Here is a 72,089-nt window from a genome sequence, read left to right on the forward strand (position 1 = left end):
GAAATTACACTGCAGTTATAGGAGTCGAAGAACACGAAAGGGAAGCACTGGTTGAGAAGTGAGTGAGACAGGGTTGTAGCTTGGCCCCGAAGTTGTTCGACCAGTACAGTGAGCAAACATGAACGAAATTAAAGAGAAATTTTGAAAGGAAATTGTGGCTTAGGGAGAAGAAATAATATCTTTCAGGTTTGCCAGTGACATTGTAGTTCCGTCAGAGACAGCAAGAAGGGTACACCACTTGGATTCAATGGATAATTTCCTGAAAAGGGATTATGAAATGAACATCCACAACAATCTTACAAAGGTAATGAAATGTAATCGAACTAAATCAGGTGATGCTCAACCAATAAAAGTTTAACTGAAATACTAGTAGATGAGCTTTGTTACCTGGACAGTAAAATAACAGATGATGGCCGAAACACGAAAAGCATTTCTGAAAAATCGAAATTTGTTAACATCTAATATAAATTTAACTATTTTTTGAAGATATTTGTCTGGAGTGTAACCTTGCACAGAAGAGAAATGTGTACAATAACCAAGTAGCTTGGAGAAAGTGTTGGAAAACTAAAAATGACGAGGAAAAGAAGAAGTGCCAAGAAATAGTGGAAACAGCAAAGAAAAAGGCATGGGAAGAGTTTACAAAAAGAACTTGAAGAAGATGTGAAGAGGAATAAGAAAATGTTCTATAAATGATGAAAAATAAAAGGAAGACTTCTGAAGTACCAGTAAAGATGAAAACAGAGGATGGTACTGTGATTGAAGGTCCAGGGAATAGAAAAGACCTCTGGAAAGAATATTTAAAAAACTGTTAAAAACTGAGGAGCAGGTACACGAGGAAACAACAAATAATGGAGAAATTGAAAGAAGTTGGAAAGCAGAATTAGGACAAATTACACCGGCAGAAATGGAAATAGCCGTGAAGAAGATGAATGGGGGAAATCCCCAGGACCTGACGAAGGATCAGTGGACGTGATAAGAGCAGCAGGTCCAGTGGTAATGCAGTGGGTGTATAGAGTACGATAGTGTGGAGAAATAGTACAATACCTGACGACTGGAGAAGAGGAGACATTGTTCCCATCTTCAAAAAAGGCAATAAAAGACTTTGTAAAAACTACAGAGGAATAACCCTTATGAATCATATAGGCAAGATTTTTGAAATAATTTTACTAAATCGAATAAGTGAAAAAGTAGAAAAGGAGCTGTGCGAAGAACAGCATGGGTTTAGGAAAGGAAGAAGCAAAATCGATCTGATATTTTCTATCCATCAACTGATGAATAAAAGTTGGGAGTATAACAAAAGGGTGATAATGGTTTTTATAGACATAAAAAAGGCATATGACTCAGTTAACAGGGAAATACTCTGGGAAGACATGAAGAAAATAGGTATAGAAGATGGATACATTAATGTAACAAAGACAACGTACATAGGACACAATTGTAGAATTAGAACACCATTGGGGAACTCTGAATACTTCGAAATAAGACAAGGACTTAAACAAGGAAGTATTCTATCTCCTGCACTTTTTAATGTTGTGATGGAGGGAATGCATAGGGCAGTTAAAGATATAGTAAAAGAAAAAGACAAAAAGATGATTTTTGCAGATGATATGGTAATATCTGACGCTAAAGATGGTTCAAATGGTTCAAATGGCTCTGAGCACTATGGGACGTAACATCCATGGTCATCAGTTCCCTAGAACTTAGAACTACTTAAACCTAACTAACCTAAGGACATCACACAACACCCAGTCATCACGAGGCAGAGAAAATCCCTGACCCTGCCGGGAATCGAACCCGGGAACCCGGGCGTGGGGGCGTTAAAGAGGTAGATGTACAATTACAACTTGATGCATGGAAGGAAATAATGAAAAGATATGGATTAAAAATAAATAAAGATAAGAGTGAAGTAATGGTATTTGGAAGAGAAAGAAGGATCAACGGGAATATTACTTTGAATGGAGAACCCCTCAAAGTGGTAGACAGTTTCATTTATTTAGGGAGTGAAATATCTAGTGATGGAAGAATAACCAACGAAATTAATGATGATGAAGTCCCATACTCCTTCACAGAGCGTAGGGAAACGATGCGGGAGATCCGCACCGCCATACTAGGCAAGGTCCTAGTGGAGGTGCTGTGCTATTGCCTTCCTCCGACCGTAATGGGGATGAATGATGACGATGAAGACGACACAACACTCAGTCATCTCGAGGCAGGTGAAAATCCTTGACCCTGCCGGGAATCAAACCCAGGACCCTGTGCTCGGGAAGCGAGAACGCTACCGCGAGACAACAAGCGGCGGACCAACGAAATTAATAGGAGGTTACAGAAAGGAAGCAATTTCTACCATACAATAAAACACTTGATTTGGAATAAGGAAGTTTCAGAAAAATCAAGACTCCTTATGTATAAGAGTTATTACTTCCCTATTGTCACCTATGGAGGAAAAACATGGACAAGGACAGAAAGGGACTGGAGCAGACTGCAAGCAGGGGAAATGAAATTTCTCAGAGCAGTTAAGGGAAAAACAAGAATGGAAAGAGTAAGGAATGTAGATATCAGAAAATACCTTAAATAAGGAAGTATGAGAGAAGAAATCGAAAAAATAGATTAAGATAGTACAGGGATGCTAAGAGAATGCGTGGGCAGAGACTTCCCAAAATTATGGAAGAACTGAAGATGGATGGAAACAGACCTAGAGGGCGCCCAAGCCAACACGGTGGAAAACGGGAGTGAGAATATCTGTGGATAGGAGAGGTGTGACCTGGCAGCAAGTGGAGCAAGAAAAGTGGTGGGAGGACCGAGCCAAATGGAGAGGACTCGTCAGCACCCAGACCCGGTAGCAGCCGGAGAGGGATTCGGATACAACGACAACAACCACTACAGACAAGAAGAGATTAAAAGCTTTTAAGATGTGTAAATCGAATAACTAATGAGGAGGTACTGATTCGAATCGTCGGTAAAAGAAATTTATGGCGCAGTTTGCCTAAAAAAGTGATAAGATGGTAGAACATGTCCAGAGGCATCGAATGATTGTCAATTTAGTAATGGAGGAAAGTGCGGGAGGTTAAAATTGTAGAGGTACAGCAGGGATGAAAACAGTAATCAAGTTCAAAGAGATGCAGGCTGCGGTAGTTGTAAAGAGATGAAGAGTCTTGCACACGATAACTAGCGTGGGGAGCTGCATCAATCCACTCTCCGCGCTAAGGACAGCAGCAACAGGAATGAGAGGAAATAGACTAATTGTATTGTAAAAATAAATTTCAGTTAGTAACAGAGAAGGCATGGTTCAAAGGTCATAAGGAGAGGAGAAACGCTTGGAGAAACCATGGAGACATGGAAGATTACATCTGGGTTTGATATTGGTCAAAAAGAAATTCCGAAATCAGATAATGAACTTCAAGGCGTATCCTGGACTAGATACAGACTCAGCTAACAGTTTAGTAATTACTGAGTTTAAGAGAATCATCCGGGAGATTCAGTGTGGAGCAAAATGGGGTACTGAAGTACAGAGGAATGATAATAAGCATTTGAAGCTCTCTAAGGTTTTATATACTACAATAATGAATACCACAATAGGCATTTTAGCAAAAGAAGAATAGACCTCTTTAAAAAGGACAGTCACAGAAGTTGGATAGAGAAATATAAGTACAAGGAAGGTAATTGAGAAAGAAACCTCGAGTAATGGAAGAGATATTCCAACTGATCGACGAATAGAGGATGTACAAAACTGATCAGGAACAGACAGGTAGAAAGCAATATAAATCGTATAGGAATGAAGTCAGCAAACAGCAACAAATGGAAAAAATAATAGTTGTCGGAAGGACTGATTCAGAATATAGAAAGTCGAAACAGCCTTCGGTGAAATTAAAAGCAAAATCACCAACATTAAAAGTGCAAGAGGAATTCCGCCGTTAAATGTGGATCATACAAGTGGAGATAGTACGCTGAAGGCCTCTACGATGGAAGGAATGTCTGATGAAGTGACAGAAGAAGAAACGGGTATCGATACGGAAGACATAGGGAATCCAGTGTGAGAGTCACGGTTTAACAGAATCTTGGGAGACTTCTGGTCAAATAAGGTGGAAGGGACGGATAACATTCTCTCGGAATTTTTAAAAATGCCGGGAGAAATGGCAACGAAACGCCTTTTTTGGTTGGTTTGTGGAGTCTGTGAGTCTGGGGACATATCATCAGACTTTCGGGAAAATGACATCCACGAAGTTCCGTAGACAACAAGGGCAAATATGTGCGAGGAATATTGTACAATCAATATCTCATAATGTACAGAAGAATAGAAAAGAAAATCGACTATATGTAGATGACTATTTGTTTGGCTTTGGGGAACGTAAAAGCACAAGAGAGACAGTTCACATTTGGCACCATCTCACTACAGCTGGACACGGCACTGTATTTGGTCCATATACCGCCATATTTTCAAGGTGAATCTGCGAGCAATTTAGATGTTTTTCCCACAAGAATTGTACTGACCTGCGTAATTTAACTTCGGGATATGTTTCCAATTGCTGCGCCTTTTCACTCGCACACTGCACCTGATATCCGTGCCGCGGCTGAACCGTATCCGCAGGAAACCAGCAACCAGAACCCTCTTCTGACTCTGGGCCGCCCTTGTTGCGCAATGGCCTTAGTGTAGCATAACGTTTCTGAAGTCTCTACGTGCACTATTCATAAGAACCACACTTATAAAGGTGTAAGACGAGAATGCAATCTTTCACATTCTGTTCAGTATGTACACTGAAGAAGCAATTACAGATATAAAATAAATGTTCGGAAGTAGATATTTGCGTAAAAAATTATACAAAAGCTGTGCAGAATTTCCACACGTAAAATAAATAAATAACTACACACACATAGATACATACCTGTCGGAATTGCTACCTAAAACATGATTGTGAACTGTCAAATTAAGTGCATAAGTAGTTACAAAACATAGCTGTCATTTTATGTTAGGCCTAAACAAAATGATGTAGCAGAATTAACGTAACCAAGCTTTTAAGTACAGAACACAAATGTTGGCTAAAATCTCCATATCTAAGATGCATAATGGGGGGTTGACAAAAAATGTTCAAACGTGTGTGAATTCCTAAGGGACCAAACGACTGAGGTCATCGGTCCCTAGACTTACACACTACTTAAACTAACTTATGCTAAGAACAAGATACACACCCATGCCCGAGGGTGGACTCGAACCTCCGGAGAGAGGGTCCCCGCAATTTCGCGCCTCAAGCCGCGCGACCACTCCGCGAAGCGGGGGGAGGGGGGGGGGGGCATCAGATACTACGTTATTGATGATTCATGGAACAAGTCGACATGTCACCACTATGGACTGAGAGTAAACCGAAGGAAGACGAAACTGGTGCGGACTAGCACAAATGAAATTAGCAATACACTAAACATGAAAACTTATGACCCAGAAGTAGTCAAAGTAGAGGAATTCTGCTACCTTGGAAACAAAATAACGCCTAATGGGCGAACAAGAAGGGCGGTAAAGCAGACTAGTACAAACTAAGACAACATTGCTGGCTAAAAGAAGCCTACAAAATTTTAGGAAGAAATTTCTGAGAATGTACTTTTGGAACACAACATTATATGAAAATAAATCATAAAATGTGGAGAAATCACAAAATAAGAGAATCAAAGTATTTGAGATGCGGTACTATGTTGAAAATCAGTTGGACAGATAAGACAGGAAATAAGGAGGTTCTCCACAGATTCGGCTTGTAGAGAAACATGTGGGAAATATTGACAAGAAGAAGAGACAAGATAATAGAGCATGTGTCAAGAAATCAAGGAATAACTTCCGAGATACGAGAGGGAGCTATAGAGAGTAAAAACTTTTGGGGGAAGAGTGATGACCCCAAAAAAACAACGAAAAGATTCCACTTCGAATGTGTCATCGACTATCGAGTTTTTAATTAATAGTCACTGCCTTGTTAATTAAGTTATGTTTAATTTTGTCGTAATGCTGAAAGGTTTCGATTTATGGATGTGATGTTTCTTTTAAACTTACTACTTTTACACAATTATGTGTTGTTTACTTTTCCAGTATAGGAGAGTTCTATTATTGCTTTTTCAAGATTTAGGTGGATTATATGTATGGATTTTATTTCTAAATTTTATCTGTCAGTTTATATTTTATTGTCAGTTGCTCATTCTGCAATACGAGGTAATTTTAATTAATGACTATGCATACTGCATTTTAGCTATTGAATTTACGGGATTGGTTGCTCATATACCTTTATATTAGTGCTCTCTACTGCCGTCATGAATACAGAACGCGCCCAGGTCATCGCCAACACATACTTGTACCTGGATTTGTTGTAATAATAATTATAATTATTATTTTATTATTATTACATATTTTGCCCTTAACACAGTGATTAACTTGAATGTTACATGATTAGTAATTTTTCTTGTTTTTTTTCTTCTTTTTTTCTTCCCTAAACCTCTTCATTGTTTGGCCGTGTTCTTCTTTCCTTTACTCTGTCCAAATTTCTCTTTTTTCTTCCTTTCTTTTACTTCAAACTTCGAGTTCATAATTTTGTTTCTGAACTTGTGTCATTCATTTATCATTTCCCTACAGATTCCTGCTTGTTTTCGGTCTTCTATTTCTTGAAACCAATAGGTCTTTTGTGATCGAACTGCCTACTATAGCAGAAGTCCTCTTCCTCAACCTGTTGTTCATCTATGAATGAGTCGGTAGAACGTTAGTCGGCGTTCCCTGATCATGTCTGTGAGTCTGTCTCCGTGTTTGTGTAATTCTTTGGTTCATCTCGACATCCGTATACCATCATTATTCTACTTTTTTTTTTGTCTCTTCCATTCTTGATGTTCCGACTGTGAACGGTTCTGATGCGTAGAGTGCTTCTGGTTGTACGAGGGTATTCTAGTGCCTGAGTTTGGCCTGTCTTGAAATGTTTGTTTTATTGCAGTGTGTCCATGTCAATTCATACGCTTTCTGAAGTTTTTCTATTCGTTCTATGTTAAGTGCCTTGTTTGATCCCCCTATTTGTGTATATTCCCCGAGATATTTTTACACTCTGTTAACTCTTCCGTATTTTGTGAGCATGACTTGTGCGCTGTTGTTTTTTTCTTTCCATGTATTACGTTTTCTCACATGTTATCTGTAGACCTGTTTTGAAACAGAGACTTCATTTAAGTATTCAGTGCTTCTTGTCTGTTGTTGCTGAGTATTGCCAAGTCATCTGCAAATGCCAGGCATTTTGTGATTGCTTCTACGCACCTGTTCTTCCTAACTGAATCCCATTTTACTTTTCCTTGCCATCGTTTGATAACGTTGTCCTGGGTCATGTTGAATAAAAGCGATGAGGGATCGTCGAATGGGTCTGAAATTCCTCCCCTAAATTTAATTTTGGATGTGGTGCCTAAAAGTATTTACTGTACGCGTGTCTTGGTTTTTCTGTCTATTCCATATTCTTGTAGGGTGTCGAAGAGAATCTGCTTGTCTGCTGAGTCGCAGGCCTTCTTAAAGTCTACGAATGTGATTACTGGGTTGTTCGTCTTTCCGACCTTCAGGAGCGTTCGCAAGTTCGAAATCTACCTTTTGTGAAGCCTACCTGGTGTTGAGCTGCCTGCCTTTGCATCAGCTTGTGGTTTAGTCTACCTGGTGTTCACCTGCCTTTGTATCAGCTTGTGGTTTAGTCTGTCTTGGAGGGAATTTTGTAGGTGACCGTTAATAATTAGATACCTGAGTAACTGTTAGGGTCTGTTTTGTCGCCATTTTTGTGAAATGGGTGAATCAAAGCACGTTTCCATTCCCGTGGAATTTTCTCTGTACTCCGTATTTCTCTGAGAATTTTTGTTTGTGATGTATTTGTCTTCGAGTTTTCAGATATCGGAGATAAGACCATCTTCTCCTGGAGCTCTGTTGTCCTTTTGGTTGTTTTAGAATCTCTCTCTACCTCTGTGATCGCAGGCGGTTTCGTATCTAGATAGATAGATGCTGACATCAGGATCTTTTAATGGTACATATGGCTCTTAATTATGCTAATATTTTTTTATTTTCCTTATGTATCACTAGGCCTGTTGTAAATTTTACTTCAGCTAATCGAACTTAGGTTGTTACACCACTGTTTTTATACTTGTAACAGATCTGATGATGGCAATGGCCGAAACTGGTAATTGTAAATTGTACATTTTATATAATCAGACGGAACTTTACAAATAAAATATTCCATGAAACTAGGAGACGAGATACTGGCGGAAGTAAAGTTGTGAGGACAGGTCGTGAGTTGTGCTTGGGCAGCTCAATCGACAGAGCGCTTTCCCCCAAAAGACAAACTTCGAGTCTCGGTCCGGCACAAAGATTTAGCCTGCCAGAAAGTTTCATACCAGCGCACGCTCCGCCGCAGAGTGAAAATTTCGTTCTGAAAATATTCCATGATAAATTCATATGATGTCTGGAAACAACTTTCCGCATAAGCTAATCGGATAGGACATTAAACACAGACGTAAAAAACCACGGATGTCTGGAGGGATTAACGTATCTTGTGAACGGGGTAGCCAAACGTCGCAGATCTGGCGGGCAGTCCGCGAGTTTATGCTAGAAGAGGTATGTCCTGGACGAAGAGATTCACAATAGTAGTCAGTGATTTAATTTTTTTTATTATTAACTTGAGTCTTACTGCCGACCACCGTTCAAATATTTCATCACTCCTTGCCAGAGAGCTTTGCAGACGGCTTCGCCGTGGCTGACGAAATTGTCCATAATACTTTACTTTCTTATCAAGAACATTTATACATCGCCGATCTCGAGCTAACAGTGACAGCGGAAGCAGTGCAATATTCGATTCTCTGTGAATTACGCAGTTTCCGGTTCCTATATTTCCGGCTACTGCCCGGTGTTCGTATCTCTTGTTCTGTGATTTGTTTGAGATTAATATTCAACTGCATGGGGTGTAATTCACAATTTGAAGACTATCCACAGTTACTTGACATCATTACATGGTAGTTTAAAATCAAAATGTTGTCAAAGCGAAAAGTTCACTTCCGAGAAGAACGCATGGATCCATTTCCAAGCCTGAAACGTGGACGAAATGGACATGAGGCTTTTTGTAACGTGTGTGGGTGAACGGAATACGTATACCAAAAGGCACAGTTTATTTTCATATTCATTGAAATTAACAAGTTACATTTAATTATGGGAGTTTTGCTTAATAATCAGCGTAGAAATAATTTTACAATATTGGAAATTTAACGTTGAGGCTAATCACTGGGATAACCAGTTTTGGCCCTGAGCTACTTGCAATTCACTGTTCTTGCACGCTTTTACGATTTCTGTTCGAACTACTTTCCGCTTTACTGTTAAATAATTGAGCAAACAGAAACAGATCGAAGACTAACCTAAAGATACTGTTATACTGATAGAGTGCCTGCCCTGTGTAACAGGTGCAGCCTAGTGATCTAACATTAGGTAATTGTAGCCTAAAAAATATTAACCGGCATGCTTGAAGTTTTCTGGAGCCACAATCACGTAAAATTTTCGAAGCTATATTTCCGTCATTTGACTGTATATAATGTGTTCATTTCACCATCTTGCCTTAGGCTATTTTCAAATGTTACAACCCCAAAAATCGTAGACTTGTGTGAAAAAACACATTTCAGATTACAGAAACCAGTCGTCTCGTAAGTAAATGTGAGAACGTATCTGCGGTACATCAAAAGGCTGGAAAATTGCATGCTTGTCAAATGTATTGAAGCTGCGATGTAAATTAGACTTAAAAAAACACAGGTGCAAGTTTGATTTTACTGTACCTAAACATCAAGTTGATGTTTTTACATCACAGCTTCACTAAATTTGCCATCCATGCAAATTTCCAGCCTTTTTATGTATCCCACGTATGTCCTCACGCTTACGAGACATCTGGTTAGTATGAACTGATATGCAATTTTCGACGATGACTTGTATTTCACACACATTGGAAGATTTTTAACGTTTTAACCCTCGAAAATGGCCTACGACGAAATCTAGATAGTGAAATAAGCACTTTTTTTGGTTATCAGTCTTCTGACTGGTTTGATGCGACCCGCTACGAATTCCTCTCCTGTGCAAACCTTTTCATCTCAGAGTAGCACTTGCAGTCATCGTCCTCAATTATTTGCTGGATGTATCCCAGTCTCTGTCTTCCTCTACAGTTTTATCCTCTATGCATCCCTCTGGTACCATGGAAGTTACTGTCCTATCATCCTGTCTCTCCTTCTTGTCAATGTTTTCCATACATCCTTTATTCGCAGATTCTGCGGAGAACCTCCTCTTCCCTTACCTTATCATTCCATCTAATTTTCAACATTCTTCTGTAGCACCACATCTAAAATGCTTTTATTCTCTTGTGTTCCGGTTTTTCCACAGTGCATGTCTCACTGCCATACAATACTGTGCTCGAAACGTACATGCTCAAAAAATTCTATCTCATATTAAGGCCTATGTTTGATACTAGTAGACGTATCTTGACCAGGAATGCCCTTTTTGCCAGTGCTAGTTTGCTTTATATGTCGTCCTTGCTCAGTCCATCATATGTTATTTTTCTGCTTAGGTATAGAATTCCCTAACTTCGTCAACTTCATGATCACCAATTACGATATTAAGTTTCTCGCTGTTCTCATTTCTTCTACTCTCATTACTTTCGTCTTTCTCCGTTTTATCCCCAGTCCATGTTCTATACTCATTAGACCGTTCATTCCATTCAACAGGTCCTGTAATCCTTCACTTTCACTGAGGAGACCTATGTCATCAGCGAATCTTAACACTGATATCCTTTCACCTTTAACATTACTGTCACTCTTGTACCTTTCTTTTATTTCGTCATTACTCCTTCGACGTATAGATCGAACCGCAGGAGCGAAAGACTACATCCCCATCTTACACCCTTTTTAATACGTGTACTTCGTTCTTGATTCTCGACTCTTATTTCCTCTTGGTTCTTTTACATATCGTATATACCCCGTCTTTCCCTATCATTTACTCCCTTTTCCCTTAGGATTTCGCACATCTTGCACCATTTTGCATTGCCGAACGCTTTTGCCAGATCGTCAGACCCTGTGAACGTGTCTTGATTTTTCTTCAGTCTTGCGTCCGTTATCATCCGCAACGTCAGGACTGCCCCTCTGGCGCCTTTACCTCTGTTAAGTCCGCCCCCGGTAGTTGAGTGGTCAGCGTAACAGACTGTCAATCCTAAGGGCCCGGGTTCGATTCCCGGCTGGGTCGGAGATTTTCTCCGCTCAGGGACTGGGTGTTGTGTTGTCTTAATCATCATCATTTCATCCCCATCGACGCGCGGGTCGAGACTGAAATTCAGAAAATTATATATTCTCTCAAAAATAAAAGCTCATTTGGATTTGATGGTGTTTCTGACAGAATTGTTCCAGTTCTGACAGATTTGTTCCAGTATAATAAGTCCATTTTTATCTGAAATATGTAATGTATCACTAACTTAAGGCATTTTTCCAGAGAGTTTGAAGTATGCCGTTCTTAAACCTAAGAAAAATGGCAGGAGAGATAGCAGCAATTACCGACTTATTTCACAGCTGACATCATTTCCCATAATTTTTGACAGATATGGTCTAGAACAGTATCCGACATGAAAACCAATAATATCCTCAGTAAATCACAGTTTGGATTTCAGAAGAGTTGTTCTACTGAGAAGGCCATACATGTGTTGATTCGCTAAATTTTACAAGCATTAAATTACAAAATAACATTGGTTGTTATTTCCTGCAACCTATCTAAGACATCTGACTGTGTAAATCACAGTATTTTCTTAAATAACTGAAGTTTTGTGGGATTGATGGTGTAGCCAAGTAATGGGTAGTGTCATATCTAGCCAAAGAATAAAGAAAATTGTACTTAGTGATCCAGCAAACATAATCGGGGTGATTCTTCCTGAAATTACAAGGACAGACTAAAACAGCCGGTAGCTGAGTTGTAGCCGGCACGGTAGCTCAGCGTGTTCGGTCAGAGGGGCGCTACCCCTCTGTAATAAAAAAACTGAGTAAAGGAATCAACGATCAACTTGAACGGGTATCATGTGTCGTCCGCCCAGACCAAAAGTAACGAACAATACCGAACAAAATGAATAAATAAAAACAAAAATAGTGGTCAGCGCGACAGAATGTCAATCCTAAGGGCACGGGTTCGATTCCCGGCTGGGTCGGAGACTTTCTCCATCGACGCGCAAGCCACCGAAATGGCGTCAAAGACTTGCACCCGACGAACGGTCTGTCCGACGGGAGGCCCTACTCACACGACATTTACGTTTTACTAAAACACCTTCTTACACATACTGTGAAAGAGAAAAATGCTTCGCCAACTGACGAACAAGTGGAAACACAAGATTCATCTAAAATTACCTCATCTGCAGAAATTGTAAACTTACCATCAAAGAAAGCATCATCGACAACAGAGGAGCTACCAACCACAGAATTAGTAATATTTCCAGCATCAACAGCAAGGGTAGTGCAAACATCAGCAGTTGGTCTTCAGAAACCTGCTGGGGCACCACCTGGAACCATAGAAAGAAGCACAATAAACAGGAAGCCCACGTAAAAGGACCAAAATTCTTGTAGCCAGAGGTAGGAAAACAAAACCATAAAACAAAAAGGCAAAACATGAAAAAATTACACCTTAAAAATTCTGCATCAGAAAGTCAAATATGCATCTAACAGGAGAAATAGAAGGCTTATTAACAGCTGAAGTACTCAATTATTTTAATAGTGATAGAGCAATATTTAAAGGAGAATGAATTAAAGGTCTCAATCGAAGGGTGTACAAAAATGTAGCATATTATAGCAGAACTGAACATAAACTTGGGGGAGTAGCAATATGAGTAGATAGCAAAGCAGAGGACTGCACTACACGAAAGATCACAAACTGCACAGGTTCTTGCTTCGAAGCAGTAGCAGTGCAAATAAAGCTCATCAGAGAAAGATGCTTTTAATAGGACTATATCGCTTACCTAACTCAAGCACTGAAAACTTTTTACAGGAAGTTGATGTGCTATTGGAGAGATTCATGAAGAAATACATTTTTGTAATACTAGCAGGTGAGTTAAAAATATATATGCTGACAGACAGTAGTTACACAGGAAGTGTTCATGACATTATGAAGACAGACATCTACGTGGATACTCTGCAAATCATATTTAAGTGCCTTAACATTTCTCTAAGAAACGAACACCTATATCTTTTCGTACGAGCTCTAATTTCCCTTATTTTATCGTGGTGATCGTTTCTCCCTATGTAGGTTGGTGTCAACTAAATATTTTCGCATTCGGAGGAGAAAGTTGGTGATTGGAATTTCGTGAGAAGATTCCGTCGCAACGAAAATCGCCTTTCTTTTAATGATGTCCAGCCCCAATCCTGTATCATGTGACACTCTCTCCCATATTTCGCGATAGTACAAAACGTGCTGCCTTTCTTTGAACTTTTTCGATGTTCTCCGTCAGTCCTACCTGGTAAGGATCCCACACCGCGCTGCAGTATTCTAAAAGAGGACGAATAAGCGTAGTGTAGGCAGTCTCCTTAGTAGACCTGTCACATTTTCTACGTGTCGTGCCAATAAAACGCAGTATTTGGTTAGCCTTCTCCACAACGTTTTTTATGTGTTCCAATTTAAGTTGTTCGTAATTGTAATTCCTAGGTATTTAGTTGAATTTACGGCCTTTATATTAGACTTATTTATCGTGTAACCGAAGTTTAACGGATTCCTTTTAGCACCCATGCGGATGACCTCCCACTTTTAGTTATTTAGGGTCAATTGCCGATTTTCGCACCATTCAGATATCTTTTCTAAATCGTTTTGTACTTTGTTTTGATCTTCTGATGACTTTATTAGTCGCTAAACGACAGCGTGATCTGCAAACAACCTAAGACGGCTGCTTAGATTGTCTCCCAAATCGTTTATGTAGATAAGGAAGACCAAAGGGCCTATAATACTACCTTGTGGAACGTCAGAAATCACTTCTGTTTTACTCGATGACTTTCGGTCAGTTATTACGAACTGTGACCTCTCTAACAGGAAGTCACAAATCCAGTCACATAACTGAGCATGCAATTTCACTACAAGCCGTTTATGTGGTACAGTGTCAAAAGCCTTCTGGAAATCCAGAAATACGGAACCGAACTGAAATCCCTTGTCAATAGCACTCAACACTTTATGCGAATAAAGAGCTAGTTATGTTTCACAAGAACGATGTTGTCTAAACATTCTCCAGTTTCATCTAAAAAAACCAACAAGATAGTAAGAAACATCAAGCACATTAACAGACGATGTTCTCTCAAATATACGTACAGAAAGACAAAAAGTTCGTGTTGTAAATACTGTTATTACAGACCACTTTGGATAAACAATCGAACTGCGAGATAGTATAAAAAATGAGGAGAACGCAATGGTCGAATTTAGACAAACTAAACTTGGAAATTTGAGTAGACTAGAAGTTTTTCTAAAAGCAGAAAAGTAGGATGATGTGTACATAGAAGCCATTGCAGAAAAAAGCTGGGAATGTTTCTGTGATGTGTTAAGACACCACAATGACATAGCTTGACCTGAAATATGCAGTACTATAAGGGCTGCACCAAACAAAAAATTGTACACCATAGAAATTTAAAAGAAAGTGATGAATTGATTGAGCTCTGTTAAAATTATCAGAAAGACAAAAAACATGATCGTCCTGAGGCTTACAGGTGCAAGAAAAACAGATACGCTAAGATTGTAAGAGAAGCAAAGGCTAGCCACAAAAATTCGAAATACAACATATTCTAATATCTTCAGTTACTACTACATAGCTATAGTGGAGAAACGTCTAAAACAAAACGCATAGCATATAAATTCGCAGAAGACTGGCTGACAGTTTATACCTACTCCCTATGGATGAAATGGAAGTTTAAAAAACCGTAGCACTAAAAAACAAAAATACAGAAGGTTTGGATGACATGGCCTGCACCTCAGCAGGTATGGAAAGGGGAGGTTGGCAAAGCTTATAGGTGACAGCATAGGTGGGGGTGGTGGGATCACTCATGGGAAAATTCCGGTAGTTGTGGGTGTTAGAGCTGTACCTTTTTTAGATTGAAGTCAGCTGACAGGTATTCCTGCTTAAGGGAAGTCTCTCTAACAAAGAAACCACTTTCGACAAAGCTTAGGTATCCGATTAATGAGGGAATTAGTATATTTCATCAAAACATACAAGGCATTAGAGATAAAGTTAGTGAACTGCTTATAGATGTTGACTCTGAAATTATTGTTATATCTGAACACTTCTTAAATAAGGAGATAATTCAGAGGCTTCCTCTACCAGGATACAGGTTGGCTGGCAGCTTTTCTAGGAGCTCTTTGCGGTCTGGGGGAGTAGCCATGTATGTGAAAAACGGTATCCCATTTGAGTCAATTGATGTTTCAAAGTACTGCACTGAAAAGGTGTTTGTATGTTGTGCAGGTGTGGTTAAATTTAGTGGAGCTAAACTTGTAACTGTTGTTATTTACAGATCCCCAGACTCCGAGTTCACAACATTTTTGCTAAAGCTAGATATTTGGTGACTTCAATATAAATTGTATAAGTGATTGTGCAAGGAAAAGGATGCTGCTAGACCTCCTTAATTCATATAATCTTATGCAAACCGTATTCTTTCCAACGAGAGTGCAAGGGAACAGTAGAACAACCATAGACAATATTTTTGTTCATTCGTCATTACTAGAAGGGGATTCTGTTAGCAAAATGGTGAATGGCCTTTCAGATCATGATGCACAAATTTTAAGTCTAAAAGATTTTTGTGCTGCAACACGTGTTAAATATAGTTACCAACTTTTTAGGAAAGCTGATCCAGTTGCTGTAGAGACTTTTGTAAACCTTATCAAGGAACAAGAGTGGCAAGATGTTTATAGTGCTGATACAGTAGACGATAAATATAATGCTTTCCTCAAGACTTTTCTCGTGCTCTTTGAAAGTTGCTTTCCGTTAGAACGTTCAAAACAGGGTACTAGCACAAACAGGCAGCCTGGGTGGCTGACTAAAGGTATAAGAATATCTTGTAGAACAAAGTGGCAATTATATCAAAACGTTAAAAACAGTCACAATCTAAATGCAGTAGCCCATTACAAGCAGTATTGTAAGGCGCTTAAAAAAGTTATTAGGAAGGTAAAAAGTATGTGGTATGCAGATAGAATAGCTAAGTCTCATGATAAAATTAAAACCATATGGTCAGTCGTAAAGGAAGTGGCTGGTCTGCAGAGACAGGTCGAGGATATAGAATCAGTGCGTAGTGGGAATGTCCGTGTTTCTGATAAGTCGCATATATGTACAGTATTTAATAATCACTTTCTGAATATAGCAGGTGAACTAAATAGAAACCTAGTCCTAACAGGGAATCATATAGCGCTCTTAGAAAAAAAAAGTGTTCCGAGACTGTTACCTGAAATGCTCCTCCATGATACTGACAAGAGGGAAAGTGACTTAATAATTAAATCACTAAAGACCAAGAACTCTCATGGATATGACGGGGTATCTAGCAGAATACTGAAGTATTGTTCTATGTATGTTAGCCCAGTACTTAGCCATATCTGTAACTTTTCCTTTAGTAGTGGTCGGTTTCCTGACCAATTAATGTACTCGGTAGTGAAGCCACTTTATAAAAAGGGAGACAGGGATAATGATGATAATTATAGACCTATTTCTAAGCCATCGGTGTTTGCTAAAGTTATCGAGAGGGTTGTATATACAAGGTTACTGCAGCATTTAAATTCACATAATTTGTGTCAAATGTACAGTTTGGTTTTAGAAATGGCTTAACAACTGAAAATGCTGTAGTCTCTTTCTCTGTGAGGTTTTGGACGGATTAAATAAAAGGTTGCGAACGTTAGGTGTTTTCTTTGATTTAACGAAGGCTTTTGACTGTGTTGACCACAAAATATTACTGCAGAAGTTGGAACATTATGGAGTAAGGGGAGTAGCTTACAATTGGTTCGCCTCTTACTTTAAGAACAGAAAGCAGAAGGTAATTCTCCGCAATATTGAGAGTGGTAATGATGTTCAGTCCCAATGGGGCACTGTTAAATGGGGCGTTCTCCAAGGATCGGTGCTGGGGCCACTGCTGTTTCTTATTTATATAAATGATATGCCTCCTAGTATTACAGGTGATTCAAAAATATTTCTGTTTGCTGATGACACCAGCTTGGTAAGGGGATCTTGTGTGTAATATTGAAACATTATCAAATAATGTAGTTCATGAAATAAGTTCGTGGTTTGTGGAAAATAATTTGATGCTAAATCACAGCAAGACTCAGTTTTTACAGTTTCTAACTCACAATTCAACAAGAACTGATATTTTAATCAGACAGAATGGGCATGTTATAAGCGAGACGGAACAGTTTAAGTTCCTAGGCGTACGGATAGATAGTAAGCTGTTGTGGAAAGCCCGTGTTCTGGATCTTGTTCAGAAACTAAATGCCGCTTTATTTACCATTAGAACAGTATCTGAAATAAGTGACATTTCAACACGAAAAGTAGTCTACTTCGCATATTTTCATACGCTTATGTCATATGGTATTATTTTTTGGGGTAATTCTTCTGATTCAAAAAGGCTATTTTTGGCTCAAAAACGGGCTGTTCGAGCTATGTGTGGTGTAAGTTCGAAAACCTCTTGTCGACTCCTATTCAATAGTCTGGGAATTTTGACATTGCCCTCACAGTATATATTTTCTTTAATGTCGTTTGTTGTTAGCGATATTAGCTTATTCCCAAGAGTTAGCAGCTTTCACTCAGTTAATACTAGGCAGAATTCAAATCTGCATGTGGAATGCACTTCCTGACTCTTGTGCAGAAAGGAGTGCAGTATTCTGCTGCATCCATTATCAATAAGCTACCACAAGAACTCAAAAATCTTAGCAGTAACCCAAACGCTTTTAAGTCTAAACTGAAGCGTTTCCTCATGGCTCACTCCTTCTATTCTGTCGAGGAGCTCCTGGAAGAGCTAAAAAATTAAGCAAATTCCAGTGTTACATTCTTGATTTTCTTTATTTAAACTAACGACGTGTCGCCTGAATATGTTTCTTATATTTCATTTTATCTGTTTCTACAATCTACAACTGAATATGTTTCTTATATTTCATTTTATCTGTTTCTACAATCGTGTTATAATTTCATGTATTGACTCGTTCCATGACCATGGAGACTTCTCTTTAATGTGGTCCCACGGAACAATAAATAAATAAATAAATATGAACAAAAATGGTCCAACACTGTCCTAGACGTCTTGCAAAGCCTCTGGTATTCTTAATAAATTTATTGATGAAGGAAAGAGAATACCCAAAACGTTTCAACAGGAGCAAGGCAGTGCCACTGTTTAATGGAGGAGAGAAAGGAGATGCAGGTAACTATAGACCCTTAACGGTCACAACTGTTCTATCTAAAATAGTAGAAGCAGTGATTAAAGACTTCATAGAGAAACAAAATATCTTGAGTGAAGCACAACATAGATTTAGAAAGAAGAGATCCACTAAGACTGCAGTGGCAAACTTTGGAACACATATCATTGAGGCACTGGATCATCAAAGTTCAAAGGGAAGTGTCTAGCGCGTTCTTAGGTCTTTCAAAGTTTTTGATTGTATCGGTCATAAAGTTCTTATAGAAAAACTGGACTGCTGTGGCATAAGAGGAAAAGTTGCTGACATTACAAAAACTTTTGTTGAAAACCGACAACAGCGCGTCGAAATAAAACATAAATCCGGAAAAGCACAGAATCTTGTATATAACTGAGATGCCCATTGCAGTAAATGAAAAAATGATTATGTACGAGCACTCCGATGACACAACTTTACCCCTATGTAGGGACTCAGTGGAGGATTTGGAGAACAGAATCGGTAAGAATCTGGAAAATGCGGATCGAAATAATTTATTGATCAGCAGGAAGAAAATTATGTGTACAAAATTTGAAACAAGCACAACTAAAAGCTGAGAGGAATTTATTCTGAGTATTGCGGATGCAGACTTAGCAGAAGTGGACTGTTAATATTTCTGACACGGAAAAAGCGTGTTGGTAAGATCAGTTCAAAAATAAGTGCAAATCTATTCTTAATGAAAAGAATAAGATAAACTATGGACACAGAAACTTTGCTAAAATGTACCATGGACTTATTTTCCTGCACATACTGTACTGTATACCAATATGGGGAGGAGCAGCAGATGTTCACATTCACGGAATCTTAAAACTTCTAAAGAAAGCCATCAGATGCATAACTAAACTAACAAATTCAAAGAATTTAAAATATTGGCAGTGCCAAGATTGCACAAATACGAGATAATACTTCTTTTAATGGTAAATTGCACAGCACCGCTAAATAGAGATTTATGTAACCACAACACACGAATTAGGGATAACTACCATATTTGCAGCAAAATATTGAAAATGACGGATAGGAACCCTGCAAACGCAGGAAGCTTATTATGTAACACTGCCACTTGGCGTGAGGGAAGAAGAGACCTTCAAAAGAAAACTGAAGGAACGTCTTATCTCTAGATATTGGTATAAGGCGAGGAAGTACTTTCAGGCAAATCCATAGGACAAATGTGAAGTTGGAAATGGAGGAAAACATTTTCTTTTTCATGTTTAAACGAATTTTCTTAAAGAAGGAAAACGGAAAACGAAGCGTAGTGCCTAAAATACAGAAGAGAACATAGACTAAGTGTATTGAGTGTACTGATGCGAATACGATTTAAATAATTTTCACTGGGTGTTTAAAGATTTTCTGCAGTATGGTCAACATATGTGATCCAAAAAATTTGTTTTGATTTTGTCTAAATCTATTAGTGTTTTCAGCAGAGTGGCAAAAATACATGAGTTTGTAGACCTTTCTTTATTATGCAAGCCTGTTGCATAAGTTAATGTAGGCTATTAGTGTATTTCATCATTGTGTGTCAATACTGATTATCTCTAAAACATTATTACAATGAAATCGTTTTTATGTGTCAATGACAAATTTTTAAGAATTTTGTTTTATTCTACATAAAACTGTAAATATGACATGTCTAATACAGTGTAAAATATGATATACGGACAAAAAAGTACACTAAACTAAATTGATTGGGGATAGCTGGACCTCGCCAAAAACGGTATTTTCCCTCTTTCCACCTACAGGTCGTGAAACAGACTCGGCTCGTGGCCCTACACTGCAGGATGTCGTATCTGCGACTGTAGTGTCTAGGCCCGGCAGCATCTCCACAAAGGAAGGCCGGATGGCCAGGTGGCGTTGACCTGAGCGACTGCCGGCTAGCGCTTTCCGGGAACTTCGCCAGGAGATGGTCACCTCCCTGGGACAATAATATTACGTAGGCTGCGTTACCCAGCATTACTCTTTACTTTGTATAATGTTTTTATAAAAATATTTATTTTATTATAATATCCCAGTATGCCGGCGTTACGTGTATATTACTTCCATACAATATTTTTTATTATTACGGAGCTCCAATTTTCCATTCTTTCTTGTATCTTTTGCATACATGCGTTTCATCACAGAATTGCACTGTCAGATAGCACAGCGGCGCCCGTAATGTTCGTGTGTAATACTTACGCAATTATTGCGTTAGATATTGTCGTTATCTTCTACTTGTAGCCAAATTGGCACTTTTTGATACTACGTTGTATTCAGAATATTTTAAGCAATGAGCTTTTCGAGTTACTCTGTATTACGCTTTTTGTCTGTATGCCTATTTTTGCAAGATTCTTATTATGTTAGAAAATTTTTTAGAACTTATAATATGTCTATATATTATTCATAAACAAATAATTTTAAGATTTTGATTTCTTAATTACTTTTAGGTCTACATATATTTAAAGCTGCTATGCTATTAATCATTATTACTTATAAGAAGAACTAAATAAGTTTCGCATTCTGCACATGTACAATTTCATATTGTGAAAATAAGACTGTCTTAGAAACTAGATGGCAGGTCATCTGTAAATGGCAGCAGCAAATAAATAAGTAAAAGAGTAATATTTACTTTTGCTAGTTATAATTTGTTGTTATATTCTATTTTATTTGTGAATGATTTATAGTTTATACTTTGACATTATATAGCGTTAGTCTCACTTTATCAGCGTCATCTGGTGTTGAAAATTTGTATTGATGGCAACCATCAATTTTTTACCAGTCTGCTTAGGGTCGTTACTACTACAGTAACTTTTTTACCTACGTGCAACATGATGTTCCAGGGTATGTGAGTATGTGTCTTCCAATGACTTGTAACGTTTTTTGTGTCTCATGCTTTGAATTTCGTAACTTATTTTTATTTTATATACAGCTTTGTATTCTTATCTCGTTTTCTGCAGATAGCTGATAATGGTAATCTCACAAACGCGTAATATTGGAATAATAAAGTCTGCTTACATCCAGTCAATGACTTTTTTCTCAGCGACCTATTTAGCATATTGTAGACCACGCACAAATTTTAGTCTCCTGTAGCATTGTAAATTAAACGTAAATTATATTTATGTTTTACTTTTCAGTAACAGTTTTTCTGCATATTTCGTGACAGAATAATGAGTTGGCTAGTATCCTTCGGTAATTACTCGTATCTTTATCAGTAGTGCCCACAACAAAAACAGGATATCCGCACATTACTAGAGCGTTATACTACACTATATCACTAGTATGCGCATTTTAATTTCCTGTCGGAGTAAGACCGCGACTCGAACCCGGACCCTTACGTGCTGTGGGCAGAGCTCTTGCCAAGTGAGATGTTCAGACACGGCTTGAGATCTGTTCTCACAGCTTCTGTGAAGTGTGACAAGCAGAAGACAAGTGCTGGCAGGAGTCAGACTGTGAAAGTCATCCCTGAATGGCTCAGCAGGTATGGCAACGTTCCGCGTTCGAGTCCCAGACCCGCACACAGTTCTAATCTGCCAGGGTCTTTCAAAACAGCGCTGGAGGGTGAAAGATTTATTCTGGAAGCATAATGCGTGACAGTGGAGTTTATATTCGAAATTCAGGTGCATTAATCTTCAAGTAACTAAGCATGCTAACATCGGTTTCAAAAGGCTTCGCTTTATAATAAAATTTGTAGTCAACATCGGTTCAAGGCCAGTTCGTGACGTAAACCTTTTCTCAAGTCTTGCACTAAGTCTTAAATGCCCATTGTGTCAAGAACCTCGAAAACTGTCGTCACCAACTCACGGCTTCAAACAAAACCGCCGACTATCTTCCTACTGTAACGTGACTAGGTGAGACACTGGAAAGCAGGTTGATCTGAAGCTGTGCAACAAAAACGTGTGAACTATGTATTACCCAGGACAATATCCTCGCAATGGCGCAACGAGGAGACGTGAGTACGTCACCTGGGGATAGCCGTTAAGACACACCTCATGCGTTGAGTCCCGTCGAGAAGTCTGTAACAGCCACCAGACTCTTGTCTCATCTGCATGTTCATCCTTGTCAAGATCATATCACTTTCCCTCCCGTTTACAGAATTCTTCTAATTTATTTTTGCGCTATCGTCAAAACAACAATATTCTAAAAATCTTAGTGATAATATTTGTACAGCAGGCACAAAGGCCCGTTTCAAGACAGAAAGGAATTAAAGACATTAGCTGCCAGGGGCAAGTTGAAAATTTGTGCCGGACCAGGATTCGAACTCGGGTCTCCTACTAACTACGCAGATGCCATCCGGACACAGTTGTCCGCAAAACCGCACGGACAACCTCAGCACGCCTCCCGTCAGACCCAGATTCTGAGCTTACGTCACACTCTACCGATGTAATGGCCCTGCTCATTACTCTCACCGACTCCCGTGAGAGATCGAGCTTAGAGTGCATCTGCACCATTACTGGGCCTGTTTCAGTTTGGTCAGCGTGTTATATGAGATCAATATAGTACTTGAGAACCACCTAATATTAATAGCAAGCGAAAGGGTGAAGCTTGAGGTATACCAATAGTGGATCCTCTTCACTCGTTACATTATCCGAGATTCATTCTTACTTATAAGACCGAAAAAGTTCAGAACTAGAGCGCAAACGCATATGACAGCGGTAGGCAATTTTCTCACTTTGGCGTCAAATACACTCCTGGAAATGGAAAAAAGAACACATTGACACCGGTGTGTCAGACCCACCATACTTGCTCCGGACACTGCGAGAGGGCTGTACAAGCAATGATCACACGCACGGCACAGCGGACACACCAGGAACCGCGGTGTTGGCCGTCGAATGGCGCTAGCTGCGCAGCATTTGTGCACCGCCGCCGTCAGTGTCAGCCAGTTTGCCGTGGCAAACGGAGCTCCATCGCAGTCTTTAACACTGGTAGCATGCCGCGACAGCATGGACGTGAACCGTATGTGCAGTTGACGGACTTTGAGCGAGGGCGTATAGTGGGCATGCGGGAGGCCGGGTGGACGTACCGCCGAATTGCTCAACACGTGGGGCGTGAGGTCTCCACAGTACATCGATGTTGTCGCCAGTGGTCGGCGGAAGGTGCGCGTGCCCGTCGACCTGGGACCGGACCGCAGCGACGCACGGATGCACGCCAAGACCGTAGGATCCTACGCAGTGCCGTAGGGGACCGCACCGCCACTTCCCAGCAAATTAGGGACACTGTTGCTCCTGGGGTATCGGCGAGGACCATTCGCAACCGTCTCCATGAAGCTGGGCTACGGTCCCGCACACCGTTAGGCCGTCTTCCGCTCACGCCCCAACATCGTGCAGCCCGCCTCCAGTGGTGTCGCGACAGGCGTGAATGGAGGGACGAATGGAGACGTGTCGTCTTCAGCGATGAGAGTCGCTTCTGCCTTGGTGCCAATGATGGTCGTATGCGTGTTTGGCGCCGTGCAGGTGAGCGCCACAATCAGGACTGCATACGACCGAGGCACACAGGGCCAACACCCGGCATCGTGGTGTGGGGAGCGATCTCCTACACTGGCCGTACACCACTGGTGATCGTCGAGGGGACACTGAATAGTGCACGGTACATCCAAACCGTCATCGAACCCATCGTTCTACCATTCCTAGACCGACAAGGGAACTTGCTGTTCCAACAGGACAATGCACGTCCGCATGTATCCCGTGCCACCCAACGTGCTCTAGAAGGTGTAAGTCAACTACCCTGGCCAGCAAGATCTCCGGATCTGTCCCCCATTGAGCATGTTTGGGACTGGATGAAGCGTCGTCTCACGCGGTCTGCACGTCCAGCACGAACGCTGGTCCAACTGAGGCGCCAGGTGGAAATGGCATGGCAAGTCGTTCCACAGGACTACATCCAGCATCTCTACGATCGTCTCCATGGGAGAATAGCAGCCTGCATTGCTGCGAAAGGTGGATATACACTGTACTAGTGCCGACATTGTGCATGCTCTGTTGCCTGTGTCTATGTGCCTGTGGTTCTGTCAGTGTGATCATGTGATGTATCTGACCCCAGGAATGTGTCAATAAAGTTTCCCCTTCCTGGGACAATGAATTCACGGTGTTCTTATTTCAATTTCCAGGAGTGTATATGGGAAATTAGGAGGTTTCTTTACTGAATCCAGTTGTCCATATGAACGACAACAACGACTGCATTACGCTAGAGTAGTCTACGACATTTCTTTAATGCATCTCGGCAGATATCTACACACTGGTTGGCTGTGGGTTGTACTTCGCAAGAAAAAGTATCGCTTATATTAGCAGCTCAAATGTTTCAGACAGCGCTCTTGCAGTATGTTAATCTAGCCTACTTTCTGAAGTAACACCTGAGTTTCCTCACAGGTCGCTTGTGGCCTCAAAACCCCTGAATTTGTAAGCAAATGGCACTCGAACTTGATACGAAAACAATGTCAATGGGATGGAAGCTCAAGAAATCGATCGAAGGTAGAATAGATACAATGGAAGTAACAACATTGCCTCCTTGTTCATTGCGAATCAGCAGAACTACATAATGCTTCATTTTGAATTTTATTTCCCTTTCTTATCATTTTCGTTTAGAATTCGACCTTTCTGTTCATCGGTGTTTTTCTTTACCAGATTGTCTTGTGAGGTGTCGGACAATTCTTATTCCGGTAGTTAAAATTAAGCGACATAATGCATGACACTTATACTGCCGAGTCTTACGTACTCAGAGCTGTTTATAATGTCATATGTGATGAATTTGCAGCCAGCGTACATTATGAGGTGCGCTAAGCCCAAACGTAGGGCATGTTAGAAATGATATGTTGCTGTTGAAAGTGGTCTGTAAAAAGCTGTGATAGCTGTCATTGTGCAAAATAATTCTCATACTAAAAATATCTTGGTAATAATCAAAAGTATAATATTGATGAGTTTCCATATTTATGCTCCTTTTGGAAATAATTCATTTATGCATTTGCTTTTTAAATTGATCTACAAAATGGTGAGATTGTTGGTCCAACTGTGCTAAGTAATTCTAATATTAAAACCAATTTCATCCGCAAAATACTGTAGTAGCTGCCATTGTACAATAAAATTTTGTGTTAAAACCATTTTCGTAATAATCAAAAGGGTAATATTACAGACAGCTTATATTTTTATTCTTTTATGCGATTGCTTTTGGAATTGCTTTGTAACGTGCTGCGATAGTTGGCCCCACTGTGACACATAATTCTGATAATAAAACAATTTTCATAATAGAGAAGAGTAGTGGTGACAGACTACATTTATGCTCCTATTGGATATGATTCGTTTATGTTATTGCTCAGTGACATTGCTGCATAGCGTTTTCCACAGCCCAATCTTTATTATAAGGAAAGTACAGAACACTATATTGTTTGTCACATTGCGTTTTTTTAAAATTGCTATTGTGGCAGTAAAATAAGTACTGAGGAAAATTACATTACTGATTGTATCAAACTTTGTATTTATGTGTTTAGGTAACGTGATGTTAGCAGCAGTGATGGAAATCCAGGATACAGATGAAAGTGGAACAGGGTGTTCGGGAAACAGCTGATTTGTAAATAAATGAGAAACTTGTTTGTATACAGAAATGACTATTTTTATTATTTGCAGATCTATACATTGTTTAGTATGAGCGTCCAATTACATTGGACACAGTATAAGTATTTCTGTTGCGCTGTATAAAAAAGTACACTTAAACGTAAAAAACAAGCGCCTTCTGACGCATACTGATATGTGCTGTTCTTTTCAGACATCTTTTAAGAAGGTACTTGAGTGATTAGATTGTTCCTAACTCTAGGACCAGAAAAAAAGAACACTGGGAACGTACAACATATAACGCAAGCATATAACGATCACGCGCGTATACACATTCATGCCGACTTGCATTCAAAACCAGCGAGACTACTATCGGTGGCGAATGTAACAAACAATACGTATGAAAAGAGGACAGAATCCCTTCCCACAGAAATAAACGTGAAAGTCTCTGGTGTTACGTATAGTCGTTTAGTCAGTAAAATCTACTCTATAAAATACTTTGGTATCGTAGCAAATCGTTGCGAAATGCGAAATCTCTCGGAAGTTTCCTTAAACACCTTAACCTTAGAAACGATGAGTATATGAAATGACAAGCACGTAAGTTTCGACGCAACTTCTGACAGCATACTACTCGAACTCCATATTTTTAAGCGCCTTTCATAATTGTTACTTAGGAGACACGTCGATGTCTAGTAGAACGCTCGTGGAGTTTAGAGATGTGGAATGCACGGAAGATGCAAATAAGCGTAGGCATTTAATAGCCGATATGACCTCCTGCGCGCTGGAGTATTACCAGATGGTTTATGTTTCTGCAATTGAAAGATGATTAGAAAGCTCCATGTCAGTCTACAGGCGTAAAAGAACAAATGGACACTATGTTAGCAGAAGGACAGCCCTCGATATTAATTTTATACACGTTAGGGAATTGTCGCAGATGATTTTTGCGACGCTGTATAAGACGCTCGTGTAGTAAGGTGACGAGGGCTGCACGGTCAGTCGACCCCCCGTTCTGGACGCTAGCACTCTCTAATGACGCTTACCGTACACGTAGTAGGATGGTTGAGGAGAAAAATAATTTGCCAAATATCTGTTACGAGCGAGCATTTGATGCACTACAAATTACCTAATTCCCTCGTCTAGAGAAATAGAATTGCTATCCGTGTCTACGTTAGTGTCGGTAGTTGTAGATGGTTACAATCGATGTAAGGGGAAAGTAGGCCTCGGTTCAGTGAGAGCCGCCGGAGTCCGGACTGACGGTGAGTTCCGGAGCGGGGCGCCGTCTCGGGGCTGCCTCTCGCTGCGGGGGAGGAGGGGGCGTGCGAGCCGCCGGCTGCGGCTGTGGTGGGGGCGGGGGCGGTGGCGGTGCTGGCCTCTGCGGCGGCGGCGGCGGCGCCTAGTCGGCGGGCTGGCGGGGCGTGAAGACGAGCGGGAAGGTGTCGGGCGGCACGGCGACGCACGCCGGGAACGTCTGCATCTCGCCGGAGGGCGGCGCGGCGACGTCGTGCGTCTGCACGAGCGCGGCGAGCAGCACGAAGGCGCAGCCCTGCACCAGCCGCTGGCCGATGCACGTGCGCTTGCCCGTGCTGAACGGGATGAAGTGCTCCGGCTTGACGACGGCGCCGCCGTCGGCCGACAGGAAGCGCTCGGGCCGGAAGGCGGCCGGCTGCGACCAGTACGTCTCGCCGCTGTTGAGCTCGTAGTTGTTGAGGAAGACGACGGTGCCCTTGTCGACGGCGTAGCCGGCCACCGACGTGTCCTGCGTGGCGACGTGCGGCACGATGGGGGACGAGGCGGTGCGCAGCGTCTCCAGGATGGTGGCCTCGGTGAAGGGCATGGCCGGCTTGTCGAAGAGCGACACGAGCCGCGAGCCGCCGGTGGCCGCGTCCGCCTCGCGCCGGATGCGCTCGCCCACCTCGGGGTGCAGCGCGATGGCCCGCAGCGCCAGCATCAGCAGGTTGCCGATGGCCGAGTGACCGCCTGCGCACCAGGGACAGCCACAGAGTCACTCTGCCGCCTCGCCTCAGTTCAGTCGTAGGGCAAAAGTCAGTGGCAAGTTTCTAACACCGTACGGGACACTGCTTTAGATCGATAAAAATGCCTCGTACGATTCTAATACGAATTCAGAAACTGAGCGGAGACCTGTAGCGAATCCGCTGAGTATAGAAAAGCAGTCACCCCGTTTTCATGAATGTGAGCAGCGTGAAGAACAGTGAATGACGCTGTAGACACAAATTTTCTTTTGTGATTTAATTTCACGAGGACACTCGATGTTTTCTGTATGATAAAAAAGAGACTCGCGTAATAAGTAAGTTCAGTGTGTCGATAACTCTGGAAATATCTTCCTTTTTGTATCGTTATCTTGCCACTTCGAGCGTTATTTCTTTTCTTGCTAGCCTCTGGCTATACGCATGTGTGTGGTTGGGAAGTTACCGTTTCGGAGAATAATAATAAGACCACTAAATTGACACATTGTATAGTCCTTATTTACTTCCCTGTCACCAGTAATATATTTCTATTCTGACATCTCATACTCCGCAGATATCGATGAGTTTGCTTCACGACTATAATTAGCCGGCCTGGACGTAATCTTTTAGCCGCCATTACCGCTATCTCATTGAGATAATAATTGCGGTAATTATATAGAACCTGCTTAATGTTTTATTTTTTAAAACCACGATGTTCGAATCAACAGTTGGAGCCACATTGACCCACTTCAATATTTAAAATTCACGTTATAGTAATTAACCGAGCCAGCTACTTCTGAAACAAAATATTTCACTTTCTAATTCGGCACGCCACCAGGGCTGTCAGTGTAACATTTCGGGTACATCCCCAAGTGAATTGAAAAGCTCTGTGGCACTGTTGGCTGGAATAACGCGAGCGTACGTTCAGTTGCCTAAATGTAGGGCTTCAGAAAATGTCAGTGTTCTGTTGTGATGTGTAGCATCGTGTGATTCAGATGCGATCGACGACATTGGCGTACTGTCTTACTGTCGCTTGCAGAGCTATCTACGACAGAACCCATTGTCGAGTATTAAACTCTGAGAATTATTCACTCGGCAGCGGAGTGTGAGCTACTTTGAAATTTCCCAACAGACTAAAACATTCTGTTGCGCTGTGAGTCGAATCCTAGACGGTGGCTTTCGCGGCTAATACTCGCACCGACGGAAAAACTTACGAGCCGCTCCTCCCGATGAAAACTTGACTCGCCGCATATGTGTGGTATCGTCGTCGGCCAGCGAGGTCCCGATAGTAAGACGGGTATCAATTTCGAGACCAGCAGAGGAAATATGCCGGAGCCTGACTTTTGCCCTGTTCGCAAGCGTGCTCTGGTGAGACTCACCGAGAAAGTCCTCGAGCTCGAAGATGATGTGCTCCCAGTTGAGGAGCGGGTCCTCCTCCAGGTAGAGCAGCAGCGCGTCGGTGAAGTCACGCGGCCCCTGCGCGCGGTCCAGCGAGCGCCGGTGCGACTCGATGATGCGCGACAGGATGAACTGGCGGATCTCGGCCGCCCAGTCGGAGATGCGGCGCATGTGGCCGCGGTACACGGGCTCCAGCCACGGCATGAAGTCCACCGCGTAGCCCTGGTTGATCTCCCAGAAGATCTCGTCGAAGGTGCGCACCATCTGCCGGGGTTTCACAGCGTTAGCGGACTCTACTGGCAGGAGGTCAGTCAACACGGGACACCGACAATAAGCTCCGAATAACACGCGGAGTCTGGTAGAAGAAATTTGTACGCCCTCACCATAAATGGTCCACTGAATGTAGTACATTAAAAATTGAAAATTATGTGTTCCGTACATTGTCTCCAATGATGAAGAAAGTATCGCTGCTTTTATTTAATACTCGGCTTGTAATCTTCCAGCGACACGACAAGATAAGCTACAGGAAAGATCGTAAACTGACATGTTTGCAGCAGAGGGAATGGTGTGATGCTACTTAGATAACATCGTACCTCCCCAAACTTTACCCCCACAAGGCCAACGGGGGAGAGGAGAGGGGGTGATAATTTACACAAGCCTTTTGAAAAAATTGTAATATAGTCGGCTACTTTATATTTTAATGTATTCTTCCACAAGATTTTGTAAGCATTTTAAAATTTTCAGCTACACTCTACCCAAAAATGTAAGTCTAAGTAGTAGATGTCTCTTTCCACAATCAATGACATACATTTACACATCAAAACCTCTTTTAAAAGTATGTTGTTAGTAAAAGTCAACGAAATTGCCTTCATTTTTTGTGGTGGTCATGTAACACCACCAGCTTGGTGATACACGATACTGAAAATGCATTCATATTGTTAAGACTGTAGTAAAAGACATTTTTAGGTTCTGGACCCTAATTACGCACCAGTACTTCTTTAAAAAGCATGGTGTTAATAAAAGTTAACAACAATTATTGAAATTTTTTTCTCTTAACTTTTTTTTAGCGTGGCCTCAAGATACCCCACCCTTTCCCTCTCCCCTTGGTAATTCGCATTATGCAAAATGCGTTGGCATTGCTCGGGTTACAGAATGTGTATTTTTTTCGCTACTGTTCGGTGCACTATTTGCAAAAACAGTTGATGAGGCCCAGAACTAAACCGCAGCTGCTGTTATGAGACGTCGTACTGAATTATTTTTCGGACGTCCTCATGTACGAGTTATACTTGACGCAAGCCGCAGAGTAAAATACAGGACCTCAAAAAAGGTTCAAATGGCTCTGAACACTATGGGACTTAATATCTATGGTCATCAGGCCCCTAGAACTTAGAACTACTTAAACCTAACTAATCTAAGGATATCACACAACACCCAGTCATCACGAGGCAGAGAAAATCCCTGACCCCGATGGGAGTCGAACCCGGGCGCGGGAAGCGAGAACGCTACCGCACGACCACGAGCTGCGGACTACAGGAGCTCGAAACCTAAGGCCGCTTGTTGTTGCGTGTCTGTGAAGACGTAGGCACGGTCTAAATAAACTCCCTTTGCAGAATTTTAGGACGAGTCGTCCACAACAAAACAAAAAATGTCTGGTAAAGGTAGGCTCTAAAATGCACACCTTAATGGCTATAAGTGCGTGAAAGAGCTCTCGTCTCCAGAATGAGATTTTCACTCTGCAGCGGAGTGTGCGCTGATATGAAACTTCCTGGCAGATTAAAACTGTGTGCCGGACCGAGACTCGAACTCGAGACCTTTGCCTTTCGCGGGCAAGTGCTCTACCAACTGAGCTACCCAAGCACGACTCACGCCGCGTCCTCACAGCTTTACTTCCGCCAGTACCTCGTCTCCTACCTTCCAAACTTCGCAGAAGTTCTCCTGCGAACCATGCGAGACTAGCACTCCTGAAAGAAAGGATATTGCGGAGACATAGCTCTCGTCTACTGCAAGTTCTTTGCTTTCCGTATTCGTGGAGGATATAGTATGGACCAAAACAAGAAAAAACTGTCCAGTAAACATGAGCTCTTAAACGCATACCTTAAGAGTTACTTGTTGTTGTTCTGTAGAAGAGATGTGTTTCATAATAGTGAATATGAGCAAGTGCTCGTAGTTGTTGAAGCATGCACTTTAGAACCAGTATTTACCAGACTTTTTTTTCTCGTTTTGGTGATTGATAACGTCTCCCGATATATGGAAAGCAAAGAGCCTGCAGTAGAAGAGATGTGTCTCACAGTATCGAAGATGAACCAGTGCCCATACCTCTTAAGGTATACATTTTAAAGCCCATTTTTACTATACTTTTTTTTGTGTGTAAGGAACGTGTCCCCAAAGTCTGTAAGGGTCATTATGCATCGTACAGAACCAGGCAGTTGAATTACTAGTGCAGTTTCCTCGAGTCGGAGGCGGTAACGAGTTGGCGTTTGGGTGGAAGGACTGGGTGACGTCGCAGAGGTGTGCGGCTCACCTTCTTGAAGCCGGGGTCGTCGTAGTCGAAGGAGGCGGAGCACATGTAGCTGGTGAAGATGTTGGCGCAGGCGGCCTGCAGGAGCGGCTTCACGTGGACGGGCTGCGGCCGCAGCGCCGCCCCCAGGCGCCCCAGCAGGGCCGCCGCCTCGCGCGCGCACGCCTGCTCCAGCCGGTCGTAGTGGGCCGAGGCGGCGCGCGGCGAGCAGTAGATGCGCGCGATGCTGCGCCGCGTCTTCTGCAGCTCCGACCAGTCGCACAGCGCCAGCGCTGCAACACGCCACACACCGCGCTCTAAGCACCAGCTGCCCGCGCATATTCACCTCACCTCACATCCTCCACCGGAGTCAACTTCCATCACGTTAAGTGTCCCCTAATCCTGATATGATTCTCATTTTCAGAATCTGGGTATGACGGACTCTTCCAATAACATCTGCGTCTAGCACCTTCTATATTTTTTATGGTCGAGTAACATTCCTTTTCTCGTATCGTCAGTTACTTTTAGACCACGGTTGTCTAGCAATAAATTTGGTACCCCTAGGCTGTGGGTGTGTTATTAGTCTGAAGCTGACAGGTGCATTTATGAAATTACAATGAAATGAACACCCAGGCGTTGACATACGTCAACGGGGACAGATGAAAATGTGTGGACTCGAACCCGGGTTCTCCTCCTCACATGGCAGACGCTCTATCCATCTGAGCCACTGAGAACACAGAGGATTGCGCGACTGCAGGGATTTATCTCTGGCAAACCTCCCGCGAAACCCACGTTCTCAACGTATTGTCCGAAAGAACAGATACCATCTTAGTATATATATAGTTAAGGCTCACCGGTCACTTCACCATCTTCTTCTTCTGTGCGAATGAACAAACAGTGCCCGAACTCTTACGGGAATCTGCAACGCGCCGCGAGTAATGAGTATAATGGGCGGGGGCACTACGAATGTAGTGCGGGAGAGTACGTTGAGAATGTGGGTTTCGCGGGAGGCGTGCCAGAGATAAATCCCTGCAGTCGCGAAATCCTCTGTGTCCGCAGTCGCGCAGATGGATAGAGCGTCTGCCATGTAAGCAGGAGATCCCGGCTTCGAGTCCCGGTCGGGGCACACATTTTCATCTGTCCCCGTTGACGTATATCAACGCCTGTAAGCAGCTAAGCGTGTTGATTTCATTGTAATTTGATTCTAACGAACTGCATGGTCACCGATGGTATCTGTTCTTTCGGACATGTCCGAAAGAACATATGCGATCTTAGTATAGGTGCATTTATGCTGACGGAAAAAAGCTAAAAGGCGCTCTCGTTCGCCAGTATACGTGATCGACGCTCTGATCGGACCCCAATTAGTTTTCTACCTACCGAGTTTGCCGCACAGTGCGCTTCTCTCAGCCATGTGGTCTGCTCTCGATATTCTCGCTGCGTTCACTGACCGCACTTCCGTTATGTACGTAGTGCCGTATTCCGCTTCAGAATTCTTACTTCAATGCAAAACGGCATGTATATCTTTCGGTTTCAACCTTCTGGAGTACTTGCTTGGAGAGCCGTTTTCAGTCACTGCCAACCGTCCTGACGCACTAATACCAAATAATTACAAAAACCATTTTGTCTTCCACTCCTAAGTTTCTGATTTAAACGAAAGGTCGGGCTGCTTACTGTTGATGGATTAAGTAGCAAGTCACAACATTCTGCCGATTACTGTGCTGGATTGCTTCGGTAGCGCAGCCGGCGCTGTCGAACGAAGCGCCTGCCCGTCGCCGAGCAGGCAACCCGCGAAACAAACGTAGCCCGCGCTGCGTCGCGGCCTCCCGTCACCGCTACTGGCAGCTTTCCCAGCACTCCGTCAAAAAACTTAATGCATTCTGGCAAACGTCTAAGGTCTTTGCTAGCGTCAGACTGCTAGCTAATGACGCGTCTCGAATTATGCGTGTTGCTGGAAGACGTAGTTCCTTCCCAACGGTCTTTCGCCTTTTTATGACAACTTCTTTCTCTCTTCGTATTACCTTCTGGGTTTCATCTAACATCGATGAATTGAGTACGTTGTCCCTGCTACCATTAAAAATCAGTAATCGAGTGAGATGGAGCATTGGTCTGGTTGGTTCAAATGGCTCTGAGCACTATGGGACTCAACTGCTGAGGTCATTAGTCCCCTAGAACTTTGAACTAGTTAAACCTAACTAACCTAAGGACATCACAAACATCCATGCCCGAGGCAGGATTCGAACCTGCGACCGTAGCGGTCTTGCGGTTCCAGACTGCAGCGCCTTTAACCGCACGGCCACTTCGGCCGGCTAGCATTGGTCTCGGCAAGTGTTCAGACGTTGTGGGTTTCAGACATATGCCCCAACGCGCTACGCCTTCTGCTCTAATAGGCTCTACGTCAACGGGACGTCGAACCCCTAGAAGCCAGTCGACTACTTTCCCCGAAGACTGTTCTTTGTGTGCATTGGACGGCAGTCAGAACTACTGTCGAATAATAATACAAAGTGAGGAAGCGCTGATTTCGGCTCGGGCAGAAGACGGCAGATGCGCGGCGTTTTTGCGACTGCCACGGCGGCGCTGTTTGCCGGGCGGTTTCGAGTTTCGCCCCCGCCACGTCTGCGCCTGCCCGGCCGGGTCGCGCTGTTCCCACGCGGCCGGAAGCGGCCGCCCGCCGCCTCCGAACGGTGCCGGCCGCTCTGACGCTCTGCCGCGCACCGTCTCAGTCCGCTTCACAGGAATGCCGCCGAAAAAGCGCCGAGTCAGTCCTGCCGGCCAAGTGCTGCCTGCGCTGCTGCTGCCAGCCACGAGCGTGCTACATGAAACTCTCCGAGACATCGCTCTGTGACCACCGACGGCAGGGAACGTCAGTCTGGAGACACTTCGTCTCGCGGAAGTTGAGCTCCTTGATTGTACCCTGTTTCATTCTTCCCTCTAGCTAGAATCCCTCGGTACCACTGGTAAGGGAAACCCAGGACGTCGACGTGGAAGTTACCGATGCTCGCTGCTTAGCCACGAAGGCACACGGCCGAAATAGACGAGCGTAACTATATCATCTGCTCAGAGCGATTGGAAATTATAGCAGCACCACTTTAACGACGACAGGTGCTCATTAGTAAGAGGCAAAACGACAATAGGAATCACCGTCTGAATTGCTTGACTTGTAAAGAAGTAAAAGATGATGAACGAAGCGGATAAATATGCAAAACAGATGTAGCCTCGAGTTGTAAGTGAACGTACCAATATTAAATTGTCACTACTGCGCGTGTTACTGATAACGAAAATCGCTTTCAGGGTAAAGAAAACATTAAAATGTCTGAAGAGTAACGGAATGAGAACAAAAACACGTTAAATCTCACAATTTGGGAAGATACAACAGAATCAATAGAGAGATATTGCTATCTAATCGAAACAAAATTTCTAGTGTTACACAGGTAACTTAGACGACAAGACGCCCAGAAAAAAAAGTTCTGTAGGAATAGAAACGTACTGAAGTTAAATAACATAGTTGATATTACGAGACAGCTTTGTAACACTATGTTGAAGTGAAATGCAGACGCCCAGGAAACGTGCAGGGAAGAAATGAAGAAATACCAAACTAAGTTGAAAATTAGGTGCACTCGAGGTAAAGCATGAAATGAAGAGGTATTGAGCAGAATAGTCGAAGCAGAAAGTCAGTATAGGACAGTTAGCAGAAATAGCTAGGTATCAGTGGTGAATCGGGGTTACGAGGAAATGCACAATGCAGTAACTAGGAGGAGGTGAAGTGACAATGCAAGAGAGTGTGGAAAAACTAGGTAACAACAGAAGGAATGTCCTTGGAAGAATGAGCCCTGAGGCGTGTAGACATTCCGCCACTTCGTGCTGGGGAGCCCGCCTGCCCCGCTGACCCCCAGCCCAAGGTCGCGCCAGCCTCCCCCGGCAGGTAGCGGCCCAAGGCCCACAAAGCCGCGCTGCGACCTTGAAGCCGGCAGCTGCCATCAGAGCAGCTCGAGGAACCTCGGCTGTGATTTGGTTCGGAGCGCGTCTGCCGACCTGCCGAGGGAGGCTGCACGCCGGCCGCCGGCGCTGGCCGGAGAAAGTGGCCTCCGGCTGAAAGGGAACGTCGGGAGCAGCTGGGACGGCGGGCACCCACTCACCAAAACACCCGTCTCGTCTGACAACCCCCTGCTGTTACCTCTTCTGAGGGAACCCTAAAAACGTGAAAAGCTTCAATGCGTAGGAGCACAATTCGACTGACGCAACGGAACAACTCCTTCCACGGGGCGGAACTCGATCGCCAGTTGGGGCCTACCTCAGCCCCTCCAACACGCGTTGTTCCCACGCTCCGAGGACAAAATTCGAGCTACCTATTTTCCCGATTCGTAAGCGTTACTTTTCTAATACAGAAAGATACCAATAACACCCTGTATTAATATACCAGGATACAAGTCTCATTGCCAATTGGCTCAGCAGTGCTTACTTTCACATTTTACGTCAATCGAATGAAAAGTTTTGCTTTCCTAGCCTCTCGAACTTAGAAGCACTTTACTCTTAGAATTCAGTTTTTCTCTGTTTATATTCACTAAATATTGTTTCTCAAAGCAGGCAATAATGTAACTGCGAGGAACTGTGTCGTGCAATTACTAACTTTCCGGCGCCTCTCAATAAACGTTCCTCCAAGCTTGAAATTGGGGAGCTGTAAACGGCGGTTGCTGCACGCCAGTCTTTCAAAATTGGACAGATTTTCAGTGACTTCCTCTGCGTATCGAGAACTGCTGAATAAGGATCGCCTTCGCAAGCAGAGACGCGAGTTGTCGAGGACGCCAATTTGGAACCCCTGAGATACATCGGTATCACACTGAATCTGAGAGTTCAGGACGCCGTATCATTTTTGAGCGTTTTTCTGAGGAAACAGAATAAAAGGTTTTACATCTAGCGTTCGAGACTCTTCACAGCAAAACTTCGTAACGTCATATTTTTTAGTCCAGCGCTGAAACAGGTCATTTCTATCGATACTCTTCCCACCCTAGTATTTAACATCCATCAATCTCGTCTATTTAAGTATTTCGTGTTATGTATTATTGCAGTCGCAAGTGATAAACTTGTTACCACTCAGTTCTGACTCAACTCAGTTTGCGGGGAAACTGTTTCGGTAATATCGGTTTCGTCTTTTGAATTTCGACGATTCGGATATTTGCTCTTTGCCGACTGAACGTGCTGAATGTGTAGAGCTGTAACGTGATGCTTTTACGTTGCAAGAATGCGCAAAGTTGGTTATATGTCAGGACAGAGCCTCAACCATTTACTTTATGTTTATGTATTGGTGACACTGTCAGTGTGGGGGCGATCAGCAGTGCGTGGTAACTAAAGAAAATTTCACAAGCAAAGGTCGCATGAAGATGAATACAAGACGGCATGTCATCAGAGTGGGCAGTGCGAATGGAATGTGAAACGCCTTGAAACACTGTTGGACGATATGTTGTAAGATTTTAAAGCATAAGAACCGATGATGACAGCCTAGTTCTGCCTAAACCGGTCATCCAATAAAATGCTTTTTTTTAGCGATCTTCGCTTGTGAAACTTTCTTCATTTACGGTGATATACGTTTCTACTTATTCATTACTCCCTGCCCAGCTGTCCGTCATTCGAATTACAAGAACATTCCTATTTTGTCCAGTTAAAAACTCTAAACCACACAATGAAAAGAAATTAAATTCGCGGTGTAGCGAAACTGCGTGTCGTGTGTGGTAATGATTCTACACAAAACTATCTCATTTAAAGAGAAAATAACAAACGTAATTTTTAATAGAATTAATGTCCGCCCCCTGTAGCTGAGTGGTCAGCGCGACAGACTGTCAATCCAAAGGGCCCGGTTTCTATTCCAGGCTGGGTCGGAGATTTTCTCCGCTCAGGGAGTGGGTGTTGTGTTGTCCTAATCATCATCATTTGATCCCCATCGACGCGCAAGTCGCCGAAGTGGCGTCAAATCGAAAGACTTGCACCAGGCAAACGGTCTACCCGACGGGAGGCCCTCGTCACACGACATTTCATTTCAATAGAATTAATTAAACTTTGCGACAGTTTTCCCGAACAAAGAACGAAATCGGACTGAATCTCATGCCTTGCTCTAGCAAGTATGTTCCAATGTTATTGATTCATTTTTCCTGAGTGACAAGTGATTAAATGAAAGAGTGTTAATAATGTTTCGGAGTTTAACAGTAGGTTTAATTCAAAGCCGTTTCCAGTTATCTATCCATCATCCACTTTTATGTTTTCTTTTACAACTACTGACAAAACGCTTGTTTTTACACAAAGAAAGAACTTAATTCTAGTAAAATAATGCAAATATCTAGACCTATTAAGCGGAGACAGGAATGTGAATAAAACTGTAGAGGTTGTGAAAGAGCTATTGACTAAGAAGAATATCGAGGCAAGAACCCTGGTGCGAAAACGATTCTTGTCGCGACGCGACAGAAAGCACTGGGTGTGCAGGTTGAGACAGCACTGACAACTCGGTCCCACTTGCTGTGGAGACCCGGCCGTCGGTGTGGCTGGCGCGCTCCGTGCCGGAAGCTCGCGGCCCCGCCTGAGGAGATGACGGTCAAGGGCGATGAGGCGCCGTTACGTCAGCGGCGCGCCCGCCCAAACTCCTCGGCCGAGAAAGTTGTGACGCCGCCTTTTAAATGCACCGTTGGCTTGACCGCAGCTCGGCCGAGTCAGCGTACGATTCTGCAGCCAACGCCCAGTGACAGAATCGCAACCTACTTCCTTCCTTCTGCTCGCTCGTCCGGACGGACTTCTATTTCGTCCCTAATCGACTCGACGTCGTCGGGGCGCAGCACTGCCCTTCTCGCTTCTTACATGCACGATATACAGAGCTGAATCCTTCGTAACACTGTCAGTGGTGAAAAATAGACTCGCCCGTGACGAACTTTTTCCAATTACCGCGCGTACCACAGAATTTTTTCAGTTCTGTCCCAGAGAAGGATGTTTTAGGTAGATTGTTATTCACAGCTCCAACAAGCTCCGAGGTTACAAAGACAAGTGTTCTGGGACAAGGTCCAGCACAAACACTCTTCACTAGCGACAATTTCTAGAGTTGATTTCCGTGCATATTAATAGATTCGTGATCTCGTGGACACAAAATGACTTTCACTACAATAAACGTGACTTTGTAATCACACGACTAGTTTGCGTCAGAAATAGCTAGCAAATTTCTTGGTAAGAGTGTCTTATAAACAAATATGACGAGACAGGTCTAATTAGTGAGTTAAAAACTGCAAAACTGTCGTCTGTAAGGTTATCATAAAGTCTAGAATTGCGGAGACAATAATTATTAGCAACTTGCAAATAAACATAATGCAAAAAATTTCAATATTTATCTAGTCTATGTATAACGATAGCTAAAAAGTTTATTTAGCTACATTATCATTCACGCAAATTGTGGAGTAAAGAGTGTTTGTAAGCATAGCAGCTGCGGCATCCTGCCACGATCTGACTGGGAAAGGGGCGCTGTAACGAAGCGAAATATCTCTTCGCAAAGCAATTTTTCTTTCCGTTGAAGAGGGTACACTACAAGACGTTATCAGATAATCGATAAGGCGAGAGCCTGTTTGGAAAGAGGCAAAGTGCAAAATGTCTGATTATTGAGCAGGGAGTAGCAAGGTTTCGAGGGAATAAGCGCAGCGCGCAGTAATGTCCGAACGAGAAGATATAGGACAGCGGCAAGGAATACTTACAGTTGTTGCGGTCGCCGCCGAAGAGCTTGTGGAAGCGGATGAAGTCGGGGCGGCCGCCGAAGTGCGCGCCCTTGGTGATGAGGACCTCCTTGATGAGGGGGTAGCTGTTGACGACGACGCACGGCGTGGCGCCCAGCGTCAGCTGGTAGATGTCGCCGTACTGCCTGGCCAGCGCCGTGAACGCCTCGAAGGGCGTCGCGTGCTGCCCCAGCAGGTGCAGCGAGCCCAGCACGGGCAGCGGCCGCGGGCCCGCCGGCCTGTCGGCAACCCAGTGCTCCTTTGATGGTTTGTACGGCACAGCGCCTCAATGTCTGACCTTTTGAGCATCTTCGAGGGTCACAGAATTATTTAGAGCAGCCTATGCGGCGACGTTCTCACCATCACTTCAAGAAAAAAAAAAAAAAAAAAATCACGAATCGCAGCCGCTGGAAGTGTTATATTCAGAAACGCGTCAGGCGTTGCAAAAAAACGCGCTATAGTGGAGTAACTGAATTATTATTATATACCGAAACAATGCTTGTCACGGCCACAGACAAATAGTGGGTTGCCGTAATACTAGTAACTGACACTGAACTTATTCATGCTGTTGCAAATTAGTACAACTCCTTAGGTTCAAATATTAATTTATTTTAATTTTTTCAATATTAGTTTCTTATTAAATATTAATTTTCTTTCCCTGCTATTCACGTAAGGATCCGGCACGGCTTAACTGAATTCGAAACTTCCAAGCAGATTAAAAAGATGTATCGGACTGAATATCGAACCCACAAAGTTCGCCTGTCGTGGGCAAATGCTGTACCAACTCGAGCGAGCCACCGCCGTCGCACGTCCGCCACCTTGCCCCCTCTATCAGTCGTATTTCTGCTCTACCTGCCCAATATCAAATCGTCACACACTCCACAACACAGTGAAAATTCATTATAGGAAGATTAAAATTGTCTAGCCAGGTATTACAAACTGTGCATACATTCAATAACTGCGAAGTGAAGATTAATGTATACAACTATTGAAAACGTTATTGGAAATGCAATGATCAGGCTAGACAACTGAAGGTACAAAGCGTGTTCTCCGACAAAAACCCTTAAATTTAGTTCTAAGCTTGAAATTTTGTATCGGAAACTTAATAACAAAATCCATCTGTTACTTTTATAAGAATTTTGCTACGGCAAAGCACATTTAGAGGTCAAATGTTCGTCACCAGGGCTTCCTGTTATGCGAGCAACTTGACTGACACGTAAAGATTGACTCTTTTGTTGGTAGAATAGCGAGAAGCTTCTGTACCAAAAGTGGTATACGCTTTTGCGGTCACAGCGGCAGGTACGAGCGGCGACAGAGCGCGAGGCAGAAAGCGGGCAGGTGCGCGTCTCACCTGGGGGCTGCGGCCGGCCGTTCGTGGTCGCGGGGGTCGCCGGGGGCGGCTGGGGCGGCGGGGCGGCGGCGCTGCACGACGGCGAGCACGAGCGCCAGCACGGCGAGGGCAGCGGCGGCGGCGGCGGCGGTGGCCACCCCGAGCGTGACGGCGGGCAGCGCGGCGAGGACCATGGCTGAGGCTGAGGCTGAGCGGAGAGAGCTCGCGAGTCGCCGGTCGGAGGGCTCTGGCGGTGCGTGGCGCGCGGCCGGCGCTATATGGGCGGCCGGAGGCGGGCGCCGGCCAATGGCGCGCCGCGCTCGCCCCCCACCCCCGGCCGGCGCCGCCCCCAGCGCTGCGACGCCGGCGGCGGCCGCTCCGCGCGCTACTAGCCACCGGCCGCCCGGCTCGCCGCCACGCCGCTGCCGCTCCGGTGAGTACCGCCTCGCCGGCTCTCAGCGCTGCCGCCGTTTCCACCACCACCCCCTCACACTTTGCGACCGACTTCCCCTTCGGTTGCCCTTACGCACTCACGTGCTGCTTACCCTCCATACGGAACGACACTAACGGGACAGCTGCGATCGGAAGCGGTGCGATGACTTCTTCTGTGCGTGCATCACCGCAATCTCCTGTCTTCGGCGTATCTGGCAACTCCAGTACTACACCGGCAGTGATCCGAAATGAATATCAGTCCCTCTCTCTTAGTGACCGATTTCCCGGCTACTTTATTAAACAATTCGTTTACCAGCGTGTCGATACGAGATCGTAACGCGAAAGACTTCAGGGTTGGATACTGTCTCCACTTACGAAACGTGTGTTCGCACGAGCATCAGCACTTTGCATCGAGACACCTCAGTTGTACCTTGGCAACAATGGCTCGGTGCCACGTGTTGCGTTGGACCGTACCACTGTGTATTCGTAATGGTTTGCTCCTCACTACGAACGTAAAAGAATAGAAACAACGCTAGAGACACACCAGCAGTGATGTTCAATCGTGTGCTCGTCTCATAAGTGTACTCTCAATACGCCATCGGTGATTTCCCCTGTTACTTTGTTTCCCGATACTTGTTTCCGTAATAATATTCAACGTCGATATGCTCGCGGAAGGCAAAGGTCCCGAGTTCGAGTCTCGGTCCGGCACACAGTTTTAATCTGCCGGGAAGTTTCATATTAGCGCACACACCGCTGTAGAGTGAAAATTTCATTCTGGAAACATCCCCCAGGCTGTGGCTAAGCCATATCTCCGCAATATCCTTTCTTTCAGGAGCGCTAGTTCTGCAAGGTTCGCAGGAGAGCTTCTGTAAAGTTTGGAAGGTAGGAGACGATGTACTGGCAGAAGTAAAGCTGTGAGGACGGGGCGTGAGTCGTGCTTGGGTAGCGCAGTCTGTAGAGCACTTGCCCGCGAAATGCGAAGGTCCCGAGTTCGAGTCTCGGTCGGGCACACAGTTTTAATCTGCCAGGAAGTTTCATATCAGCGCACACTCCGCTGTAGAGTGAAAATTTCATTCTATATTCAACGTCGTTTGCCTCTTTCATAATATCTTCCATTGCGTCCGTCAGCTTACCCGTATTTTCGCATTATCTCCACCTTTCTGCGAGACTACCTCACTCTGCCTGGACAACAATAAATGCATACTGGTGACTTGCCAGCTGGATCTGTATAGTCCGCATACGACACTACTGGTGTTGCAGAATTACGTTTTTACATCACCGGTGGACCTTCTAATTTCAGTCCTAGTCTGGTCGAGATACGGGTTTCGTATTCTCTTGCTTTGAAATATGTGCCTATTTGACGATGGTCCTCCACCAGTTTCCCCTACTTGAGATTACGCGCCGTGAAACTCTCAAAATAGTTTCATCCCGCTACAGTGCAGCTAGGTTTCACACACACAATAGTGCCACGATGCCTTTCGTTCACTTAGACTGCCTATGTAAGATCCACTTCCGCGGATCCTTATCACCGTTCGTACAGTTTCCTCGTCACTACCGAGACTGAAAGGCAATTTCGGTACTAACACACAAGCGGGTGTGGTTCCATATTATGTACTACTCTATCTGTACTTTCCGATTTCGATCAAACGAACTTCCTCTAATCATTCCTCGGCTTACAGGTTCTAATCCGCAGGATGTGCCTGCACGTATTTCTATTTGACAGTTTCCCTAAATGCTAGTTTAAGAGGCGTGTATTCTTCTAAATACTTATACTTATCTGCTTTACGCTTTCATGTTAATGTAACAAGTGAATCGAAATAGTGGTTTCGCTGGTACGAAGTATTCCCGGTTTGCTACCGCAGACTTGCACTTCTTTCAGATTTATGATTTTCAGCACGACACGTGGATTTCACCAGTTGTATAGTAGTGACTGTAACGCATCTGTTAGCATCTGTCAATTTAACATTCAAAGTTTTACATTTATATCTTAATTTTTAATTCCTTTGGAACTTTCTGGTCTTGGAAAATTTCCAAGACTGTTTGCCATAAATGGTGCATATTTCTCTGGAATTATTTCTGCCGTTCCTTCATGTGATCAGATCAGTAACTGTCAGCAACAATTTCTACGTACATGTACGCCTTGTGACCACTGAGCAGGTATCGTGTTAGCCACATTAATTGATTAATTAAGGTTTAAAAAGTCTGCGGCAGCGTCTAACGCCTTGCGAGGACTACCGCTTCCTACTGGCGAAACAGATGTGATGAGAGTGGGATATCTCAGACAGAATCATTAGGCTTCGTCGTTCTTCAGCCGACATGCAGACTCAGAAGTTTGCATTATTTTCGTTTACTGTCCCCTGCGCCATGAATATACTACTGCTGTTCGTGTTACGCTGTCATCTCACATTTTTTGGAAAAATTTCGTAAGCTCACCATTGAATTTGATCGTTGCTCTTAATCGGTAAAGCCAGAATTTTTATTTACACAGTCAAGTCTTTCTTAAATGCCGATATTTTCACCATAACTGCAGTATTATAATAATCTCCATAGTTGCAGTTCCGACAATTAAGTCATTTTCGTGCCGTTAAGTTATAAGTTGTCAACCATTAGTAAAATAACTGATGTGTTCTCTGTACATTAACCACTTGAAAATAACTTCAAAGTTGAAACTCCACGTTTGGAGAATATAACAAATTACAGTCCATGGTGAACATTTCGTCATTCCGAAAAATAAAAAAAGCGAGATTGCGAACCTGAGACAGATACAGTAGTGTAAATGATAGTCTTGTTGCCCAATTCATTAATTTGCAACTTACTTGGTTGTCAGATTGTTTCTTACCAATATACTGTTCACGTAACAAGTTTTATGAATCTTGTCGACACAGTAGTATTTACAGGGCACCAGTACCTGACAAAGGCCACAGATCGTTTGTTCTAAGGCTTTTTCGCTTTAATCAAAGTCTCGTAACATCTGTTGCAGTCTAACTGCAAAATGTTTCTGCCTAGCTGAAGCAAAGTCGCCTCCGTCTCACGTCGTACCGAATGTGTCACGTGGAAAATCCGATTACAAAGGATTCATACATTGCGGGTTCGCTAGGAGATTACTGAAATATGAATACGGCGCAGTCTCCATATTTGATTTACAACGGCAGTATTTTTAGTTCGTTTTATACGGCGGTGTACTAGGTTGTGCTCCCTATCGAGTATTAATTTAGTCAGGAGAATCTCCATCCACGAATCACATGAAAGAGAGAGGATTTTTTTCTGCTACTTAAAGATGCGATTTCTTCCGGCTGCTTGCGGCGAGCAGGGTTAAGCGAGTGTTTATGTATTTTCTGAATATACTTATCGCAGTTGCATTTAGCCTATCTATTACATAAGCGCAGGTCCTCCATCGCCGTTTTTGTGTTGCGTTGAGTAAACTTTTATTGAGCTTCATGTGTAGAGACAAATAAGCAGCGGAAGATTTCGTGCCCCTGTGTGTTTGGGTGTCTCTCTTAGCAGTGCCCGTCGCGACCTACGATGCACTGATGATGATTACACCTTCCTTCCAGATCGCGTGGCTTTATGAGTCCGCGGGGAGTCTAGCTATCGTGTATGTTCTTGCTAGATTTTAATTGGCTTTACTGAAGATTTTTCATCACTGATACACGGCTCAAAATGACTTCCATAACAAGAATACGTCCAAACGTTGAGAAATGTACTAATTTTGTGGCTCATCTTACGCTTTATGTACAAAGATTCCATTTCTTTGTTTAAATAGGATAAAAGTTCACTGTGTACTCGACCATTACGCCAGATCATACTGGTCTAAATTCGTTCAGGTCAGTGCTGGTATGATAGTTCACAAGAAATTGCTGCTTGATTTCTATCGATATGTGTACGAAAGTGTATTCCGCTAGTATGTATGGCAAGAGTATATTCGTATACAGTCTCACACACGAACTCAACTTTCCACCGAGACATTCAAGTCTGTAGCTGGTTCGTGCGTTACCGCAGTTATCAAGGTCGCTCAGGCTTTAGGACGGAAGCGCTACTTCCCCTAAAACTGATTTTTATGTTTCAAACCTTTCTCCGTTCTCTCCTCCGCCATTTCCCGATTCTCTGCGGGGTCGCTTTGTTATATGAGTTGTGGCAATGTTAGTGACAGCTCGTGGCCAATTGACCTTCCCGATGCCGAAGCCTTAATATATGTACCGCATCTGTGTGTGACTGTTGTAAATCCCATGTTCAAGGATGAGAACATTTTCTAAATTTTTTGTAGCGTTTATCTGTAACGGAACGAGAGTATCAGCCCGGTATTTACTCATTTGGATGTGGGAAACCACATAAAAACCACGTTAATCCACGAGGAGGAGTCGAATCCGGGTAGGCTCCCTCCCCGAGGCCACAAAGTGCCGCTTTAACCCTCTCGGCTATCCGAGCGTTCCATGTTTTAAACTTTCACTTCTCTAGTATTTCGTCACATACAGCCACCTTTGCGTCAAGTTTTTTTGTTGGTAATCCACCAAAGAAAAGTTTAACTAGGATATAAGTTTTGTTACTGCAGTGGCGAGAAGCTTAGATCGACCATCTACTGGAGAAAACAACATCCATCATGAGGGATCGGACGCTGCATGTTGATGTTCTAGGACGAGAGGGCAGATGCAGGACCTGTTGGTAGGCAGCTTCTCGTTCCCACTTCTCGTGTACAGCGACGGACAGCTCAGTTCTGCGGCTCTGCAAGTTTCGAGAACCTGTGCCGGGACGAGCAAAGTATTTGAGTGCCGTTTCGCTCCATCCACCTTCCAGAAGATTAAATATTGCGTCTGATTTATAAAAGTGCGTTATGTAAATGAACGTAATTAATACGCATTTTCTCTGCTGTACAACTGTGGTTCGTCACAGAATAGTTCCATCCCACTAATGATATATTTGCATTGCAATTTTGTGATCGGTCGTCGATATGAAAGTAGGAAATCTGTAGTGCGTTCTCCGTCGTAATACCAACCACATACAGGGTGCGTCGCTTAAATTCGGACAAATGAAACGTATTTTTAAAAGCAAATTTATTAAAACAAAATACAAATAAAAATGAAAATCCTTTTACATATAGATAGTGGTATCTTTCAAGAGTAACATTAATCGATGTAATTCCCTTCAGCCGCAATGACCGCCTCCAATCTTGTCCTAAAGCGATCGCACGTACTCTTTAAAACGGCGCTGTCCATATTCGCGAATGCTGCTTCGATAGCAGTGCGTAGAGATGCGACATTAGGGTGCCTCCTCTTATTGGTAACTCTTTCCACTACGTTCCAAACATAGAAGTCGAGGGGTTCAAATCAGGGCTATTGGGGGCCCAGAACTCCTTTGACCAGAACATGTCGACGTTATCCGAGAGCCGTTTATGGACGAAATGGCTCGTGTGAGTCCTGTTGAAAGACATATTGTCTCACCGAAGCCACAGTTACCATCCACGTTTCACAGGATTCGTCAAAATTTGCAGATAAACTTCTTTTGTGACAATTTGTTCCTTTTCAAACAGATATGCGGGCACGATATCACACTCACTAGACGTAAGACCTAGGACGTGAACCCCAGACTTCTTCGAAGCATTATACTTGGCCATAATATCGTAAACAGTTGATCTCGGGTACACGAAGAATGGAACTATTGGAATGGGCGAACGCCCAGCGTGAAGACGTTCGACAGTCGCGGCTCTTCGGTTGTTCTACTCACTTGTTCATACCATCCCGGCCATTGTGAGGCTCTGACTGTATACTAGATGCCCATGGCTTCCAAGAACCCCACTCGCGACCACCGACGGAATTACGATATGGCGGGAAATTCAAATTGAAATTTATCCGGATTTAAGCGCCGCATCCTGTATGCTCAAATCTGATGATTTGAGCAAGAAAGTGAAATAACTAAGCTCGTCCGTATGTTAATGAAACAACATCTGAACACAGTCGTCAGTGTGAATTGGTCAGTGTCAAGTTCGAAAAGAGACCACGACTTCGATTAAGTGGTTGATACTGCAAGCTGTTGGTAGTCACGAGTTGTATTCCAGGTAGCCAACCCAGATCTTTCAGTGATAGGAAGACTTGAAACTGGATCCATTCCGTTGCCTGAGTAAAGACAGAAGCTGCTTCGAAAGTTAAGTTACGAAATTGTGACGCAAGCCATCGAAGTGTCTCAAAAACGAAAGTTTATGTACCTGGCTCAGGTTACAATGTATTTACTGTATTTCGGAAAACAGCAGCCTTGCTACTTCACTGTACAGTGTCCTTGGTACCTAAAATTTCCTTATAAAGGGTGGCTGTTTTTCGTCCTCTAATAGTTGTAATATAACAAATCTAAATTTATGAAATTACGGTCTTGAAAATCCCCAGTGCCACTTCCATGATCAACGATGAGAAAGAGACCATGTGTGAGGTTCCACGGTCGAGTGATACTTTCAGTCATCATGGATCTATGCTGCCAAATATCTGCTGTAATTTAAGACTGTCCTATGTACTATTTGACTTCTAGTTTAGTTACGCTATATTAGCTCTACGTTTCTCATCAGTGCTTGGCCGATACGACAACCGATGTCGGTTGTCGGCTAGTGATACTAGAAGAAGTCATGACACGAGTAACACATACAATTAAGGCGTATTACTGATCCTCTCTGTGTTTCTTGTATGTTATCAGTTTCGATTTTCGTGCTATACGTAACTGCGAGTCAGAGATGTTCCTTTTTGCCTCACCTACGTAAGTCCAATTGCTCAACTCTGCTCATTTATAATGATATTCTCATATTTATTAGAAAATATTTATTTTATTTCTCCCTTACGTGTTTCGGTATCTAGCTATAGTCAAAGGAACTGAACGTAAAAGGAGAAACATACAGAGAGAAACAGATCTACATCGTATACCGAATAGAATGGTTCAGACAGCAGAACTTGCACCTATCAGAACACTGTTGATACAGACTAACTTCCTCCGCCCAAGCATAAGTGCAGAGTCGCTTGCATGCGGCCGTGGAACGACAAGAAAACCAGCGGCGCTGATGGCGCTAACGCACAGCAGACGGCATTGTCGTGAAACGAATATTATTTTTTTTTTACTCATTTAAAAAAAAATAATAAGTATATACAAGGTGTAATGAAGTGAATGCAGAAAATGAGAGGGCTGATAGAGGGGGTCATAACAGGCGTAAGTGATGTAGGAGCCCATGTCGGCAGCCCTCGGCGTACGGCGCTAGGCGTCGTTGAATTGAGTCGCCCGCCGCCAAGTGGGTAGGCACACGATATGCCATCCGAGCCGTCATGGTAGCAGGTCTCCAGGGCAACGATTTCAATGTATATGCGGGAAGACGGGGTGAAATTTTATAATCTTTATTTGAAAACAGCTAAAAAAAATTCTCGAAATTACGCCCTCCTACTTGAGTGTACACAGTGCAACGACGCTGGAGCAACTGTCGCAGTCTTCCAAACTCTGCTAGCAACGAGTAAGTCGCACCAGAGGCTGCCATAATGCGCTCTATCAACTCTGCATCAGTCACAATGGGTGTTTCATAGACAACAGGTTTCAGGTGACCCCAGAAGAAAAAATGAGTGGGCGCCAAGTCGGGGGAACTACTGGCCCTCCGCCCCACTCCAGTTCTCACCAAAGGTTTCATTCAAATGCAATCGCACTGAATGTGCGAGGTGCGCAGATGCACTGTCGTCTTGGTACCACATTTACTGTCGCATGTTGAGCGGAACGTGTTCCAACACCTCTGGCAGAGTTTCTCGTAAACTGAGTAAGTACCTGTTTGCGTTCCGACCAGACCAGCACATACTAAACTGCCCCAAATGTTGACAGCGAAGCGATCTTGTTGACCACGAACAAAGGCGGCGTGCGGATTTTCCCGTGCCCACATGTGTTGATTGTGGCTGTTGAACATACCCTCTCCTGAAGGATGCCTCATCCGTAATAAATACACGGCCCATAAAGTCGGTTGAATAGCACACCTTTGCAAAAAACCACTGGCAGAATTCAATTCGACGTGGAAAATCGTCTGGGTTAAGAGTGTGAAACTTCTGAAGGCGGTAGTGGTGCAAATCATCTTCATGCCACACACGTCAAATTGTGGAATGGCCTACAGCCATTTCCCGTGCAACATGCCGCGAGATTGTTGAGGGTTTGTTTTTCAGCATCATCTTCAAGCCCTGTGCGTTGACGATCGCGTCCGTTAGGCGTTCGCACTTGTAACACAAAATGAATACACCAGGTATCCAAATAGGCCAGAAATGCACATGTGCCGTTACGAGAAAGTGCCAGTGGAAAATGTACCTCAAATGAACTTGTCTCTCGTAATGACCTGTGGACAGCAGCAAATGTGCGGGATCTGACACTCGACGGTCCGGAAGCCGCCGAACGTAGAAACGTCGGGCAGCGTGAACGTTTCCATCCGCTGCCCCGTAAGCACAGTGCGTGTCTGCCATCTCCTCCAAAGAATAGCGCTCCATTTCGTGTCCGCTCCACACGGCAACAAACAGAAGAGTGTCCCCATTTGATGGCTGACGCAGACTCCGCACTGTGCACAAGTGCTGCCCTCTAGGCAATACCTACGAAACAGTCATTTGTAGAGTCAAAAGCAACACGTCCACGTCCGAGTAAGAGGCGGAAAACCCGTGGTGTTGCCCCGCCTGGAATATTCTTAACTGCGTCAACTACAGCGTTTGCCAATAAATGTCATAAAACTTCAACCCCACGTCTCTTCCATCTTGATGTGACAATCACATTGAAATCGTTGCACTGCAGACCCGCTAGCGTGACGGCTCGGACTGCATGTTGCGCGCCTACCCTCTTGGCGGCGCTGTTCAAAGACGTCTAGCGCCGTACGCTACGGCATTCGTACATTGGTTAATGTGTGAAATATCCTTGTTATAGCCCACTCCACTAGCCCTCTCATTTTCTACATTCATTTCGGGTACATCCTGTGTTATGCAACCGTGTACAGGCGCACTTGCGTGATTCATTCACTTATTAGTAGGCAGTACGTTTGCTGACTCTTCTGCGGACGCACGGCGTCGCAACTTGACCAGTGTGGAGCATCATCCTGGTGCAGGGCGCCTCCTCCCTTGCGTGCCTCTCTGAGGCTTTCGCGCTTACTAAGCGAACCCGTGACGAAACGCAGCGCTCTTCTTTGCACCTTCTCTATTTCTCCTATCAACCGTACCTGGTACCTGAGGCGCAATACTCAAGTATCGGTGGAACGAAGATTTTACAAGCCAACTATTTCGTGGATACGCTACAATTCCTACAGATTCTTCTAACGAATCTCAGTTTGGCTCCTGTCTTTCTACGATTTGTCCTTTGCGATCATTCAACGATAAATCCCTCCTTAGGCATACTCCATGATATTTAATGGATGTGACTGTTTCAGACTACATCTACACCTACATTTATACTCCGTAAGCCACCCCACGGTATGTGTCGGAGGGCACTTTACGTGCCACTGTCATTACCAACCTTTCATGTTCCAGTCGCGTATGGTTCGCGGGAAGAACGACTGCCGGAAAGCCTCCGTGCGCGCTCGAATCTCTCTAATTTTACATTCGTGATCTCCTCGGGAGGTATAAGTAGGGGGAAGCAATATATTCGATACCTCATCCAGAAACGCACCCTCTCGAAACCTGGACAGCAAGCTACACCGCGAAGCAGAGCGCTCTCTTGCAGAGTCTGCCACTTGAGTTGCTAAACATCTCCGTAACGCTATCAAGCTTACCAAATAACCCTGTGACGAAAATGCACCGCTCTTCTTTGGATCTTCTCTGTCACCTTTGTCAACACGACCTGGTACGGATCCCACACTGATGAGCAATGCTCAAGTATGGGTCGAACGAGTGTTTTGTAAGCATTGTTATGCAATCCGTAGTCAAACAATACCATAGTCTTTCCACCTGTTTATGCGTTAGGCATGCTTGTGTTGTGGATGACGCTGTACAGTAAGGAAGCCGTCTGGTATCTGAGAGCAAATGGCGAATCAGAAGGAGTGAAAGTGCTAAACCCATAACAAAACGAAGGAATCTCTTTCAAATTATGAAGGTATCAGGGATAAAATACAGGCAGCGAAAGTTCGTCTACAAACTGCACGTGAACCAAGCTTTAGTTATAAGAGTCGAAGGACGTGGAAAGGAAGCAGTAGTTGAGATCTGTTGTGGTCTGTTCACGATGTTACTCAATATATAAACTGGGGACGCAGCAAAGGAAACCAGACAGAACTTCGGAAAGTCAATTAAAGGTCAGGGCGAATAAATAAAACGTTTTAAGTTCTCATGGCACTTTAATTCTATCAGATACGGCAAAGTACTTGGGAGAACAGTTGAAAGGAATGGACAGTGTCTTGAAAAGAGATTACAGGACGAACATCAAAAAGAGTTAAACAAGAGTGTGTGTGTGTATTCTGTATTAAATTGTGGACGCAGAAACGACGGAGGGAATGGAGAGTGTCTTGAAAAGAGATTACAGGACGAACATCAAAAAGAGTTAAACAAGAGTGTGTGTGTATTCTGTATTAAATTGTGGACGTAGAAACGACGGAGGGAATGGAGAGTGTCTTGAAAAGAGATTACAGGACGAACATCAAAAAGAGTTAAACAAGAGTGTGTGTGTATTCTGTATTAAATTGTGGACGTAGAAATGACGGAGAGGCTTCGTCTCGCCGTAGCCGTCAGTGGTTGACAACCCCACAACAGGCCACAGCAGTCCACCCACCCCACCGCCGCCCCATACCGGACCGAGGGTTATTGTGCTGTTCGTCCCCCAGTGGACCCCTCCCCCCCCCCCCCCCCCCCTCCTCGGGAACGTCTCATACCAGACGATTGTAACCCCAAATGTTTGAGTGGTAGAGTAATGATGGTGTAGGCATACGTAGACACAGTGTTTGCGCAGCAATCGCCGACATAGTGTAGCTGAGGTGGAATAAGAGGAACCAGGCAGATGGAAAACCGCCTTAAAAACCATCCACAGGCTGGCCGGCTCACCGGACCGCGACACTGATCCGCCGGGCGGATTCGTGCCGGAGACCGGCACGCCTTCCCGCTCGGGAAGCAGCGCGTTAGACCGTGTGCCTAGCCGGCCGGGCTAAAACAAGGGTAATGGAGTTTAGTCGAATTAAATCACGTGATGTTGGGGGAACTCGATTTTGAAACGAGACAATAAATAGTATCCATGCATTTTGCTTCTTGGGGAGAAAAGGAACTGACTAGAGCCGGCATACAGAGGATACAATATGCCGACTGGCAATGGCGAGAAAGTGTTTTAGAAGAACAGAAATTTGTTGACATTAAGTATAAATTTAAATGTTAGCAAGTTTTTTCTGAAGGCATTCGTCTGGAGTGTAGCCTTGTACGGAAGTGAAAAGTTGACGAAAACAGATGAAACAAGAAGAGAAATGTGATCTGTAGGAGAATTCTGAAGTTTGGCTAGGTAGATGGAGGTACTGGGACGGGTTATGTAGGCCTATGTTTTTTTCTTTTTAACTCCACGAACAGGCTTGAAGACCAACCGATGTCGACCGCCCACCGTGTCGTCCGCCGCCATGCAGATGCGTCTTGGAGGGCGTGTAGTCACCTAACCACTCTCGCGATCGTTGCCGACCGTAACACCCTGGAGCCGGCACCACTCGTTGAAGTAGCTTTCCATTTGTCATTTCGTGGCTTAGGGCACACTGTTCCAGCCCTGCGACCAGGCAGAAAATCCGTGACAGTGTCGGGAAATGACCCCCGGTCCTCCGCACGGGGTCAGACGCGCTGACGACTCGGCTGCGGAGTCAGACCAGTGTGTGCCACGGTGTTGTTGGGATCTTCAGTCTGAAGACTGGTCTGATGCAGCTCCCCGTTCTAGTCTGTCCCGTGCAAGCCTCTCCATTCTCCGTAACTACTGCAGCCTACATCCGTTTGAACCGGTTTACAATATCCAAGCCTTGACCTCTCTCTATAACTTTTACCTCCCCTCCCCACCCCCGCCCGACAATTCCCTCCAATATTAAACAACAATTCCCTGATGCCCCAGAATTAACCGACCGTTTTTTGTAGTCAAACTGTGTCACAAATTTCTTTTCATTCAATTTCGATTCAGTATTTGCTCCTTGGTTACGTGATCTGCGCACCCAATCTTCGGCCTTCTCCTACAGCACCGCACCTCAAAAGCTTCTGTTCTCTTTGTGTCTAAACTGTTTATCGGCCATGTTTCACCACCGTAGAAAACTACACATTCGACAAATACACTGGTCTCCAAAATTAAAGCAATAAAAGGAAATTTTGCAAGTTTGCATTTATTTCGCCACAAATTAGTACAAACAGGTGACAGCAAAGTAGAAACAATGCGAAGAATACAGAACATACTGCAACACGCATAACAGAAATGTTCTTCGATTTTTCCACTTAACAGATTTGCACACACATTCCGACAACTGGGTAATGTGCCCACTATGGGGTGTGACCACCTCTGGCAGCAATACGCACCTGACAACGACAGGGCATGCTGTGAGTGATATCTTCCGTTTCCGAGAAAACTTCAACCACCCGTGCTCTATGAAGCCGAGCATTATCGTCCATCAATACGACGTCTGGGCCCACAACACCTCGCAATAACCGCAAACGAGATCCCAAGATCTCTTCACGATACCTGACAGCAGATAAACCTTACCGAATCACCAGTACAATTTCATGATGAATGGTTCGTGTGCCCACACCATTAGGGATCCTCCTCGATCTCGGTTTCTTTCCACGATTTTTGGGTCCCGAAATCTTGTTCCACGTTCCCTCCATATGCGAATCTATCGAGAATCACTCTCCAGACCAAATCGGAACTCATCTGTGAAAACAACATTGGCGCACTGTTCGACCGACCAGATGGCATGTTGATGACTCCACTCTAGACGTTCCCTCCTGTGATGACGCGTCAGAGGTAGACATACGGCGTGTCTCCGACAGTAAAGGCCACCCTGCCGAAGCCTTCTGCGCACCGCTTGCCTCGATACAACACGACCCGTGGATGCTACGAGATCACGTGCCAGTTGCCATGCCATGCTGTACTAAGGCGGTATGTCGTGCCCTTACGGCCAAATAGCGGTCCTCTCTTTGAAGTCACACATGGTGGGCCCTGCCCTGGTCTGCGCGATAGAGATTCGGTCTCTATAAACTGATCCGAAAAACAACAGAACGATTCACATTAAGCCATCGGGCCAAATTAGTTTGTGACTCTCCTGCTTCCGTTCTTTCTGTGGCCCTTACTGCAGAGAGTCTGGTAGGCATCTTCTCTTTGCCATACTGTACCGTCTGTGACTGTGTACACAGCGATTGTGGAAGTGGGGCTACCCGGCAAACACTACCTCGTCTCATTGGTGCCGTGACGTGAACGTTGGCATGGTTATCCGCTGACCGGAATGTCATCTTCCGTGCAGAACAGGACCGTACGGACGTCTGGTTGACAGTATGATTATATCGTGGAGACACGGGATGGGGAAATAGAGGTTTGTTGCTTTAATTTTGGACACTAGTGTACCTTCAGGAAAGACTTACTAACACTTAAATTTGTATCAAAAGTTAACAAATCTCTCATCTTCAGAAATGCTCCTCTTGCTATTGCCAATCTGTATTTTATATCCTCTCTATTTCGTCCATCATCAGTTATTTTGATTTATTAATTTCACGTTTCCTAATCTAATTCTCTCAGTAACGCCTGATTTAACTCGGTTACGCTCCATCACGCTTGTTTTGCATTTGGTGATATTCGTCTTATAATCTCTTTTCAGAACACTATACGTTCCAGTCAACTGCTCTTCCAAAATCCTTTGCAGTCCGTGACAGAATTACAATGTCCTCTGCTATCCTCAAAGTTAATGTTTCTTCTCCCTGAAATCTAATTTCGTTTCCGAGTTTCTCCTTGGTTTCCTTTACTGCCTGCTCAATGTGCAGATTGAATAAAATCGGGATTCCCTGTCTCACTGCGAGCTCCATGTCCTTCGACGCTTATAACTGCCGTCTGGTTTCTGTACAGGTTGTAGAAGCCTTTCGTTCCCCTTATTTTATCCCTACTACCTTTAGAATTTCAAAGACTGTAGTCCAGTTAGCACAGTCAAAAGATTGCTCTAAATATACGAATGCTCTTAATGCAGATTTGCCTATCTTCAATCTATCTTCTAAGATATGTCATAGGGTCAGTATTGCCTATATTTCTACGGAACCGAAATAAATATTCCCCGATGTCGGCTTCTACCAGTTTTTTCATTCTCCAGTAAATAATTCGTGCCAACATTTTCAGCCATGACTTATTAAACTGATGGTCTGGTAGTGTTCACACCTGTGAGACCTGCCTTCTTGGAAACTGGAATTATTACGTTCTTCCTGAAGGCTGAGGGTATTTCGCCTGCCTCATATATCTTGCACATCAGGTGGAATAATTTCGTCAAGGTTATCCCTCCCAAAGATCTCAATAATTCTAACGCAATGTCGTCTACTTCACGGACCTTTTTTCCACTTAGGTCATTCACTACTCTGGGCTTGCATTTGTCCTAGAACCGTTCCTGCTTAGCCGATCTGCACTTTCCGTCAGTCTCGTTTTTTAGACGTTTGTATTCACTTTCGCGTGCTTCATTTGCCACATTTTTATATTTTCTCCTTTGTTAGTTATATTCAGTATCTGCCCTGTTCTATAGGTATTTCTACCAGGCCTTATCTTTTTACCCTTTTGTTCCTCTACTGCCTTCACTATTTCATCTCTCAAAGCTACCTGTTCGTCTTCTATTGTATGCCTTTTACTTGTTGGCTGATGCTCCCGCTAAAACTCTCAACAACCTCTGGTCCTTTCAACTTATCCGTGCCCCGTCTCCTTAATTTACTACTTATTTACAATTTCTTCAGCTACAATCTACAGTTCATAACGAATAACGCAGTCCGCCTTTCGCCGCGGAGCAGCTCGGACTTGTTTACGTCTCGGCTGCGAACGTTCGCGGAAGAAGCGGTGTTTACACCGTCGTCACTCGCGTGCGTTACTGTTTGAATCGAACGCAATGGCACACAATTTCCGAAAAACCACGATACGGTTCACGTTCCGTAACGAGTATGCAAGACCGAAGGCTTTCGAAATCGAACGTTTCTTGAGGGACGAATGCATCTTAACTACACGGAGATTATTGGAATTCATTTATCAATCGTGAGCAGCACTCTTTACGTAAAGATGATTGACGACGCAGCATGTGATAGGATCATTGAAGCCGCCAAACGAGGATTCCAGTTCCGACACTCCGATGGTCATATTCGCGAAGTTTTAGTCGCTCATTTGGGCCTGGGCGTGCGTACGATTCGAATCTTCGAGCTGCCTTTCGAGGTACCCGAATCATTGGTCACTGAATCACTCCAGCCATATGGCAGAGTTATTAGTCATACGGCCGAACGTTGGGCAAGTTTTAGCACGTATCCAGTGCTCAATGGTGTCCGACAGGTGCGACTTGCCCTTACGAAACATGTGCCATCGTACATAAACATCGGCGGCTGTAGAGCTATTGTCATATATGATGGACAGCCCCGGACATGCTCCGGGTGTGGTGGTGAAGAACATCATCGATCAGCGTGTATGCAGAGGAGACTCGTGCAACTCCCCAGCGGAGACTTCCAGAATCCGACCACACAAACGTCACTGCCGATGACTTACGTGACGGCAATTCGCGGGGAGGTGACGCCGAGGTCGTAGCGCACTAACGAACCGACGCCGCAGTTGATTGAGGCGCCTTCGGACCCCACTGAAGAAGGAATGGCTCCGACCAACCTCCAATCTCAGACACTACAGGTGGCGCAGAAAGAGGATGACAGCATCACAATAGGCATGGAAGCTGAAGTGGAACGGCCCCAGGGCATTGTGGCGGCGGCGGGAACGCAGGAGATGCAAGATTCGCCAACACCAGAGGCCGAGGTTAGGGCCCGCAAACAACGCTCGCCAGAGCGCCGCAAGAAGCACCGACTAAACTCTGCGGAGACGCTCCCTTCTCTTCTTGGGAACCCAGATGAGTCTTACACTATGGACCTGTCTGACACGGAACCACAAGCTTCAGATGTCGCAGATCATATGAATTCGGACAGTGAAATGATGTCATATCGTTCAGACGACGCATCCGCTCAGGGGCCTGCTACCCCTTCTGCGGTGGAGTCTACAGCTGCGAAAGAACAACAGATGTCACACATCAATGCTGCACAGGAAAATTTGGAGCGCACCAATAGTATCAGCTGGTACGAGCAGGACGACGAAATCACCGATGCGGACCATTCTATTAGTGGGTTCTTGCATCCGTCCGCATCTCAAGAAACCTAATGCCGCAGGGACACGTTCCTCGGGCGACCCTCTGCGGATGTGCAAAGGGACTATCGACACTGTGAAACTTTTTCATTTTAACATCATGTGGAGATGACAGCTACTCGACCCCAGGCATACAGAATAGGGACAGTGAATGTAAATACCATTAGATCGCCCGTGAAACAGCGGTTGTTTAGGGACATGATATACGCGTCGGATGTGAATATACTGATGGTGCAGGAAATTTACATTCCTGAGTTCCAGGAAGTACGTGGATACATCTCCTACACCTCGCCGCACTCGAACAACGACAGTGGAACGGCGATATTGGTCCGGGACGGGATTCCGGTTCGCGACCTGGCTTATCTACCTTCGGCACGAGGACTGGCGATAACTGTTAATGGAATTCGCATTCTCAATGTTTATGCCCCTTCCGGCACAGACAACAGACGGGCGCGTGCGAGATATTATTCGGAAGAGATTGTGCCCTTATTTACCGGCAGATTCGATCATTTCATTATAGGTGGTGACTTCAATTGTGTTTTAGCCCAAAAAGACCAGACTCCACAATACAATACCTGTCGTGAATGTGCTGTGCCGGGATCTGGAGTTAAGCGACACCTGGGACATGATTCATAGGAACCGTGAGGGATATACTTTTTTTACCAGTCACTCGGCGAGCACACTCGATCGAATATATGTTTCGGTTGGCCTACAGGATAAGGTGGTCGACGCGGAACGATGGCCTGCGGCATTTACTGATCATCTGGCTTACATTTGTGCCATATCACTCCGTAGGCAAAGTGTGTATAGAAGCCGCGGGATATGGAAGCTCAATTCGTCACTTTTGGCGGACCCCGAATGTCTTCAGAGAGTCGAGGAGGTATGGGCCACATGTCAACGCCGTCTACCAACGTATACTTCCGTGCTTCGATGGTGGCTCGAGTGCACTAAGCCGGCCATAAGAAGAGCTCTAATACAGTATGGTCGGGATAAGGCGAGATGGCAGAGAGACACTCTTGATTATTATTACACCATGCTTCGTGAACTGTCCTTCCAGGTGCCGTCTGCAGAACATCATGCGGAAGTTCATCGTGTCAAGGCACAAATCCTATCGATCACGCGACGACGACTGGGTGGCATCCCAATACGGGCAGGATGTCTTGACACCATCACTGGGGAACGTACCTCGATGCACCATGTGTCGCGGGAACATAAACGTTACCGCCGAGCATTGGTAACAGTGCTCCACGGTTTAGATGGCCGTCAACTGACAACACAACAGGACATTGCAAATGAATTTTTAGAGCATTTCCGCCATCTCTATGCCGGTACACCGACGGACCGTCAGGTGAGGGAAGAGATACTGCAACATCTGCAAACGACACTGACAGAGACGGATAAGGCAGCCCTTATGGAGCCACTCACAGAAGACGATATAAAGGTGGCACTCACAAAAGGTGCGGCCCATAAATCACCAGGGCCAGATGGGATTACGCTAGAGTTTTATCGAGAATTCGTGGACATGATGATGCCACAGTTGGTGTCGATGTACAATGAGGCGATGAGACCGGACATGCGCCTACCGTCGGAGTTTGTAACGGGCTTTCTTCTTTCCATCCCGAAGATGGCGGGGAGTCGCAGTGTTAATCAATAACGGCCTCTCACTATGCTAAACACCAACTATAAAATCTTTGCACGGCTATAGCGTTTCGTCTCAAGCTGGCGATATCCAGGACAATATCCCCTGATCAGGCTTGCCTAGGGGTGCGAAGCAACATCTCCTCGGCGTTAAGTGAATACCGTGACGTTATCGCCCTTGCGGAAACGTGTAAAATGCGAGCAGCGATGATATCTGTGGACTTCGATCGTGCATTCGACAGGATAAACCATGACTTCTTGGCGTCAGTCATGAGCCGAATGGAGATTCCACCTGTTTTCATCTCCATCGTTATCAGGCTAATACGAGGGGCTACATCGAAGGTGATTGTAAACGGTCGGGAAGCGGGTTCGATTCCTATTAACAGCTCCGTCCGACAAGGGTGCCCACTCTCCATGATGCTGTTTGCGATAGCGCTTGAGCCGCTGATGTGTGTTATGAGGCGTTCACTTACTGGGATAGCGCTTAATGAGAACTCTTTCGTTTGTCGCGCATATGCGGACGACCTGATCCTTCTTGTCAGATCAGGTCATGAAGTGCGTCAGGCTGTTGAACATCTAGACTCTTACGGGACGGCAGCAGGCAGTGTCGTTAACATGACGAAATCCAAAATTATGCACATTGGACGGGGTCTGGAAGACATACCGGGACCGTTTCAGACGGTGGAATCGCTGAGATGTCTGGGGATCACATTTACCCGTTCACTACGGAGGTCAGCGGCGGCGAGTTCTCGGCGGCTTCTGCAGAATGTTCGTCTGGCGACACGCAACAACTCACTGAGAGCCTTTGACATGATCCAGCGTGTGGCATACACTAACGTTCACATAGCGTCACGACTGCCCCATTTAGCGCAGATCCTACCAATACCGAAGGGTTTTGCAGACCGCCTCATGGCTGCCTTTGGTTACTATGTTAGTACTGGGATGTTATTTAAGATCAAATATGACACGTTAACGCTACATTTCCGGAACGGTGGCCTCAGCCTCACAAACGTGCGAAACAAAGCTCTGGCGCTTTACATGCGAGCGATGATACGAAATTGGCAACAACGAAGACACACCATAACGTCAGCTCTGATAGAAGTACTTGTTCCGCCTTCGTACGAACCGCCTATTGCGGTGGGCAATATATCGCCTTCTCTTGCACACATTGCCTCATTTCTTGTTGATTACAGTTATGTTCGTCTGAAAGTACCTTCGACGAGAATACCCACGACTCGGGAGATCTATAGGTGCTTGATGGATCACCATGCCCGCAACATAATGGAATTCAAATACCCGTCGAGAACGTGGAACCACATGTGGTGTGCAGTGCATACTCCATTACTGTCAACAGCAGCGAGATCGATGTGGTATATTCTTATAAACCGTAAACTTGTGACCAGGAGTCGATTACATACAATTCATATGGTCGATTCTCCATGGTTTAGTGTGTGGCGCAGCGAGGGACGTCTGGATGCTGACGCGTCGAATACTGGCCTTCCTTCGGCGCACTAACTACACAGAAATCACATCGGATGTACTTTTTCTACCGGACAAGACCTTTTTTCCCAAACAAAAGACGTATGCGGTCAATTGGATCGCTGGACATGCGACGAAATATTTGTATTCGTATGATATTAAGTCCGTGATGGATTATTGGATGTATTTACAAGAACAACACAAGCTCATACGGAGTCATACGAAATACGGGACTTACTTTTCCAATTTTTTAAGAAGTGTTTTTCACAATCCGCCCGACAGCTGGGGTGTCCCAGAACTGAGAAGACTCCTGCAGCAGAACGACTAGAGACAATACTGCGAGGTTCAGTTATATTGGCATATAGCACACTGAGAAGAAAACTGGCCCCTACCTGGTCGACGCAGGAGAAATACATGCCGCCCACAAAGGCAGAAATGGTCAAGATTATATGGCTGTCTGCCAGGTTTATGATGCCACACCGTGTGCTGCAGGGATTGTGATGCAGATGATAACTTCATTTTCACTCCCGCCCGTGACTAGGATTGTCATTTACTTTATTCATGTTGCACAAAAAAAGGGCGACCTTTACGTTGATTTTATGGTTTCCAAATTGTTTTTGCTTTGTTTTTGCTGTCTCGATCCTTTTCTTATCCCTAGGATAGCACAATTGTACGAATAAAGATTGTTTGTAAACCCTGCCTTCCTGTTCCCAAAAAAATGGTTAAAATGGCTCTGAGCACTATGGGACTTATCATCTGTGGTCATCAGTCCCCTAGAATTTAGAACTACTTAAACCTAACTAACCTAAAGACATCACACACATCCATGCCCGAGGCAGGATTCGAACCTGCGACCGCAGCAGTCGCGCGGTTCCGGACTGAGCGCCTAGGACCGCTATACCACCGCGGCCGACTTCCCCCGCCCCCCCCCCCCCCCCAAAAAAACAAAAAAAAAAAAAAAAAACTTGTGGCGAGAACCCACGTTTGGCCGTGGGAATGTGTAACAGTTTCAAAATATGGTTTCTATATGTCTGTCTTAGAATTATATAGTTAGTCTGAAATCTTCCGGTGGTCCCAGATCTCTTCGATGCATACAGTCTTCTTTGACTAATGTTAAACTAAGTAATAGCGATGAGTAAATTATGCTCTGGCAAACTGCTACCAGGCGGATTCTCCTTCCGTTCCTGTTCCGCATTTTCCTTCTCTTCCTTTAATACTTACGGAATTCCAATCATCTAACACAATTAAATTTTCACCATCCTTACGTACCTGAATAATTTCCAGTCGCCGGCCGGTGTGGCCGTGCGGTTCTAGGCGCTTCAGTCTGCAACCGCGTGACCGCTACGGTCGCAGGTTCGAATCCTGCCTCGGGCATGGATGTGCGTGATGTCCTTAGGTTAGTTAGGTTTAAGTAGTTCTAAGTTCTAGGGGACTGATGACCACAGATGTTAAGTCCCATAGTGCTCAGAGCCATTTGAATCAATTTCCAGTCTTTCACCATGGGTCCTTTCAATCTCTTTATGATCTGCGGGTCTAGTTGGCATATAAAGTACTTTGGTGGGTGTTGCCTTTGTGTCTATTTTGGCTACGATAATGCATTCAGTACGCTGTTCATAGTAGCTTACGCACATTCCTATCATCTTATTCAGTATGAAATCTGCCGGCCGGAGTGGCCGAGCGGTTCTAGGCGCTACAGTTTGGAGCCGCGCGACCCCTACGGTCGCAGGTTCGAATCCTGCCTCGACCATGGCTGTGTGTGATGTCCTTAGGTTAGTTAGGTTTAAGTAGTTCTAAGTTCTAGGGAACTGATGACCACTGCAGTTAAGTCCCATAGTGCTCAGAGCCATTTGAACCAGTATGAAATCTACTTCTGCATTACGCCAATTTCATTCTGGATTGATTACGCTGTACTCAACCGACCAGAAGGCCCGGTCTTCCTGCCGCCATAATTCACTATGTTTCACCCTCAACCATTTCCCTTTTCATATCTTCTAACCTACCAACCCGATTAAAGGATCGAACATTGTACGCTCCTGTCTGTAAAATGACAGTTTGTTTTTGCTAATGTATGCCACAACCTGACTAGTGATAAGCTGGGCGAATACTTCTCGAGGCACGAAGGAATTCTCAGTTTGTCAATGGAAGTGACTGTGCTGGGTGGGATTGACGGTAAAAACAGCAGAGAAAAACCAAAGCCTGACAACAGTAAGCAGGTTCAAGTTGACGCAGGTTACAGAAATTAAGATGCTCCCACAAGATGGACTAGCGTGAAGAGCTGCACGAAACCAATCCTCAGACTGAAGACGACGACGACGACGACGACAACAACAACAACAACAACAGAGGGAATTCCTTCTGCAGTTCGGTTTGAGTCGCCAGCTGCGGGAGGGAGAAGGCGTCCTTGCAGCGCAGCGGCGGCCACACGTGGGCTCAGCCGGAGTCGGCCGCTCCCGGAATGCGCACTCTGCACTCGTCGGCCCCGTTCAGGTTTCGCTGCGCAGCTCCAGCGCGAATCGGCCCGGACACAGCATATGGCGACGGGCCTCCTCCTCCTCCGCCAGGCTTCCGCAACGAAACGCCACCCTGCACTTTGCTGGCGAAGCTGGCCGCTCGGTACTAGCCTGACAGACTGTTCTTCCGTGGCCGAAGTGCGCTACAAAAGCGGTCTCGGTAAGTACCTTTAGAATATCCGCGTATTTCTCGGTTGACAAGACAATCATTCTGATTCGAATAACCTCTTCGTATGTGCTTTGCGAATGAAAGTAACGCACGTGCGTTCTTCACATTCCGTTGACGGGTGATAACTAGAATACTTCTCTTACTTCGATTCCATTCATGCGAGGTACTTTTTCTGGTAACCCACCAAGCCGAGCTAAAGTTTTCCGAGTCCAACACCGAACAAAGGAAATCGTTTTTGGTATTAAGAAAGTACTACAGTGGTCTACTGCTCTCCTGAACTGAAGAGCCAAAGAAACTGGTACAACTGCCAAATATCGTGTAGGGTCTCGCGAGCACGCAGTAGTGGCGCAAGATGACATGTCATCGACTCCACTAATGTGTGAAGTAGCGCTGGATAAAATTGACACCACGAATCCTACAGGGCTGTCCATAAATCTGTAACAGAATGATCTCTTCTGAACAGTACGTTGCAAGTAATCCCAGATATGCTCAATAATGTTGATGTATGGGAAGTTCAGTGGCCAGCGGAGGTGTTTAAACTCAGAAGAGTGTTCCTGGAGCCACTCTGTAGCTATTCTGGACGTGTGGCGTGTCCTGCTGGAATTCCGAAAATCCGTCGGAATGCACAATGGACATGAATGGATGCAGGTGATTAGACAGGATGGTTACGTACGTGTCACCTGTCAGGGTAGTATCAGGGGTCCGGTATCACACCAACTGCACACGCCCCGCACCATTACAGACCCTCCACCAACTGGAACAGTCCTGTGCTGACATGCAGAGCCCATGGATTCATGAGGTTGTCTCCATACCGGTACACGTTCATCCGCTCGATACAATTTGAAACGAGACTCGTCCGACCAGGCAACATGTTTCCAGTCATCAACAGCCCAATGTCGGTGTTGACGTGCTCAGGCGAGGTGTAATGCTTTGTGTCGTGCAGTCATCAAGGCTACACGAGTTAGGCTCCGAAAGCCCATATTGATGATGTTTCGTTGAATGGTTCGCACGCTGACACTTGTTGATGGCGCAGCATTGAAATCTGCAGCAATTTGCGGAAGTGTTGCACTTCTGTCACGTTGGACGATTTTCTTCAGTCGTCGTTGGTCCCGTTCGTGCAAGATCTTATTCCGGCCGCAGATATAAATCCCCACCTCTGCGCTACCTCTGAGATGCTGTCCCCCTTCGCTCGTGCGGCTACCATAACACCACGTCCAAACTCGCTTAAATCTTGATAATCTGTCATTGTAGCAGCAGTAACCGGTCTAAAAACTGCCCCAGACACTTGTTGTTCAAATGGTTCAAATGGCTCTGAGCACTATGGGACTCAACATCTGAGGTCATCAGTGCCGTAGAACTTAGAACTACTTAAACCTAACTAACCTAAGGACCTCACACACGTCCATGCCCGAAGCAGGATTCGAACCTGCGACCGTAGCGGTCACGCGGTTCCAGACTGAAGCGCCTAGAACCGCTCGGCCACACCGGCCGGCCACACTTATTGTCTTACATATGCGTTCCCGACCGCAGCGCCGTATTCTGCCTGTTTACATATCTCCGTATCCGAATACGCATGATTGTACCAGTTTCTTTGGCGCTTCACTGTATTTTCTCGATGGGTGCCGCTAAGCGATTTCAAAAAGTAGCTGAGTGTCCGTACAGTAACACTACCCTGCGTTACATCATGCAATATAGATGTTACATCAAAAACCAGGTTGAACTTTGGCGACGTTATTACAAAATATGTCCGAATAGGATCAACATGCGGTCATTCTTTTCTCGGCTGACGAGGGACAAACACCGGTAGACATCCATAGGAGAATGATGAGAACGTGTATGGAGCACCGTGTCTGGTGGAAACGCCGTTGTGGACTGGTGCACCAAGTTCCGTGGTGGTCGTGAGTCGACACAAGACGCCAGTCGATCTGGGAGCTCAGCCTCGTCCATTTGCAAGGATCCAGGTTTCTCCATCACTGGGGAACGGTACTGCGCAGTGCTGGAGAAATTGCGACGTGAAATGAAGTCGAAGCGTCCGGGGATATTGCGACAGGGGTTGCAGCTAGTTCACGCTTACGCACGTCCCCATAGCGCAGATCTCGTAACGAAAAGTTACACCAACTCAAATGGGAGACAGTCGACCATCCGCCCTGTAGTCCTGATACCTCCCGATGCGCTTGCCACGCCTTCGGTCCCTTAAAAAGGCCTCGAAGAGTCGACGGTAGCTGTCACACGAGGCACTTACGGACTTCCTGTGGCAGCAGGACGTGCCATTTTACCGAACGGGTATATTCAACCTGCTGCGTCGGAGGGATGGTCGCCCCAATTCTCACGGCGATTTTGCCTGAGTGGCGTACCGGTTCTGGACTGTACGGCCCTCGAACGGAAACATTTTGATCGCTCCTTATAATAATATCAATAAGGGGAATCTTACGTGAGCACTGACTTGTGTACCTGTTCAGTACAGTAATGTGATCAATGTAAGTAACCGTCCAAACAGATTTTATGTTTGATGCTCCGTGACCAAAATAGCCTAAAAATTATCGTATGTATCTCATAGTATTATACTCGCATATTTTATGACAATTTTGTTACTACCTCTCAAATGAAAATATGTTTCACATTATTTTGAGTTATTCCACATCCACGAGGACCATTTAACTTAGCATATATGGAATGAATATTAGTATATCTCTCTTTCTTGTAAATATGTATTGTGTACCGTTGTTTTATGGCTTTACACTGCTCTGCAGGTCGCCTTACTATGGCTCTTTGGAACAGAAAGCATAAATCATTGAATTTAAACGCTAAGAGAACCCATTGTACCGCGGCTCTGTATCTGCTGCCGTACCTCAACATATCTCCACGGCATCTTTGCGAACGATAAACAGGACATTACATATATTTTTACGTGTCTGAGTACTGATTACAAAAAATTAATAATTATGGACTAAATAATCTACATTTTTTGTATTTTCCCATATTTCAGTGATTCTCTCTTTTGAAGTTCGGCAAAAATGTCAGTTTGCTCTGTCGTTTTCAAAAAGTGTTAGATATTAATCCTTCTATCAAAACGCGAATCCGAAACATTGCATAAAATTTCCCTTTAAGCTCTCTGCCTTATAGAAGAGCCGCACTGACATGTCTTTGCAGGGCACCGAAGCCTGTAAATTGTATTGCCCTGGCAGGAAGGTAAGTAAACATTCAACACAAATAAACTTCATTGTACCAGTAGTATGCTATATTTTTGGAACGTCGTTGCTTTTGCTTACGAGATAGATCGCTAATTAATGAAGCTCTCTCCCCTCCCTCTCCTCTCTTACTCAGACACACACGAGCGAATAATCACCACTATTGGCGCGGCCTCGCAGAACGTGCTTCCGTTGCCGTACGGCGGGATCCTGCGCTGTACCGGCGTGAGGAGGGACTGCGGCACCTCCAGTCGGGCTCTGCACAGCTTCGACCAACGTAGGCGTACCCTGCAATAAGCGATCCACTGTGCCGGGCACCTTGCTCTCACGTGTCCTGGACGAGCACCAATATTTACTCCAGCCTGCATCAATTTTATCTGTCTGTTTCCCTTCAAATACGGTTCGCAGAATCCGTACCCATTATAAAAATGGATTGAAGTATGCATGTATGTACAGGGCTATTACAAATGATTGAAGCGATTTCATAAATTCACTGTAGCTCCATTCATTGACATATGGTCACGACACACTACAGATACGTAGAAAAACTCATAAAGTTTTGTTTCTGCCGCCAGAGCACTCGAGAGCGCTGTGAGACAAAATGGCGACAGGAGCCGAGAAAGCGTATGTCGTGCTTGAAATGCACTCACATCAGTCAGTCATAACAGTGCAACGACACTTCAGGACGAAATTCAACAAAGATCCACCAACTGCTAACTCCATTCGGTGATGGTATGCGCAGTTTAAAGCTTCTGGATGCCTCTGTAAGGGGAAATCAACGGGTCGGCCTGCAGTGAGCGAAGAAACGGTTGAACGCGTGCGGGCAAGTTTCACGCGCAGCCCGCGGAAAATTGGCTCATGCCACAACTGGAGACCGATAGCGCCGACTTCATCTTTCAACAGGATGGTGCTTCACCGCACTTCCATCATGATGTTCGGCATTTCTTAAACAGGAGATTGGAAAACCGATGGATCGGTCGTGGTGGAGATCATGATCAGCAATTCATGTCATGGCCTCCACGCTCTCCCGACTTAACCCCATGCGATTTCTTTCTGTGGGGTTATGTGAAAGATTCAGTGTTTAAACCTCCTCTACCAAGAAACGTGCCAGAACTGCGAGCTCGCATCAACGATGCTTTCGAACTCATTGATGGGGACATGCTGCGCCGAGTGTGGGAGGAACTTGATTATCGGCTTGATGTCTGCCGAATCACTAAAGGGGCACATATCGAACATTTGTGAATGCCTAAAAAAACTTTTTGAGTTTTTGTATGTGTGTGCAAAGCATTATGAAAGTATCTCAAATAATAAAGTTATTGTAGAGCTGTGAAATCGCTTCAATCATTTGTAATAACCCTGTATGTACATGTCTTGCACATCTCCTCCTAAACCACAGGACCGATTTCAACCAAACTTGGCACACATGACATACACCGCCTGGAAAGAACCTCTGTGGGGGTGAGAACCACCTACCTGTAAAGAGATGCCGATGACGATCAGAAATCAGTACAGTCCACGACGTGCGAATATCCATACTTCAGAAGAATAAGAGCACTCAATAACTTGTAACAAACTTAACACATAATTGCAAACCTTTGCGCAACTTTTTTTCGATAACCCGCAGAACGATGCAAGAAGCAAGTTTGTCCCTCACTATAAATTCGCTGTTCATGCAGTAAAATTTCCGCATGAATCACGACGTTTCGTTTTACTGTTTCTTCATTACTAACTGTATTTGCAACACTCTTTCACATTTACATGTACAAAATTTCAAATACTAGTAAAATATGTTAAATATATGTGAAACATATTTGAAATGTGTGTACGCGGGCAAAACCGTGGTTAAGAAGCTCATCCTACATACCTGGAACGATTTCAACCAAATTTGATACACATTCAGTTACTATCCGGAAAGAAGTACAGTGCATGTAACAATCGCCATCCTCTACCGAGACGCGGGTAATACCGTGGAGAGAGAAGGGGGAGCAGGAGATGGACAGAGGTAGGGTGAGGAAAAGATAGCCAGAGATAGATAGACGAGGAGATGAACAGAAAAAAAGGGGGAGGAATTGGACAGAGAAAGGGAAGAGGTGGAGGAGGACAGAGAGAGGGGAGAGGAGGAGATTGACAGAGAAAGGAAAGACGAGGAGAGGGCAAGGAGGACGTGGGCAGAGGGGGGAGGGAGAGAAGGGCAGATGGGGGATGAGCAGATGGACAGAGAGGGAAGGAGTAGGTGAACAGGAGGTGATTGTCAGAGAGAGTGTAGACAGAGGGGAGGGGTGGGGGAGGTGCGCACAGAGAGGGGGAATGAGGAGCTGTATTGACAGAAGGCAGGAGAATTCTGTGAAGTTTGGAAAGTAGGAGACGAGAGAGTGGCGGAAGTAAAGCTTCGAGAACGGGTCGTGAGTCGGGCTCGGGTAGTTCAGTTGGTAGAGCACTTGCCCGCGAAAGATCGAGTCTCGGTCCGGCACACAGTTTTAATCTGCCAGGAAGATTCACTCGAATAAATTGTTACTTGCACTACGACGGGTGCTTAGCTCGTTCGAAGTACCCTTCCTAATGATTTCTTTTACTTCTTACGATATGACTGAATATGTATGGAACAGAAAAAATGCAGCTCGGTAGAAAACTACATCATTTTTACCTTCACAGACAAAAGTACTTCTTGAAACAGCGTCTTACATTCTGCTGATACTACTGATACCTTTTCTATCGCCAACAGCTTGGCCTCGTTGAACACGTCGGTTCTCGCCAGATAACCGAAATTAAGCAACACTGGGGGTGACTAGTATTTTGGTTGGTAACCGTCTAGGTGTGCCACATATTGTTGGATGGTTTCCCTTTCCCTTTACAGCAAAGATGAGGCGCGGAGCGAGGGCATGTGACACTGTCAATGGTGATCCGTCCGTTGGATGTGGACGTTAAGCTCTGGGACCCCCTTGGTACTAAATGGTTCATATGGCTCTGAGCACTATGGGACTCAACTGCTGAGGTCATTAGTCCCCTAGAACTTAGAACTACTTAAACCTAACTAACCTAAGGACATCACAAACATCCATGCCCGAGGCAGGATTCGAACCTGCGACCGTAGCGGTCTTGCGGTTCCAGACTGCAGCGCCTTTAACCCCACGGCCACTTCGGCCGGCATCCCCTTGGTACTAAACTGGGGCCCTATTCTGTATCGTTCATACCGATCGTTGCGGCAGGTTAACCTAGGTAGTGACGTCATTTTCGGTTCTTTATCCGAAGTTCCTATTCAGTAAACTTCTGAGACCTGTTACCGATCGGTTCTCCTGCTGATTTCTCGACAAGTGTACCGAGAGGTTTTGGATTTCGGTATGGCCCTCTCGTTCGGTTCGGTGCGGTTTATTTACACCTAGAATTAGTTATTTTAAACATGTTAAGCGGTTTTAGCTTCGGATTTAGCGATTGTGTTACTGAAGAATAACCAGGATGCGTCTGAGTGGAAAGTGAGTTCATAATAGACTATTTTCCATTGTTAGAAATATGGTTTGTATTGTTGTTACTGTGAATAATTATGACATAAAAAACCTTCCGAAATTTCATGCATTTACGGCTCATGCCCGCATCATTCGGCAACGATGTCAGCCTGCGTTTTTCTGGAGTGTTATGTGGAATAAAGCGCCAAATACACTCCTGGAAATGGAAAAAAGAACACATTGACACCGGTGTGTCAGACCCACCATACTTGCTCCGGACACTGCGAGAGGGCTGTACAAGCAATGATCACACGCACGGCACAGCAGACACACCAGGAACCGCGGTGTTGGCCGTCGAATGGCGCTAGCTGCGCAGCATTTGTGCACCGCCGCCGTCAGTGTCAGCCAGTTTGCCGTGGCATACGGAGCTCCATCGCAGTCTTTAACACTGGTAGCATGCCGCGACAGCGTGGACGTGAACCGTATGTGCAGTTGACGGACTTTGAGTGAGGGCGTATAGTGGGCATGCGGGAGGCCGGGTGGACGTACCGCCGAATTGCTCAACACGTGGGGCGTGAGGTCTCCACAGTACATCGATGTTGTCGCCAGTGGTCGGCGGAAGGTGCACGTGCCCGTCGATCTGGGACCGGACCGCAGCGACGCACGGATGCACGCCAAGACCGTAGGATCCTACGCAGTGCCGTAGGGGACCGCACCGCCACTTCCCAGCAAATTAGGGACACTGTTGCTCCTGGGGTATCGGCGAGGACCATTCGCAACCGTCTCCATGAAGCTGGGCTTCGGTCCCGCACACCGTTAGGCCGTCTTCCGCTCACGCCCCAACATCGTGCAGCCCGCCTCCAGTGGTGTCGCGACAGGCGTGAATAGAGGGACGAATGGAGACGTGTCGTCTTCAGGGATGAGAGTCGCTTCTGCCTTGGTGCCAATGATGGTCGTATGCGTGTTTGGCGCCGTGCAGGTGAGCGCCACAATCAGGACTGCATACGACCGAGGCACACAGGGCCAACACCCGGCATCATGGTGTGGGGAGCGATCTCCTACACTGGCCGTACACCACTGGTGATCGTCGAGGGGACACTGAGTAGTGCACGGTACATACAAACCGTCATCGAACCCATCGTTCTACCATTCCTAGACCGGCAAGGGAACTTGCTGTTCCAACAGGACAATGCACGTCCACATGTATCCCGTGCCACCCAACGTGCTCTAGAAGGTGTAAGTCAACTACCCTGGCCAGCAAGATCTCCGGATCTGTCCCCCATTGAGCATGTTTGGGACTGGATGAAGCGTCGTCTCACGCGGTCTGCACGCCCAGCACGAACGCTGGTCCAACTGAGGCGCCAGGAGGAAATGGCATGGCAAGCCGTTCCACAGGACTACATCCAGCATCTCTACGATCGTCTCCATGGGAGAATAGCAGCCTGCATTGCTGCGAAAGGTGGATATACACTGTACTAGTGCCGACATTGTGCATGCTCTGTTGCCTGTGTCTATGTGCCTGTGGTTCTGTCAGTGTGATCATGTGATGTATCTGACCCCAGGAATGTGTCAATAAAGTTTCCCCTTCCTGGGACAATGAATTCACGGTGTTCTTATTTCAGTTTCTAGGAGTGTATATGCGAGTTGCAATAGCGACGTTGATAAGGCTACAAACTGCCCTCTCGAAGATCTTAGGTTCGCATACTGCATGACATCAAAACATTTTTTTCCCCTCTTCGTGTTTGTAACACATCCTGAGACTTCGTTTATCGTCAAAGTTAAGCATTTTTCTGAAATATTCGATCTCCTATTTCGTGACTTCCATGTGCTTACGAAATGAAAGATGCAATTACAGTACATGAAACAACTTACAGTGACATTTACACTACTTCCTGTCACAAATAATTCACCATTTGTTTCGGAATACGTAGCGTATTCCGAGAGTGTGGTCAGACAGGAATCTAAGAGTGCAACGTAAATTACTGCTTATGAGACTATCAGCAATCGTCTTTATACTCTACCTTGTCACAAGTATTTATCTGCGATCGAATCCTTAACGACAGTAGAGAGAGATGAAAGG

At 44.8% G+C, this 72,089-nt stretch overlaps 1 protein-coding gene across 1 annotated transcript; it reads right to left on the reverse strand.

The window, feature by feature from the left end:
* Nucleotides 1-25,987: 25,987 nt before the first annotated feature.
* Nucleotides 25,988-44,675, reverse strand: LOC124613843 (cytochrome P450 307a1). Its single transcript, XM_047142566.1, has 6 exons — nucleotides 44,657-44,675; nucleotides 40,870-40,918; nucleotides 39,501-39,757; nucleotides 31,810-32,078; nucleotides 29,270-29,552; nucleotides 25,988-27,903 (listed from the first exon to the last, which is right to left on the reverse strand). The coding sequence occupies exons 1-6, from the start codon at nucleotides 44,673-44,675 to the stop codon at nucleotides 27,320-27,322; spliced, it is 1,461 nt and encodes a 486-aa protein (XP_046998522.1). The 3' UTR covers nucleotides 25,988-27,319.
* Nucleotides 44,676-72,089: the final 27,414 nt, after the last annotated feature.

Source organism: Schistocerca americana, chromosome 4, assembly GCF_021461395.2.
Source record: "Schistocerca americana isolate TAMUIC-IGC-003095 chromosome 4, iqSchAmer2.1, whole genome shotgun sequence".
Classification (NCBI taxonomy): domain Eukaryota; kingdom Metazoa; phylum Arthropoda; class Insecta; order Orthoptera; family Acrididae; genus Schistocerca; species Schistocerca americana.

Bases quoted from the DNA above. Each gene is read 5' to 3' on its own strand.
- LOC124613843 (XM_047142566.1), bottom strand. The intron at 32,079-39,500 runs GTAAGTATTCCT...GGCGTGTTGCAG, and splicing joins CGGCGGCGACCGCAACAACT to CGCTGGCGCTGTGCGACTGG. The intron at 27,904-29,269 runs GTGAGTCTCACC...CCTGGTGCGCAG, and splicing joins CGAGCTCGAGGACTTTCTCG to GCGGTCACTCGGCCATCGGC.